Source organism: Cydia fagiglandana, chromosome 1, assembly GCF_963556715.1.
Source record: "Cydia fagiglandana chromosome 1, ilCydFagi1.1, whole genome shotgun sequence".
Taxonomy (NCBI): domain Eukaryota; kingdom Metazoa; phylum Arthropoda; class Insecta; order Lepidoptera; family Tortricidae; genus Cydia; species Cydia fagiglandana.
Window position 1 is genome coordinate 8359693 of NC_085932.1, and position 72089 is coordinate 8431781.

The 72089-nt window shown below is 36.7% G+C and overlaps 1 protein-coding gene across 2 annotated transcripts; it reads left to right on the plus strand.

Moving 5' to 3' along the window:
- The first annotated feature begins 4043 nt into the window (after positions 1 to 4043).
- On the plus strand, positions 4044 to 44818 carry LOC134663391 (uncharacterized). 2 transcript variants are annotated; one of them, XM_063519758.1, is made up of 7 exons: positions 4044 to 4147; positions 12092 to 12297; positions 32531 to 32666; positions 33902 to 34035; positions 38638 to 38757; positions 41560 to 41704; positions 44465 to 44818. In XM_063519758.1, the coding sequence occupies exons 1-7, from the start codon at positions 4090 to 4092 to the stop codon at positions 44548 to 44550; spliced, it is 885 nt and encodes a 294-aa protein (XP_063375828.1). In that variant the 5' UTR covers positions 4044 to 4089; the 3' UTR covers positions 44551 to 44818. The 2 variants fall into 2 exon arrangements, with proteins under 2 accessions (XP_063375828.1, XP_063375834.1); XM_063519764.1 differs by lacking the exon at positions 44465 to 44818 and adding an exon at positions 42173 to 42422 and having other exon boundaries at positions 41560 to 41708.
- The last annotated feature ends 27271 nt before the right edge of the window (positions 44819 to 72089 follow it).

Here is a 72089-nt window from a genome sequence, read left to right on the forward strand (position 1 = left end):
TAGGTTGTATTTTTATGTAATAGTACGAGAGACAAGCATTGTTACTACTATCATATCAATACCAGATCAATTACAGATTTTTAATATCAGAATGTACCTACGAGTAGTTCCTTGTACGCTGCTTCATATTAGTTAGTGGCTCACAAAAAATAGTAACGTTACGTTAATACTTAATATGTAACACAATTTTGACGAAACTATTAAGTCCATTGCCATTTTGTCTACGAAACCATAAAAAACCGGGCAAGTGCGACTCGGACTCGCGCACGAAGGGTTCCGTACCATAATGCAAAAAAGGCAAAAAAAAAAACGGTCTCCCCATCAAAGTACTGACCCCGCCTGACGTTGCTTAACTTCGGTCAAAAATCACGTTTGTTGTATGGGAGCCCTACTTAAATCTTTATGTTATTCTGTTTTTAGTATTTGTTGTTATAGCGGCAACAGAAATACATCATCTGTGAAAATTTCAACTGTCTATCACGGTTCGTGAGATACAGCCTGGTGACAGACGGACGGACGGACGGACAGCAGAGTCTTAGTAATAGGGTCCCGTTTTGCCCTTTGGGTAAGGAACCCTAAAAATTAGCCAACTAAGTACTAAGTGCCGACTACCGCATCCTTAAGTCTCTGTCGTCAGTATCATCATATTACTATTTTTAACCGACTTCCAAATCTCAAAGAAGGAGGTTATCAATTCGGTTGTATGTTTTTATTATAATTTTTAAAATGTTTGTTACTCCATATCTCCGTCATTACTGGACCGATTTTGAAAATTATTTTTTTGATTGTATGTATATGCATACAGATTAGTCACGTTTTTTTCAAAACCCAGTTCTGATGATGGGATCCATGAAAAATCGAGGGAAATCCTCAAATCTTAAAGGCATACATATAGTGATTTTTAGGTTTTTATCAACAAATTAAGCATATACATCCAAAAAAAGTGACAGTTGATGAAGTGGAACTGCTGATGATGACCAAAACAGAACCCTTCAACGACGCATAGTTCACGTTTGGTGATTTTGAATTTCGATTTTGACTTGGACTCGGACTCGGAATGGACTCGGACCCGGACTCGGACCCGGACTCTTACCCGGACTCGGACCCGGTCTCGGACCCGGACTGGGACCCGGTATCGGACCCGGACGCGGACCCGGATTTGGGCACGAATTCGGAACCGAATTAAGACCCGGTCTCGGACCCAGACTCGGACACGGACACGGACTCGGACCCGGACTCGGACCCGGACTCAGACCCGGACTTTGACCCGGAAAACCACTATGATACCTTAACTAAATAAACCACTATGATTACCTACCATAAAATGTAGGTATAAAGTACATATGATGATGCCAATCTTACTAGCCCCACCCGCTCAAACCCCCGTACACCCAACCGCATGCGCCGTTAAGTGGGTTAGGTTAGGTTTGAACTGCGATCCTAACAGAACCGAACAAGGGTTAGGTTAGGTTAGAACTGCGAAGTTCTAACCTAACGTAACCCTTGTTACAGAAACGAAATGCTACTTGAAAAGTGGGTTTGATTAGGTTCGAACTGCGATCCTCACAGAACCGAACTGCTATCAGAGGAGGGGATTGAGCTAGGCTAGAACTACGACCCTTACAGAAGCGAAATGCTAGTAGAAAAGTGGGTGGTTTTATCTCCTTTTCTACATAGTGCACCATAGAAGTCGGTTTTTTTTTCTTAAAAATTATGTTTTCTCATACTCGTAATTGCCCTATTTCACCTTTGAAATTTTTACCGAGTTGGCTGTGGTTACTAAGTTTGTTCTGCTTTACAGCCAGAAATACCCGCGGAAGCAACTTATTTTCAATGCAGGAAATTATTACGTGAGTACTTTTGGAAATTTTACGTGACATAATACGACGTTCCTCATTAAAGCTGTTACATAATGTGATACCTAGTAAGCATAGGTATATATATAATTGGCTTCAACTTTGTAGCGTTCATAGTTTGCGCGTTTTAAGCAGTTTCGAACTTTAACCGAAATGACCCCTTAATCGGGATAAAACTTTCAGTAGAATATTCTTGACCGCAGCCGGTCGTAGGTGAAGCTCTTGTTACCCCTAACTAAGCCTATACTTATTTATGAAGACAACAATAGTTGCATTAGCATTGCTAATAATCCTACAAATCACAAAAAGTCAAAGCATATTGATATAAATATCATTTTACCCGTGAACAAATAAACAACAATGTAATAATGCTAGAACATATTTCCACAGGAAACCAACTAGCAGATATGTTCACGAAGGCGATTCCAATGACAAAGTTTCATGAATTAAGAGTAAAATTGAATTTAATTTGATTTTATTATAATTGCATTATATAAATGTAATATGATTGTATAAAATAACAATATAAAATGATTAAAATGCAATGTTGAGCTTGTATAACAATTTGATCAAAAATAGTTTGATTAGAGTGTATATTAAATGTATAAAATACTTGAATTTTTGAGGGGGACTGTTGGTATATTACAAAAATCCAAGTCTACCTTCATTAGTTCATTCATTGTATAAATACATTCATTCATTCATTCACTCAATCTGTCATTCGTTCATAATCATTATTCTTGACTTCACTTGAATACAGAACGTTGAACAGTCAACACGTATTTTTACTTTGCCGACCCTACCTATACCTATATTTTATTTAAGTACCTAAAGATACAGTAGTTAGGGCAGTATTTAAGTAAAACATAAAGCCCGTTGTCATACTGTGAAACGGTGAATACACCGGGGCTTAGAGGATATAACCAACGGAGACGCCATGTCTATAATTTTCGGTACAAAATAGTTTGCCGTTTTTTGCGGGGGAGGGGCACATCAAATGTATAACGTCAACATAGCCATGTCAGATAAACGTCAGTCCATACATGTGGTTGACATGTGGTTGACCATTGGCCGCCTTTTTTCGACAGAGGGGAACGCCTGTTAACGACCACTCCGTTTGGTTATATTCTCTAAGCACCGGGGCATAAAGAATGAGCGCGATTTGTCATACGCGCGTATAATCCATGAACTAAAGTGGCGGGTGTAACTTCTTGAATCTTGATGTCTAATAGATATAGACGGTCAAGCAAATCTTGTCAGTAGAAAAAGGCGCGAAATTCAAATTTTCTATGGGACGATAACCCTTCGCGCCTACATTTTTTAAATTTGCCGCCTTTTTCTACTGACAAGATTTGCTTGACCGTCTATATCTAATTCATTTTCCGAATCGAGCCGGGAGTCGCAGTTCTAACTTAACATACCGGAAATAGTTCGTTTTTGTGAATATGACTTTCAATCTTGACTAACTTTACATGTTTTCTACAATCTTTGATATATACATAGTACTTAGCAGTTGCCTGTTAAATTTTGTGTCCTTCTAACACCAACAATTATCAAAATGATGGATTGGAACAAATTATTAAATGTCAGCGGCCCATCACACTTATTTATAGTTGAATAAATATACGTTACACGGCGCGATTCGGAAATGAATTAAAGATTCACTAGATATGAAATAGTAAAGATATGTGACGTTCCACGGCAAAAGGTACATTATGGCGGCTGGCGATTACGCTATTATTAACGCCGCTCCAATATTCAGCAATGGTACCTTTTGCCGTGGAACGTCACATATCTTTACTATTTCATATCTAGTGAATCTCTAATTCATTTCCCGAATCGCGCCGACAGTTATTGCTCGAAATGATATGAAAACCTTCAAATACCCCTCAACGTACATTTATATTTATAGAGCCTATTGTTACGGACCATGTTATATATTTTTCCGCGAAAATAAGGTATAATCCCTGGCTGAGCAAGACAAATAGGGAAAAGTGGAACATTTCATTTTAATCCTGACGGCAGAAAGGTCCTTCTTACCCTGGCGGGCGCTGCGCGCAGTCGGCTCGTAGGCGCGCTACGGACGGACGCGTCTACGTCCACAACGCTACGAACTCTGTGCGTATTTTGTGCTACGAAAAGTTTACATTCCGCGTATTTACAATTATTTCAGTGTGTATTCAGCGGATCATTGTAAATAGACATTTCGTGTTAAGTGCTTAATTGTTAGGAAATGATTTGTAAATTTAAGAAAGTTTTATGGATACTTCTCTATACATTAAATGTTCAAGGTAAGATTTTTTTAATTCATAATTAATAAAATCGGCCTATTGCGTGTCGAACTAAGCATAATGTAGGGTACCGTACTTTGATATAATATAAAAAGCTATAAACGAGCAATTCTTGTATATTTCTTTATTTATATATATGTCGGCGGCCGATCGTAAGATCAGGCAGATCGTAATGTTCCTGTGTAATGTTTTAACGATAGTCACATTAATCCAATATATAGGTAGGATAGGTTCGTTAGGTTGCTTCAGATGCCCGAAGGGCAAACTGTCCAGAAATAGGAGCCCCGCGTAGCGGGGCTCCGTCGACTCAGGGAACGTGTCAAAGATTTTCACGTTTCACGATATGCCTAGGAATTTCACGATATTCCTGATTTTACTATCGGCCGCCGACATATATATTTCGGGGATCTCGGAAACGGCTCTAACGATTTCGATGAATTTTGATATATATGAGGGTTTTCGAGGGCGATAAATCGATCTAGGTCTATCTCTGGGAAAACGCGCATTTTTGAGTTTTTATATTTTAGGTTTTCCGAGCAAAGCTCGGTCTCCCAGAAAAGCTATAATACCAGCAAAAGGTACCTAACTACTATCTTTATGGCAGTTGCGTCCTTTTAGAAGAGAAGTTTATTGGAAAAAACTGATTGGGTAAACCGGGTTGGATGTTCAAGTTATTTTTCGTGGAAAATATTTATTTAGCTTAATATTCTTGATTTTTTTACATATATTTGTACGCCTAGTTAGGCCCATAAAAGTTAGCGAGGAGGGGTATATTCTTGGTGACTTTCGAAGCTATTATTTTACAAATACAAATATATGGTTACATAGTATGATGGTCTTAAGTGGGTACAAAATTGTTCTACATATAGGTAGGTATATAGTATTCACTTCATAAAAATAAAAACTTACAAGGAAAGGTCCCCAACTGTCCGGTTCCGATTTGATTTACTTTTATATGTTATAGAGTAGTCTAAAGTAACAGACACGTATTTTTTTAGCTGCCCAAACTCAAACTATTGGGAGAAATCGTCATCCAAATTACTGAAAAGCGACCAAAGAGAGAGAGAGTCTTGTAGAGAGAGTTGTGTTTCTGTAGAGTTTTGTTCAAGCAAATTGCTAGTTAAGTTTGATATGTTGGAGAACATGAAAAAATAATGGACACGTGTTTTGTTATTTCGGCTCAAACTCATAATTATAATAAAAATAACACACTTCAAAGTTTCATACTTTTCATAAAAAAAACATGCCTATTGACGTAAAAAGCTTAAACATGGCAACAATTTAGTTACTTTGTTTAAGAATTTTACGTCAAAAATGTGACAGTTAGGTACGTAGGAAGTGGCGCCCTCAATATTTTTTTTTTACAATTTTTTTGTCGGATTATACTTTATCTCAGAGTCTCAGACTATTGAAAGTTAGGAACGAAATTTAACTATAGGTACCCTTTACCGCAAAATTTAAAATTACTCATAAATAATACAATCTCGGAATATCCCGGTTGCATCTTCAACTGCTCTTTCGGTCCAAGGTCCAAGCGGACCTTGCCATTATTTACGAATTTCTTTATTTATGAATTGTTTGTTTAGAAAAACAAACCTATTTCCATTATAATTATTTATATTAGGTGAAATCCGATGCCGCCCCAGGTGCCGTGGGTGACGTCATCACCAAGCTTAAATGGAGCTGGGCGGGACATGTTGCCAGGTAGAGTGATGGCAGGTGGACTAAAGTGTTGACGGATTGGTGACCGCATTCGGATAAAAGAAGCGCCTGGTGGATGACATTCGAAATATCGCGGGGCACTTTTGGATGAGACTAGCCCAGAACCGGGATAAGTGGCGTACACGAAGAGAGGCTTATGCTCAGCAGTGGACGACTGAAGGCTAAAATAATGATGATGATTACTTTACTTTCAATTGTGAAATCCAGTATGCTAAGCCAAAAGTCTATGTACAAAAACTTGAAAATATGTTTCTGAAACATTTTTTCGCTATTTGATGAGTAAATCAAGATTTATTTGTATATTTAACAATGGACTATTCAGCTAGTCGTAATCGTATTGTGCGGGAGAGACGGAATAAATTCTTATTCGTTCACTGTGAAACCAACATTTTGCTTCAAGGTACCTCCTTTTTTAGGGTTCCGTACCCAAAGGGTAAAACGGGACCCTATTACTAAGACTTCGCTGTCCGTCCGTCCGTACGTCTGTCCGTCTGTCTGTCACCAGGCTGTATCTCACGAACGCCGCTATAACAACAAATACTACTAAAAAAAACAGAATAAAATAAATATTTAAGTGGGGCTCCCATACAGCAAACGTGATTTTTGACCAAAGTTAAGCAACGTCGGGCGTGGTCAGTACTTGGATGGGTGACCGTTTTCTTTTTGCATTTTTTTCCGTTTTTTTTTTATTTATGGTACGGAACCCTTCGTGCGCGAGTCGGACTCGCACTTGCCCGGTTTTTTTCGTATTTATTTCGAAGAAAAGGCTAAAGTGCTTTGAATACTTAATCTATACGCAAATTAAAAAATCATAACCGTTGCTCTTGTGTATTGTGAAAATAAAAATAGATACGAATAGAGCACAAACGTTGCTAGTTCGCCGTAAGGCAGGTTTTATACTGGAGAAGCAAATATTACTTACTTATTAATATTAGGTATGTATGTTATAATTCAAAAGAATACGACCTGGGTTCATCTAACATTTATAAATCCTCCTTTTGATCTCAGGAATGAGTGGTTAAAATACTCGCGGGCACCGTGTGTACCTACATCTATACATAGTACGAAAGTCGTTTGAGTGTCTAATTGACCTAATTGCATGTATATGTGGACACGGCATATCTGTACATGTGAATATACACAACAATGTATGTAATGTATTTAATATAATTATGTTCCTTTGAGCATAAAAACATGGTGCAAGAAGAAGTATATATTTACAGAAGTGGCACTATATACATACTGACATAGATAAGTTTCTTATTATAGCGTTTCTAAATAAATAAATAAAATTCATTTTTATTCATTTCATTTCATGACCGCATTAAGGGCGGAGTGGAACGTGTCCATCCGTTATGATATAAGTAGGTTAGGTTAGGCAGGATTACTTCTGTGGAAATCCTTGCAGATTTGCATAGATAGGAATCTACATGAAAGTCCTGAAAAGGACTGTTTAGATTTTCAAGAAGAGGTACTCGTATAAAGAACTAAATAAAGTTCAAGCGATTTTAGTGTTTTAGTCTGGCAAAACTCCTGGAGCGAAATATTATCCTTGGAAGAACGATAAGGTCGGCTCAAAAAGCAATATTTATCCAAAGAATTTATTTCCATGAAATATAACTAAGGACGTTGCGTTAAAATTACATTTATGTATTTGGGTACCTAATTACCTATGCCAGTTACATATTTGAAAAAAAAACATGTAGTCTGTTTATTTATACACATAAATGTTAATAATACATTATTGAGTAGTTGCAAAGCGGTAAGAGCTTGCGACTTTTAATCCGGAGGTTCGGGTTCAAAGCCCAGCTCGCACCAATGAGTTTTTCGGGACTTATGTACGAAATATCATTTGATATTTACCAGTCGCTTTCCGGTGAAGGAAAATATTGTGAGGAAACCGGACTAATCCCAATAAGGTTTAGTTTACTCTCTGTCTTGGAAAGTAAGATGGCAGTCGCTTTCGTAAAACCTAGTGCCTACGCCAATTCTCGAGATTATTTGCCAAGCGAACCCCATCAGGCTCCCATGAGCCGTGGCAAAATGCCGGGATAACATCGCCGGGATAGCAAGTTTCATAGAATGACACTTTATGTATTATACCGTTCTCTTAAATTGGTTAAATATTATTAATTTCGTCGCGTTTCTACGCATTTCTTTACGATTGGTGTGTACCTACGCTAACCAGTACTATTTAGTATATTTTAGATCATGTGAGTCTACAAAATCCAGAGTTTATATATTCATGAAAGAAATTTCTGATAAATAAGCTCTCATAATTACAAGTGGTAATAAATAGAACACATGCAGATACGAAGTTCTCAAGGAGCTCTCGACTAATTTTTTAAAGGGATCGGCTTTTAACCAACTCGTACGTTATAATGAGCAAAGTTTTGAGCATGAGGGCTTAAAATTTGTTATGATCAACGGTACGAGAGTTTTTGCTGGCCAGATTTATTTAATTATGTAGGAAAATGATAATTTTAAGAAAATCGTCTTATCATTCCTTTAATAAATCATATTTTACTTACCCTTCTCCGCGACTTTCAGACAGTTTTTGTTATAAAATATAAAACTGTGGTGAGTCAGAATCGTGTGGTTCAGAATGTATAGGAGCTGAACCAAAACTGTACGTACATATGAAATAGTAGGTTATTAAATGAATTCAGCACCCCCGATTTATACGAAAATGATACCAAACACGGCCTAACAGCTTCACTGATGTAGATATCAAGATAAAATTAAAATCCCTAAATATACTTTCAAGAGCGGGTATCTCAAAAACTATTCAAGATATCGAAAAACTTGACTGGATAAAACTTGTAACTAATTTTATCAGCTTTCGGTTTGTCTTAGTAGTCATGTCGCTAAGACGCAAAGTTTCCAAGATATCACTGGAGAACCGAAAAATTCGACCTTCTTACCCCCTCTACCCCCCAGCACCGGGGCTACAGCCGGGGACTTTTGATATGTTCACCTCCTAACTAGTCCAAACAAAGCTACGGAGTCAAAAATTGTGTTCCTAGCATTTCCCTTTACAACGTTTTTTGAGCATTCATTTCCTGACCTATTGGTTTAAATGGTTATCTTTGCTTGCCGTCGCAAATTTTGGCTTATTCAACTAGTAAAAAAATAAAAATGTTACAAGGGGTTGCGCATGTTTAGCTCCGTTCGCACAAATGCATGTAATCTTGCGACGGGCAACCGTGGTTTAACTCGTTCTCCCTTACCCCATAGTCTAATAAAACATGGTCTTCTCTTCCCAGAATGACACAAGCCTACATCACAATAACATTGCCACTTTATATAGCGCTATTGCATTTTATCATATAGCGCTGTCGCATGATGACGTACGCTTGTGTCAGTCACGTGGTCGGAAGAGAGTACCAGGCGGAGTATATTATTATACCATGCCTTACCCGTATTTATCAGTGGCGAGGAGGATGGGATCAGTCGTTAGTGACTAATAGGGATCGGTTCTGTTTCTAAAAAAAAGGGAATATTACTTGCGTCCACATTGTTTTATTTCAGTACCTAACACAAATAGACCAGTCTGTTTATAAAAGAGCCAGATGCATTTTTAGACAAAGTATGAAAAAATGCAGTCATTGGTAATGCTGCCGAAATGAGAACCTGTAACCTTAACACACAATGCCCGCAGTAGCTGTATTAAATACAGGCCAATTCGTATCTACACTGATATCAGAGTAACATCTAAATGATGTCGTGCAGTAATCGTGCATTTCGCTCGTATTTGTCGCTACATGTACCCCTATGGGTACTTCTAGAGAGACCCACGATAACTAAATGAAATAATTCCGGTATCATTATGATGTCAGTGTAGTCGATCCGAACGACATTAAACAATTAACGAAATAACAGAGTAAGAAAATCCCACAGATATGATGAAAAAATAAAGCTAGTTGAAATTCACCCCACTAACAGGTCAGTTCCCACAGTATAATGTGATACTGATCTAATCACATCATTCCAATATGAGATGATTCTAATCTCCCGTTGATAACGTTAGATATGACTTGAATATCAGCTTGATATCTGACAAGAGGACCTGCTCTGCTGAATTGCGCATTATGTCAACCTTCAACCAAAAACATCACTTTTAACACTAGCAGATCATGCAGTATCATTTCAGATCGAATAACTGAAACTCGAATTGGCCTGTAAGTCAAATAATTGTTTAATGTAGATAAAAGTGGCAAATGTCGTATTAATTAGCGTATAACGTTCAAACTTCTCAAAATTATCATTACACTTTCCTGAATTCTTATTTTAACGCAAAAAAAATTGCCAACTACGCCGTATACAGGTACCTATATAATTGTTAAAAGTTTTAATTAGGATAACCACCCGGCAAAATTTCTAACATTTTGATAAGAAAGTACAGAGCTATTATTAGACGGAGAGCACATTGCAGAGTTCCAAGCCGGCACGGAAAGTTTTTGACAATCACGCGCAGCTACTGGTGTCGTTCGGGGACCAAGAAGCTAATTAATCTTCAGGAAAACTATTCATCAAACTTGGCAAATTCAAAAATACCTGTACTGTCCTTGTTCTGCTACGCCCTTGGCATTTCTAAAGTTTAGACACAATTATTTAAAGGCCTGCACAAACCGGCGGAGCGCAGCGCAGATTACTTTAAAATTATCAATGTATTTTCTTCCCTATTTCAATTACCTTCAGGTATAAATTTAAATGCTTTGAGACCGACCTCGGAGTATCACGGAGGACTGAGGGCTTACCGCGAACCACGTTCGATGTGTTGCCTCTCTGTTACACTTACGTACGAATTTACAAGTACAACAAAGAGGCAATATGTCGAACGTGGTTCGCGGTAGGCCCTCTGTTACTCCGCGGCATCGAGGAGCACGTCAGAGGATACCGCGGTGGGAGGCGCCGGCATGCGCCGAGGCCTCCCGAGTGCGCCGGAGTAGCGCCGGGACGATGGGGGAGAACTCTTGCACACTAGTCACTAATCCCTTGTGATAGAGTACACGCCGCGGCATGTCGCGGCATCCCCCGGCCTGCGCCAAAGTGATTCCACACAGCGCTCGGACTGGCGGGCGCTCGCGGTATCGCGGGGATTTTACCTCGCCGGTGTGCGCTGCGCGGCGTAAATCCTCCTCGGTGATCTGCGCTGCGCTCCGCTGGTTTGCGCTGGCCTTAAGCCTACCGTAATAATTAATTCTCTATGGTAATCGTACGGTTTCTTCATGTAACTGTATTTTTCTAGATAAGGTAGTTTTATTCGTTTTGATTTTTTTTATTGTGTAATTATTTAAGTAATGCATGAATTCTTATTCTAATCTTCTCGAGGCAGAGATGTAGAGTTGGAGCCGGTGTAGCTCTATTTGACGTTCATAAGCGCATTGTAGTATGCCTGCTAGCATAATATAATAAACTATTTTTATCTTTTTTATCTAAGATCCGGTGCAATTTTGAACCGGTAATTTACATTTAATATTTACGGAAGATGCGGAATATCTCCATCGTAATTCTCAAATATTCATGGTATTTTGGAACACTCAATTTAATAATAGTGATTCCGAAACAGAAAAAGTCCACTGTGAATTTTTTGCCTATTCACTTGAATAACTCCTTAACTGTTTAACCTAAAATTTAAAAAATATATACATATTTGAGATTTTCACAATGAGCTCTTTCATTTAATACGTAACACGATATACTTTGAATAACTTTATTTTTAAATTTTCTCTATAAACCCCCAAAGGTGGCACCCATGTTCAAAATTCATTTGTTTACGTTACATGCCATCTTTGGTTCACAAGTGGGTCACAAACTTACATGAGTATGTGTACCAAATTTCAATTTAATTGATCGTGTAGTCTCGGGGAAATAGGCTGTGACAGACGGACAGACAGACAGACATATACCCGCACGAGTGATTCTATAAGGGAACCCTAAAAAATCTACAATCACGTTCGAGCGAATCGCATAGCTCCGTAATCTTCAAAACTTGGTAAACCTGTTTCTAAACGGATAACTATTTATACTTATAAATCAACTCGGCTAAGAATACCGAAGGGTTTAACCTTAAGTAAGGTCGAAGAAACTGATCTGATTATTATTTCTAGAAATTCTTCGGTATTCTTAGCCGAGTTGTGTACCATCACCTACCTGCATGTCAATATGTACCTAAGCCTACATATTTGACAAACAAATATCAGCTTTGTTTACTTACAGGATCCTTATGCCTACGCAACGTACACGTGATCGTGCCAGACGCCGCCGAGAGGGGCTCCAAAGTGCGGATGCAGTGTCTATACGACCTGGAGCAAGAAGTGCTGTACTCTGTAAAGTGGTACCGTGGGGACCGCGAGTTCTGCCGGTACCAGCCGCGCGATGCGCCGCCTTTGAAAGTTTTTAGAATTCCTGGGATCGAAGTTGAGGTTAGTTTGCTGGAGTAATAAGTACCTATGTATTTTATAGTTTTAACGAACGACTATTGCCGCTTGTATTTTATTTTATTGAGTGTATATCCATGATCTTATTATGTGGGTTAAACTATAAACTATGTATAATCTTATTATATGTGGGTTAAACTATGTGTCGCCTCCCTCCAATGATTGGCTCCAAGAGGTCAAACTCCAAGGAATCATTGGGCAGTTTATTTAACTACAGATTAAATTGCATTGTAATTATTAACAGGCTAAGAAATAATTGAAATATAAACCGACCTTAAAAATAAATATGTATAAACTGACCTTAAAGTAATATGCTCGGAAATGTTCACCTTATACAGTAAAAAAACAACTCACAGGTATTTGTCTCTTTTTAGCGGACGGGAAGTTAAGTTATTACTGTATTATTATTTGCCTTTTACAAATATATACCCACTACGAACAATAAATGCAAACAGTCAATTATTATTATAGCCGCGTCTACACGTGTCTGCAGTCATTTCAAGCTATAGGATAGAGTGAGATAGGAAGATAAGTCAACTTACAATAGGTACTTGTCTTGTTCTTACAGGACCGTCGTGTATCTTCGTGCGAATACTGCTTAATAAAATCAGAGACTGCATAACTTTTAATATTATATTTTTTAACAATGTCAGGCCTGCACATACAGCTTATATTGCACAAATAAATCGAATGAACGAATATTGAATGGTACTGAATGGTAGTACGAGTTGTGCCTTTAACTTTAAAAAATAATTAATAAGTTGAGTGATGCTGGATGCTTAATTTAATTAATGATTATTTTACCTTATTTTCTCGTATGATTGGAGAAAAGCACTATATATTTAACTATGTCTCGGCAGGAATAGCAATTCGCGGATTCGTCTTTTTTGTCGGTCAATATTTATCCACCAATTTCCATTTCCCGGCCTCAGCAATAATTTACTATTTTTAAATGAATTAAATGAATGAAAATATTTAATTTATTTAAAAGGAAATTAAAAAGTAAGAGAAACAGCGCAGCAAGTGTATTGAATCAGAAGGAGACTAGGTTAGTGCTCGAACTAACTTCACCGAGATTACACCAATGAAATATGGTTGCTATGTTTAGAAGCGTAACTTGAGACAGCTTTGCAGATTTTGATTTATGAATCGCCTGTACGTAATAGCTATTCGCTGGCTATGATTAGGCAGTCTACTTTCAGAAACCATAGTTATTCATAGAAATAAACCTGTTATTTCGCTTACGTAAATAGAAATTAAATTATATATACCATGTGGCGTTATTTATTGAAACATTAATAACCTACTTAATGAATTTTAAAATATGTCTCTCGACCTGGAAAATACAAATACCTTCCTACTCATATGATAGATATATTATTCAGAAGACTGGTGTCTGGCTGTATTGGAATTTGATAGGTATAGTGCGTCAAGCAAATCTTGTCAGTAGCAATGTAAAGCAAACTAAAGAAGGGCAACACTCAAAGAGTAGTATTGCGCTAAGAAAAGCAGCAATGTACAATGTACATCGAACCAAAACTTTTTTTTCCGCTGAGCGCGCCTTGTCACGTACGTCAATTCAAATTGTCACTCGCGGATTCTCTATTAAAAATGTTTGAAATTGTTATTAATACGTATGGACGGACAATTTAAAAGCGGTGTGTGATGTTGATAAAAATGATTAACTAATTTGAAGATCTCAAAATAAAATTGTAAGTGGACTATGCCGTTAAACAAGAATGTATGAATAAAATCATTGCTTCAGCAGGTAGATGTCATACTGGATTTTCATATTTTATTAGATTTCTCAGTTGGCACTGTAGGCATTGTAGGCACCTTAGCTTTAATTAAGCACAGTCTTATTTAATATATTGGTATTTAATGGTGACACAACAGAAATATCTTTTGAAATAGAATCGATTCAGAATGTAAACATTGTAAACCATTTGTAAACAAACAAGATGATGGCTGTCATTCGCGATCCACATTCCACAGATAAAACACAGATGACACGCGATTTTCGAATTATTCGAACAGTGTTGCTAACCCGCGATTTTTCAAATTTGCCGCCGTTTGCTACTGACAAGATTTGCTTGACCCAGATTTAACGGGAATATTTATAGAATATTTTCCATTAAGTATTTATTATTAATAAAAAAATCCAAAGAAACTATAGACAATGCCTTTCCTAGCGAAAAAGTTTGAATAACCTTTTTTGTAGGAAATTTTACGTACCTAAATCATTCATGTAATAAAACATGTTTTGCTGTTGGCCATCGTTTACGAGTTATTTACGAATGACTAAAAAAGGGGACCTTGGAATTTATTTTCTCCCTTCAATATCTTTCTAATATTGATCCTAGCGAAAAAAAGTAACACTTCTTTTATAAGAAATCTGCAACAGATTATTTACGTAAAAGAAAATGCTTTGCTGTGGGCTACCGTTTACGAGTTATTTACGAAAAACTAAAAAAAATAAACGTAGAACAAATTATAAGTAACTTTCCTTACCTTAATAGGAGTAATAGGAGAAATAGGAGTAATAACCGCACTATGGCCCACTCTTAATATTATTTTTTATCTCCTATTTATCAACAGATTTGTATAATAAAATATATATTTTTATAAACGTAATAAGTGTAGCTATACGATTATATTTTTTGTTTTCAGTTTACTGCTAAACTTTAAAAAAAATTAGTTATTATAAAAAAATCTAAAATACGTTTTTTAGTCTTTTCTACCTTATTCTTTTTTTGTTAGAAAGTGCATTGTTTTTGTTCTAAAAATAGATTCCTCATCCTTAGTTTATCCGAAAAGGATATAGCACATGCCCTAATAGGTATAGTTTTAGAGAAATGTAGCTCTAAGTGAAGCGCGGCAGTGTTGAACTTCCTTCACTAAATGAGAGGTGGTTCTCGTCATCTCCCGGTCTGTATCTACTCATGACCAGCTAAGAAATAACCAAGTGCCAAGTTTCAGCGCATAGTCACAAAGTGCGAGGTTCCCATACAACGGTGTGCACTAAGACTAACAAACCAGCTAAATACGGTCGTGAATCAAAATAAGGTTGCCAATTTATAGTCTGTCAAGCCATTTCTGTCAGTAGAAAAAAGCGGCAAAAAAAATGTAGGTGCGAAGTGTAATCGTCCCATAGAAAATTTGAATTTCGCGCCTTTTGCTACTGACAATTGTTTTCATATGACGGACGACCCAGTATAATTGCATCATAAAAAAGGCCTGTGCAATTTTAACAAATTGATTGAAATAAAAAGGACAAATTCACAATTCCAGTCGATTACACCAGAAAATATTGAATGTTTGGTCATCGGGCGTTCCGAGTGTCGTGTGACGGGCAAATGAGTATACAGTCAATTTAAAATAAAGACCAACTCTGCTGGGTTGTTCAAAAGACTTCACAGTGAGGCAATGTTGATTTCCGGATGTAATGTTTTCATCTTAAGTACCTACTTAATTCGTTTAAAGACCAATACAACCACGACATACTCAAAACCCAAAATGTCGCTTTCCTCGGCATTGTAAAGAATGTAAAGCCTAGCAAGATTTTTTGAATTTAAAATTAATTTTCTTGCATCATTGATTATCATCATTTTTGTGGTAATCGTTTATAGCTGCGAAATATTTTTTTCAGAAATGGGCTTTTTCTTTCCCGCTAGGAGGGATCTAAGTTGCTCTTTTCTTTTCTGCTAGGAGGGATGTTTCCCTGCTAGGAGGTATCAACGTGGCACTTTTCTGTTCTAGGGTACATTTTTTTTTAACTTAAATAATGAATTCGGAACATAATGATTTCCTCATGGAAGGTGTGAAAAGCATTGTGTCACGTGGTAGAAAAAATATTTTCACTTCACTAGCTCGGAAAGCCCTTTTTTATTATTTAAAAACAGATAGCAACACTGCATTTTATCCACAAGAGTGCAAAAAATATTTGAAAGTCGAATGTGTTATTAGATACTTTTTTAAACAATATAAACATGAATAGGCCAGTCCAGACAGAAAAAATTTCCCCTATCTGATTAAATTGTCTGATCAAATCAGGTGGCGTGGACGCAAAATAATTTTATATCGAATTGTATTCAATTAAAAACATAGTGCAAATAATTTTATTACATGATTTAACCTTAAAACACTTAGAATCTTACAAGAAATTTTATTTTGATTCATCCATTTTAGTTATTCTGGACGCACCACAAGTAACAGTGCAAACTCAAAACGCATGAAACGGAACGCACCCGAATGGATTTTTTTCTTGATTCTTCATTTACAACTTTTCTGGAGTCGTCGGTGACTAGGTGTTTCGTGCAAATTAGGTATACGCAAATTCTCGATTTTATTGTGTAAATATGAGTGACTCAAGTGAGGAAGAGGAATTACAGTTGACGCCAGCAGAATTGCGGCAAGCCGTACAAACTGCAGAGTTACATTTATTACCCGAAAAATCGCGAGAGAAATACGTCAAAGCTTCGATATATTCAATGAATGGAGGCATACAAAGGGGGCGTCCCTGTATATAGTTAGACCAAGATAAGTCTGCAACTATTGTGATAGCCCACGCAGTGAAAATGTCATTTTAAACGTCAAACTTCTATGAAATTATGACGTACTTATAAACAACACTTGCATTACGTGTGCTTTCAAAATCGTTGTAGACTTATCTTGGTCAAACTCTACATATCTGTTAATAGTTAGCTAATGGTTTTGCTGACTGTACCTTCATAAGATTTCCTGCCGATTTGTGTACTAGTTAATAAAGTCTGATTTTACATATTTCTGTTGAATTTGTCTTTTTCCTCGCATTAGTGAGGTGAAATTAAGATATGTGTTACACACGGGTGCAAAGTTATTTTACGTCTCGTGTGTTGCAACACTCTCTACGCTCAGGATTCTATTTTTGAACCACTCGCTTTGCTCAGGATTCTATTTATGAACCATAGAATCCATTCGCTAGCTCGTAGTTCAACCTTAGAATCCATTCGCTAGCTCGTGTTTCAATTCCACACTCGCGGTTAAAATACAACTTTGCACTCTTGTATAACAAATAACTATTCCACCTCTACGTGCTGGCTTAGGCTCCGCGCACGTCTCTCAAAGGTCCGGAACACCATCATTCCGTGATGGGAAAGACATACATACAATAATAATAATGGCGGCACCCTAGGTTAGGTTTTTTATAATGTGTTTATATGTATTTTTATTGTTTTGTAAGTGTTTTTATATTTTACTTTTATATTCATATTAAATACTAGCTGTGCCCGCGGCTCCGCCCGCGTGGTATTCGGTTTGTGTCAGTAAGCTGCTAAATATATAAAAAATTGTAAATTACATTACGCTGTATTTTTTTATTCAAAAAATTATAACATTTATAATTTCCTGCATGATAATCTTATTGTTTCATACTTTTTAGAGCGCAACTTGTAGTTGTCCGACTACGCCCGACTCTTTTAGTATGAGAAAGTCGAAGTCGCTTTGGACCGCGTGCAGTGCGCCACATACGTCGGGCAATTCCCGACTCTTTTAGTATGAGGACGCCGAAGGAGCCTGGCTTTGGAACGCATTCAGCGCGCCACGTGCGTCGGGCTTAGCCCGACGCTTTGAGTATGAGGGTGCCTTCGGCTCCCAACATTGGCAAGCGTACAGCGTGTCACGTACGTCGGGTTACGCCCGACGCTTTAAATATGAGGGAGGCGCCCGGCTTTGGAACGCGTACAGCGTATCACGTACGTCGGTCTACGCCCGACACTTTTAGTATGAGGGCGCCGAAGGCGCCCGGCTTTGGAACGCGTACAGCGTGTCACGTACGTCGGTCTACGCCCGAGTCTTTTAGTATGAGGGCTCCGAAGACGCCCAGCTTTGAAACGCGTACATTACGCCCGACGCTCTTAGTATGAGGGCGCCGGAGGCGCCCGGCTTTGGAATGCGTACAGCGTGTCACGTACGTTGGTCTACGCCCGACACTTTTAGTATGAGGGTGCCGTAGGCGCCCGGCTTTGGAACGCGTACAGCGCGATACGTAAGTCGGGTTAAGTCCGAAGCAGTGCCGGATTAAGATATTTTGATGCCCTAAGCATTTCTAGACCATGGTGCCTCCTCTCCCTAGGGTCATTCAGATTACATTATTTTTTTTAGTAAATTGAGTGAAGTTCATTGCAACATTACAGCTGAGAATGGAAATCAGTCATTTTATCACGAAAATTGACAGTGCCGCAGCAGTAATGTTGCAACAGAGTACCTAATGCTGCTGCATTCGCCACCCGAATGTCACCTTTATCATATCTTAGGTGAGAATGTAATTGAAAACGCGAGCGAAGCGAGCGGGAAAATTTTTCGATATAAAAACGCAATTTGATAGACAGCTGTACATTTTTACTTTTAGTATGGAAATCAGTCACATCATTTTATCACGAAAATTGACAGTGCTGCAGCAGTAACGTTGTAACAGAGTAATGCTGCTGTAGTCGGCAACCGAATGTCCCCTTTATCATATCTTAGAAAGTGACTGAAAACGCGAGCGAAGCGAGCGCGAAAATTTTTCGATATAAAAACGCAATATGATAGACAGTTGTACATTTTTACTTTTAGTATGGAAATCAGTCACATCATTTTATGACACAAATTGACAGTACTGCAGCAGTAACGTTGCAACAGAGTAATGCTGCTGCAGTCGCCATCCGAATGTCACCTTTATCATACCTCAGAAAGTGATTGAAAACGCGAGCGAAGCGAGCGCGAAAATTTTTCGATATAAAAAACGCAATTTTAGTTTTAGTCCCAACCAGGCGCGAAACCAGGATTTCATACAAAGAAGGGATGGGACAGTTTTCTATCAGCCTAGCTTCGCATATGCAAGAAAGCAGAGCTTGGAATTGACCAAGTGAATTGAATTGGCGAAGTGTGAGCAAAGCAGTAGGCCCAGCTGCGAAAGAGGAAAGCTTGGATCTGGATCCACGCCCAAGTGTAATTAAGGCAGAAGATCAACTTTGCCGTAAAGCAGAAGGCCTCGCATAAGACCTAACGCCGAACCGCAAAAGAGTGGGTTGAAATCGAATCTATGCATGTAATCACGACTCTTCTGCTACCGATTGTTTCCCAAAGAATTACGCGCCATTAGTTTTGCAAATTAGCTTTTGGACAGCTAAAAAAAAATCGTGTGGTAAAAACGATGTGTCTGTCCCTAATTATAAAATTTGTTCTACTTTTTCAACCTGGCATTTTGGTGCCCCCCCCTGAACGATGGTGCCCTAAGCACGTGCTTGTTTTGCTTATTGGTTAATCCTGCACTGGTCCGAATGTTTGACTATGGCTACGGCTTTGGTAAGCGTACAGCGTGTCACGTACGTCGGGCTAAGGTTAAGGCATTCAGAAGTTAAGGTGTAATAAAGAAACTCAGATAAATAAATATATTATACCTACATACAAACACGAACGCTGAAAACACAATACACTCTCTCTCTCTTTTTTTCGGGTAGTCGCGAAAAAGATGGCACTGTGCAATGAGGGGTAATTAATTTACTGTTGTTTAATTTTGTTGTATATTATTAAATGGACATAACTATTCAGTTAAATTTGTTGATGTCCGTACCCCCTCATCTAAACTTAGAGTGAATTTGGCAAAAACCTTCCTCGGTGGCTATTCATGTTACTACGTATTAAATTTAGCGCCATCTGTTAGTTTACCAGGGTACTCAATAGTGGTAGCACATATTTGAAAAAAGTTTGCCCCTCCTTCCTATGTAGCGCCATAAGATTCAGGGGCAAACTTAAATCAAGCGAGTGTTGTGGCTACCCCCCCTTTTAAGGGTTGAATTTTTGTAGCCTATAACCTGGCCGGAGATTTTCTCGACAGATTAGTAAAGTTTGCATCAAAATCCGTTCAGCCGTTTTCACGTGATGCGCGTTCAAATAAACAGACAAACAGATAAACAGATAAACAGACAAACAGACAAAAATTCTAAAAACTGTTGGAACGTGTTCTGTTATCGATTCTAAGTATCCCCAGCCAACTTTTTTTCAAATATCTTCCATGTACAGACTTTCGACCCTCTACAGCTTTATTATATGTATAGATAATTAACCTAACTTAAGACGAAAAATGAATAAAGAGACATATTAATGTATAACATTCTAAATAAAATAGGTAGGATGTGATAATTTACTACGTTTATTTATATACTAATGATTTCATATCAAAAGAGCAATACGTACATGATAATAATGTCGAGATATTTTAATTTATAGTTTCGACTCATGTATGTACACAGGATGGAACTATCTGGTCTGTCGGCGATAACCTTCAGTATCCGTCGCTGCGTAGGATGCGGTTAAAATAACATAAGCAAATTAACAAAATTCCAAAACATACTTCGAAAAAGATAGCGTATTTGGAATAATTTGGATATTAATTGAAAATGTATCAAAACCATTTATTGGCCACTCGTATGTCGTTACAATCGCTATCGCTTCGACAACGAAAAGCATTATGTCTCTCTATCTCTCTTCCATATTAGTGCGAAAGTGACAGTTGCGTTTCGATCGCTACGGAGTGTAAGCGATCGGCATCTTGACTACGCGGCCTGATCACATTTTACGATCAAATCGACTTTTGATTGCACCCACGCACATGACAAGGCATCGTAGTTTTAATCGTACGTTCAGACTACCGTGCTATAAAAACTCCCATACCTAAATATGACTTTATTCTTGCCTTAGAGAATATAACCAAACGGAGTGGTCATTAACAGGCGTTCCCCTCTGTCGAAAATAGGCTGCCAATGGTCAACAACATGTCAACCACATGTATGGACTGACGTTTATCTGACATGGCAATTGTGACGTTACGCATACATTTGATGTTCCCCTCCCCCGCAAAAAACGGCAGACTACCTATTTTGTACCGAAAATTATAGACATGGCGTCTCCGTGTGGTTATATTCTCTAAGATACTTGCTTTATACATAAACCCGCTACAAACCTCAATTACTTAAAAATAGTTTGTCGTTATCTGTCATTATGACTTATGTATTTGTAATAAAGGGATTAAACATAATTTATCTAAATAAAGTTTTATGAATAACCTAGGGGGAAATTTGCGTAGGTAGGTAGGTAGCTTTTTCTTTTCGCGCAAGTTGTGGCAAGAGGTGTATTATGTCTATAGTGTTTTGTAATGTATGTTATTGGATAAATCAGCTTAATACGATCGCTCGTCGCTTGTCACTGCCGCTGCAGCCGGCGGCCCGGCGGGCGATGTCGTGGCCGAGTCGTTATGTCGGAAATAAAGTATAGCGTTCGTTCCGTATTTCCCAGTTTCCTGGTTAATAGGCCTTGTAAATCAGACTGTTAATGACTTTTACAAGTCCAGCGAGAATCACGCATTGAATGAAATTTTTTTTTTATTATTTATTCAGAAACAAACAGTCATACATGGATTATGAACATATTTTAAAGACAATAAGAATAGACCTATAGTTTCATAACAGAAAAACATATAAATAGGTCCGTGGCTATTAACTATATAAGAGAAAGACTTAATTTGTATTATTGCAATTACTATATACTAGAAATTTGTAAATCTATGATTTGATACTTTGTCAAAAACTACATTTTAAGTGCGTTAAGCAAGTTATAAATTTAGTTAAATTCAATATTTAAATGCATTCTTAAGTTGTGTTAGTGTACAGTGAAAGAAGTCTACATCATTAAGTTTAAGGTTTTCATTAAATAGTTTACATGCGCGTTTAATGAATACGTTTCTACCGTAGCCAGTCCTGCAGAATGGTATAGAAAATAAGTTTCTTTTACGACAACGGCGCTCTCGTCTTCGCGGAACTCTAAAACAGATTTTATGTAAAAGAATAGGGGCATCTAATTGTGAACGGAAAAATATAACCTTTGAAACGACTGGCTATCACAAGTATAAATGTTTGAAGTATCGAGATTGAATCCAAAATGTGTTTACATAACAAAGGTATCGATTATATGCGATATATAGCATAACTGCGCTAATATTTAGATGTGCAAATTAAGACAACCACTAAAATTTATTTTGATTCATAACTTATTTCGTTACTTGTAGCGCTTTTATATTATGTTTTAACTTTAACCGACTTGTTTCAGTCATTTCCATATTGCAAGCCTAGTCCACATTTAAGAGCGCATCAACGTGCACACTAGCGCCACTGCTAATTAATCGTGATTATTTAAATTTAATGACAGGTATTTAAAAAGGGGGCCGCTACGTACTGTATTGTGTATTTCAGTACCTTGATGGGCTCGAACTTTCCTCTAAGTTCTTTTAACTATATTGAATCCTTTATTAAGAACTTGATAAGTACGGTATACAAAGTGCAGAGTGTAGGCCAAGACAAATATTATTATATCGCGCAGTACATTTCGGCTAGCTAATAGTATTACTTAATGCTAACAGGGTTAGGTTAGTTAGTATCCCTTCATCATGATAAATGTTGATGTACGGTTCACTGAATAAATAATATTGCGTTACTTGTAGGGGTTCAGTACTTGTTGAGCGAGATCTTATACAAGAAATTACATAATTACATTTCGCATTCGTATTTACTAATATAATAAACATCGGTTAAGGGTAAGGCAGGCTCATGAAAAAAAAGAGACGTGATTTTTTACGGAACGCGTATAAGTATAAACCCCTCGTTTTCACCAGTTAAAACCGGTTTTCCGTAAGGCCTTGGTGAAGGCTAGTTTTAACTGGTAGTTTTTAGTCAAAACTAGTTTTTGCAAAGTGCCTGGTGAATGTAGTTTTTTGTACGTAAATGTATTTCAGTGGAAACTAGTTTATACTAGACGTTGCGTTACGTAGGTGATATGAATGATTTTTTTCTATGTAACCATTTTACAATACTTATACTCGGTTCTGTTACGGTTTGGTCACCTAACACACTTCTCCTCGCCTTGATCGTTATCGCATTTATCTTTCGACTCTGGCTTTAATATTTCCCTAAGTATCTTAACGCGTTTTCCCTAGTCAAATCTAGTTTTAGGCTTAAGCCGAAGACAGGTGGAAAACTAGTTTTAACTAAATAGTGAAAACCCGTTTTCACCGAGGCTATATGGCAAACAAATTTTAACTAGGGAAACGGTGACATATATTATATATGTATATACTGATATAGCAGTTCCGATGAGAAATTATTTAGTATTATTTGCCATTGAAACTATATTTATTTAAAGCATTACGTAGGTAGGTATGTATTATTTATTCGCTTTGATAGACTGGGTCAATAAACAGTGTGTTTTCTGTAACAAGAGCAATAAATTAAACTGTAGGCAGTACTCCTCAAACTGACCAACATTTGTTCAGCAACTTTTGAAAATAACTCATGTTTTGATTTTTATTACACTTTAAAGTTTATTCTAAGACGCAATGTATTGCAAATTTTGTTATGTTAAAAGCGTGACAAGTAACGTCAAACACACTGATGTCAGCGTACATTGAAGGCAATATTTATTTTGTATGAAAAAGAGGAAGTCTAAAGGATTCATAATTTTTAGGGTTCCGTACCCAAAGGGTAAAACGGGACCCTATTACTAAGACTTCGCTGTCCGTCCGTCCGTCCGTCCGTCCGTCCGTCCGTCCGTCCGTCTGTCACCAGGCTGTATCTCACGAACCGTGATAGCTAGACAGTTGAAATTTTCACAGATGATGTATTTCTGTTGCCGCTATAACAACAAATACTAAAAACAGAATAAAATAAAGATTTAAATGGGGCTCCCATACAACAAACGTGAATTTTGACCAAAGTTAAGCAACGTCGGGAGTGGTCAATACTTGGATGGGTGACCGTTTTTTTTTAATTATGGTACGGAACCCTTCGTGCGCGAGTCCGACTCGCACTTGCCCGGTTTTTAAAAGTTGTTGAACAAATGTTGGTCAGTATGAGGAGTAGGTACAGCCTTTAGTTTAATTTATTGCTCCTGTTACAGGAAGCACCCTGTATAATTCGGTGGTAAACACGTTCGGACTGTTTAAATGTAAGTACCTAGAATTGAATAATTTTACGGTTTAGACTCACTTGTTTTTAGTCACTCGCGCCACATGTTACCTATGTGTGTGTGTCTGTACCTAGAATTATTACTTCAACCGTATATTTAATTTATAATTTTATAAATCCACACATTCAATTAATTTATAATTTTGTTCCATTTGCTTGTTCTTGAAATTCGCGCCACCTGCAACTGCACAGTTTACGAAGGCTCAGCTTTAAATTCCTCTGGCGTTTAAGTCTGGGATTTCTTTTTCATTAAGGTGAACCTTAAAAGATGTTACATAGAATTTTTCCACGGCTCCCACTCACATTATTTCATTAATAACTACCTACTTTCGATTTCAATATAAATGATTCGTTCAGTAATAAATATGTTTAACGCAAATTGATTTGGCTACATTAGTACGTTGTGCAATTTTTTAAGTCAAACGTTTCATTTATGTACTCCAAGGTAGGTATACTAAGTACAGTCGCCATCAGATATATCAGCGCGGCCGAGGCGCTCAAAAATATCTGAACACGCACTCCAACGTCTTGACATACTAGTATACAAGCGTGTTTAGTTATTTGTGAGCATCTTGGCCGCTCTGATATATCTTCTGATGGCAAGTCGGATTAAAGTTGTAATCAAGTCGGATTAAAGTTGCCTCATCCCATGCGGTTTGAATTTTCTTCCATTTGTACTTTATATTTTAAATATGAACCTTACAACAATTATAACAATATATTATAATATATTTGGTCATGATATTTTGAGTTTTATTCACCAGTAGTAGAGTTCACTTTTATTAGCGATATCATCAAGATGTAGCTTTATTGAATTATATCTGAGTGATATAAAGTTAGAATGTAACTGTGAGATCCTCGTATTTCAACCCGTACAAGATTAGAACCTTTTTCATGTAATGTCATTGAGTCTTTCTTTATTGATTTAAATGCCATCTAAATGAGTGGCCATCTAAACGTTACGGTCACGTGATCGCCTTACGCTGTCTCGAGTTTATTCATCATTCCCAATCATTTTATACCCATTGAAATTAGAAAAATATTCAGCATTTTTTTTCTGGACCGCTCTTTATAAATACGTATATGTTAAGTAGGTACTTTTATGTGATATAGGGCCTTAAATCCGTCCCAACCCTTATATATTAAATACTCATATCTGTTTATACTTCTAATAAATACAAGGCATTTACTTTATGTTATTATCACACTAATCTAATACGTATTAATACTAACAATATTAATGCACCGTCACGTCTAAATTTCACTCCATTAAAAGTTTTTGATAACTTTACCACATTTCACGCGGCTGGCCTCTGTGACCGTAAATTTTTTACTCCCTTTTACGCGGATGTCGTTTTCGACCCTTAAATTTTATCACACTGCCGCCACACAGCTTAATTACTACCAGCCGGTAGCAAAGGTACCAGACCACAAATTATTATGGAGGTTATGTTACAAACTTTGATGGTACGAGTACCTTTGTTGCCTTCATTAATTAGGTAGGTAAGTATTGCTTTTTGGATTGACGAGGTTAGGTTATTGTTGTTTCATTAGATTTTAATTATGTGACCCTGCCTATCTTCTAATATTTTATTTTTGCTTATATAAAATGATTTATCTAACTGATATCTAATTTAATACGGTACAAAAATAATAGGGAGCTAGTAAGTTATTACATATCAGTGTATTTTATATAAGAATAATACATAACAAGGCTTTTAAAGGTAAATGAATGCGCACCATGTCACCAGGGAATGCTGCCTGACCCAATTAAAATGACTCTTAGGTATTTTTCATCCACTTTTAACTTTCATTTGGATGTGAAGAGTTTTCAAATTAATGTTGACCCAAACATATTTAGGTTTTTACTCGGGTTTGATTACTTAAGGCTACCTATATAAATAATTTGAAGGACCCTCGTAATATATGCGAAGTTTCTTATTTCAAACAACGGATTAACATATTTAGGTACCGAGGCCATTGTTCGCAGAGAGAGGCCGTTATATAGCTAATTAACCTCTGGTTATTTCACGTAGAATGTGGCTTTGTTCTATGCGTGCTTCTCGTACTATAATATGGATGTTAGTATATATAGGTATGATAGATAACATCTACATACCTACATTAGGTAGATAATAAAGCTTTTACATCACAATACATATTACCAGTTACCAATATTACTTAAGTATTACATGTACACGTATATCAATTACAATATACACGTTTCAGACTACATGGTTGTCCTTTCTCAGTAAGAAACGTTATCTGACGAAAGTTTTTATACCTATTTTAAGACCAAGATTTTTAAAGTACTGTCAACAATGATATGTTTGGTATTGCTCCCGAACCCCGCTTGCTAACTATTTTGTGGTTAGTACATACAATATACTATTCTTATTGCTTAGATTACAAATAACTATTATCCATACTATACTTAACTGTAATATCGAATGAAGGTAGGCTGCCATTTCTTTTAAGCATAAAGGTAACATTTGTAATAAGATCATGGTTAAGTATAAACAGGCTCGAGGTATGAGATGTTTGCGCTGCGCTTTAGACACCATTACGACATCCGAACGTCTTCCAATTAGGTATTGTTAAGTACTACATGTAAAACAGACAAACACTCACACAGTACACACACAAACACTCAGGATGTGCTTGTGCTTTGTTCGAAATGAAGAATTTCAAGATATTATTTAGAAAGCTTAGTGAAATTGCTCCACACAACATACTATTGTCTGGCAAGCAGCTTTAGATATACGAGCATTATACTCAGGAAGTTGTCTCTTTCATGGTTATTTATATGTACTAAGTAATTGTTTTAGACGACCGGTCTGGCCTAGTGGGTAGTGACCCTGCCTGCGAAGCCGATGGTCCTGGGTTCGAATCCCAGTAAGGGCATTTATTTGTATGATGATACAGATATTTGTTCCTGAGTCATGGGTGTTTTCTATGTATTTAAGTATTTGTATATTATATATATCGATGTCTGAGTACCCACAACACAAGCCTTCTTGAGCTTACTGTGGGACTTAGTCAATATGTGTAAAAATGTCCTATAATATTTATTTATTTATTATTTAGACACTTTGTAGGTACCATTCTTAGCAAAATTTTATAACTGGGTCTCTATTGTTTCTCAAAAAGTTTTAAGTCATAATGTATTGTTTGCCCTAATTTGCTTTAGGTAGTCATAATTTGTTTGGTTCAGAAACGCGTAACTTTTTAGGATTGCCATAAAACAGACCTAACCTAACATCTATAGGATAACCTTACGAAAATCCTGAAAAGTTAACAGTTTCAGAATTAGGAGTAATGATAATATGGCAAATAATACATTATGGCTTAAAACTTTATGTGAAACAAAGGAAGCCCATTAAACGTCAGTTTTGGTTAATAGATAACTATGTTTAATCTTGTATTGATATTTAAAAAATCAAGTCACTCTGTCGGTCTGTAGACTAAATAGGACTGATTTTGATGCAAATGTAATCAGTATTAGCTTTGGTATTACTGGTATTAGGTAATTAAAACGCGTAGACGCCGTATAGCACTAGATTGGTCGACACCGACAGACCGACAGGTCGACACCGAAATGCCTCGTTTTAGCACAAAGCTCTACTATAATTACCTAACCCGGCTTTCCGACTGCTGTAACCACAAGCCTCATGCCACACGTTGTCAAATTTCGAAATGCTTAAATAAATACCTGTGCACAAACGCGTCAATTACTTACGAGGATAGGGAATTTTTAGAGTGCATGAGAACTAACATAAAATTGGGCCGCCGGTACCAGCGCTATGACCATCATTTTTTTTCCTTCATTACGTACTAAGTACCCCTGACGAACCGCCATACTGGTACAAATGACCCAGTAAAATGTGTCACTGTCTCCCGGTCTATTTCTGCTAGCAAAAATAATAGATAGTATAGAGGGGTCCTGTCATAGTAAATTTTGTAGTCACAGTAAATTTACTGCCATCTATCGACACACGACTAAAACTCAAAACGAAAACGTATAAAATTATCAAAAAAATGTATGTATATGGATAAATGATTTTATTATTTTTATATCATTTTGATCCATGTTCATTCACTGATATCCATGTGTTAAAATTGTTAAATATGAAACGGTGTCGTCACGCCATCTAACCGAGCATAGGCTAAAGGTGTGTGCGGCATCTATCCGAGAATGGCTTTTTCTTGATTTCCGAGGCACGTTTTTTCCTTAGACTTTATTCATCTTATACGAAGTTACATATGTCGTTGCTGCTAGCCACCAGCGCTACTGTAACGGGACTGTACTCGTACTTGAAACACCAATTGGTATGATTTTTGGTGTTGTGTGTTGACAGCTCTCAAGAATCCGTTTTTTTTACTATTTAACAATGAACCTTCCGAAAATGTATTACTTATTTAGTATGTAAGTAGGTTCCTAATACTTACTAATAAGGCCAAATGTAAGAAGGCCTGAAAAGTTGCAAGGATCAAACGATGTCCGGGCAGGAAATCGTTTAATCCATACAAGAGGTTTCGGGCTAGTGAGGCTATTACTCACTTAGCTTTCCGATAACACTATTTTCCGCTTTTATCTTTCCGCTGTCTAACTCTGAATCTTTCGCTGCTATATTTATTGGTCAATTACTTTATTTTATATAAACCTTTGGCCAAAAAATTAAGCACCCTTTTTAGTTATAATTTCGGTATGTCTGCCTGTCTGTCCGTAGCTTATCCCAGTGAAACTGTTCACTAACATTCATTTATAAATTGTGAAATATTCATTCTTAATTTATTTTTGTTATTGTATTGCTTTTTGTCACTGACGTTGAGTTATGTTTGACCTACATCAATCCCCGAGATCATTAAAATGAGACTCATTTTTAGGGTTTCGTAACAATTGTAACTCATTTTAAAGGTTTCATTGTCAACTAAGAACCTTTATTGTTGTGCAATGTTCGTTTAAGAAAGGACGCTTAGTACGAAGAATTTTGCACATTGACGCGTTTGTTCTTATCTGGATATAATTATGTGTCATTATCTATAAAAAAAGGGACTATATTGTCGATTCTAGTTTCGGAGAACATGACACTTGTACAAATAAAAAAAAACATATTTCCTGTTTTACTACATATTAATAAACTCTAAATTTTGATATGGCAGAGACACACTCTCATTATTTCACGAGATAATTAATAGTGTAATTTTTAGTATATGAAGGACCTTGTTGTCGGTTGTTCTTACTGTGACCAGACAAGTCATCGAAATCGGTAACCTACGTACTAGGTACATAAAAATGGATTTTTTTTTTCTAAAAATCGTCTATCAGTCAATTTAGTAGGTATCATAAATACCGGCCAAGTGCGTGTCGGATCAAGCATAAAGGAGAATTCCGTGCCTCCATGTAAAGCCAACATGCCAACAATGACCCTCTGAAAGAGGGTCATTGAGTGGTCAGTATACTTATAGTCGAAATTCCTAATCATGAAACACCTAATGGCCATTATACAATACCAGTATGTGTTCTGCCAGAGTCAAAAGATAGGTGCGACGACGAGCGAAGCGAGGAGGAGCGTGTTAGGTTGACCGTGTAGTGACCAAACAAAGTATTTTAAATGAACTTCATTTTTGAATTAATAGATAGCCGTTTTCTTTTTAAAATGTGCTTCATAAATGGTGTCCAATATAGTAATTCAGTTGCCAAATAAATACTTGGTACCTGCCTAAAAATAATCAGAAGCTGTAACGGCATTAAAATACAACTCATATTGATATATTAAATTTTAAGGCTCCGTTTTTGTTGCCAATCTATTAATTTGAGTACCCATATCTATTTTTTTAAACTACCCAATTTCCATTAATTAGTTGACCGGTTAAATACGTGCCTTTTAGTATGACGCAATAGTTCCCTAATACTATCCCAGTTAAAAACAGGTTATATTTATAGAAGAGATGTTAAGAAACTACAGGAACTCAATTTAACAGTTTGTTATTGTTATACGGCGCGATTCGGGAAATGAATTAGAGATTAACTAGATACAATATAGTAAAGATATGTGACGTCCCACGTGTAAATGTACCTTATGGCGGTTGGCGCTTACGCTATTATTAACGTCGCTCCAATATTATTGCTGCGCTTTGTGACGTAAGCGCCAGCCTCCATAAGGTACGTTTTTTCGTGGAACGTCACATATCTTCACTATTTCATATCTGGTGAATCTCTAATTCATTTCCCGAATAGCGGCGCCAGCCGCCATAAGGTACCTTTTACAGTGGAACGTCACATATCTTTACTATTTCATGTCTAGTGAGTCTCTAATTCATTTCTCGATTCGAGCCGTTAGTTTCGTATCCCGCGGATATGCGCGGGCCGTAACTCCGGCTAATTGATAACGTTAATATTCGTAGGTATGCATTGTTCGTTCAAATTTGCTTTCTGTATATTACGACGAGAAGTTCCACGAGCTCTCGAGAAAGACACATTTACCTACATCCTGAACACATTGAATTAAGAACAATTTGTATTGTCTTGAGAAGTACATTTATGATGTTTATTTTAGTAAAATTATGAACAGTACATTGTGCAACGTGGGGGGCAAGTGGAGTATTGTACGAGGGTCTATTATATTATGATTACCGTAAAACGGGGTCAACAGAAATCGCGGGGTGAATAGAGAAATTTTGAACTTTTTCTTTCAAGTGTGTCTGTTATATTTAAAAACGTACATCTCTAAAATCAGATTTTTTGGAATACGTATATAGTAGACTATTTATTCTCTACATTGATACCAAAAGAAGTTAATCAAACTGCCTAAAAGTTAGATTTTTTTGGCTCTAAAGGAAGGCCTCACCGAGGGAAGAAATGAAGCCTGTCTGAACTTTGTTCTAGCATTAAATGTAGCCACATTAACGTAGTTAAAGTTAGCTAACCTGGTAATATAGTATCTGTAGTACCTAAATAATAAATAATATCACCTAATTTCTCTATAATGAAGCATTTTTTTGCAAAAAACTATCAACAGCAATTTTACGCGAAAAAAGGGTCAGTGGACACGCATATGGGGTGAATAGTTACGTCATAGGGGGTGATTAGATACCACAAAGGGGTGAAAAAACACGCCTTGGGGGTTAAAAGACACGAAAAAATATTTTTGTATCAAATAACTGTTTAACAGATATACATACTATTTGCCAATAGAGTATCAACATAATAATGTCCAAATTCGATGCCTATGACAACTAAAACTTCATATTTCTATTCACCCCTTTCGTGTGTCTATCGACCCCGTTTTAAGGATATGGAGAAAACAGACAGTTTTCTTTGATTTTCTCTGAATTGGGTGGGTCAAAATTGATTTCACAAATGCAAAATTGAAGAACTAACCAAGACTCATAAAATGATGTCTAAATTTTCATTTGGATTATTGGTGAAAATCGTCCTTGAAGTTAGAAATCGTGTCTTTTCACCCCGTTTTACGGTACTATATATATGAATTAAAGACTCGAGTAACAATATTTTAACCTCGGCACACACAATGTTTTTCATCACACTTGGGAAAAAAAACTAAAATTTAAGCGAAATCCTTCTTAAAGACGGTGATATTTCAAACATTCGTTCGCTATATTGAAATTGTTTGGCAGTGTAGGCATCGAAGGCACATACCCATCGACATTCAGCCACAATTGAAAATTAATTAAAAATATTTTAAATGGCTATTAAACTAATTAAATTAAATATTTTAAGCATAAACAAAAATATTAAATAACACACGTCGGTATTTTAAATGTAAAACTTCTTTATGCTAGAGAAAATGCATATTTCAACGTGGTTTATACTGCGTTACCATTTAAAAATAATTAAATAAATGTATTGTAAACTTATAAATTGAAGTATTGGCCTGGTTAACATGAGGGTAGCATTGTTAACAAATCTATTAATACTTAGTTATTAATTAAAAGTAGTATCATCCAAACTAGGATTCCGCAGAACATAAGTACAGGGTCCCATTTTGATTATGGCATTTTTTTTTCACTGACTCCCCCGAATGTCATTCAATGCACACCGATTACCTATTTTATGACCAGTTTTTATGATGGTGATCATTTATCATGGAAAAGATCCTTCTTGGACATTTAGACTTCTACGTGAAGGCTTATTGAAAATCACACCTATTTCTGCGCAGCGGGACGAGACGGACGCTAAGCAGCTGGTGATCACGGCAGCGACGCGCACGGCGGGCGGACGCTACACGTGCGAGGTGTCAGCCGACGCACCGTCCTTCCAGACCGCGCAGGTTCATACGCACATGTACGTCGTTGGTGAGTACTGTCGACGTTACTGGACATGGTATATTGGCGTGCCTATAGTTGTAAAATTTGGTGCAATTGAAGAGAAAGGATCCGTAGTCAATTTGAATAAGGAAATCTACAGTTGTGAAAAGAAACGTGTATATTTTCGCCGCACTGGACCGCGGCCGCAAGTTTGATCGTGTATAAGGTAGTCCGCCGTACGTACGTTAAGGACGCAATTATAAGTGAGAGCGAAAAAAGAGATATTTAGGCCGTACCAAGGTCGCGGACTGTAACGGCTTTTAAGCAAGTTTGAAGCTGTATTGTGACTGTAAATAATAGCTTTGATTTTCTATACCATCTTACTATTCCACTCGCTGATGATATCTCGCCGTCGGCCATGGCAACGCCCCCTACTATCCATTATTTTCACAACAATACTCAGACATCTAGACATCGTTATTCATTCGGCTTCAAAATAACTCGCATAGTAAAAAGGCAACCCGAAACCATAATAGGGTCGGCTTTTGTTTGGTATCAACGTTTTTCTATAAAGTTTAAACTTGTTTGAGACTGACCCTTAGAGTCAGAGAGGCTTATTCGGATTTTGAAAATGGGTAATAATATATAAATGCCCCAGAAATTTCAGCGTAGGGCTACGTACAGGCTGCGTATGATTATTTCAGATATCAAGATAGGTATAATATCTGTAATACTTATACATAGTACCTAATGACTTAATAAAAAGCTTGTATTTGTAATAAAATAATAACGAAGTATTATTTTATAATACGATTATCAGTAACAAGTAAAGCTTAAGGTTCAACCAGTGTGCGGCATAACACAAGCATTTTTGTACTGTATATGTCTGTGCCGCACAAGGCCGCATACTGGTGGAATCCACTAAATTCCTAAGGGCCACCTGCACCATTTACTAACCCGGGGTTAACCGGTTAAACCTGAAGATACCATGGTAACCTTTACAATTTTAACACTGTTAACGGTTTAACTGTTTAACCTCGGCTTAGTCAGATGGTCCAAGAGGTTTTTCATAAGTGGTTTTTAAGTGGTTGCAGCAGACGGTTTATAGAATTAACTTTTTTTAACTATGTAGGTACCTAAATGGTATATTATGTGAATGTAGCGTTTCACACTGGATTTAATGGCAAATATTATTAAATAAATAATTGAAGATTGCTGCAACTGACTAACCATGAAATTAGCTTAAATAATATAAATGCTCACATGTAGAACATTGCCAACAGATCTGCCGCAGGCTGATCCGCAGCTCATTGGCATGAAGCAGCGGTACCGTGCCGGCATGACGCTCAAAGCAGAGTGCTTTAGTAAAAACGCAATGCCCGCTGCCAACCTCTCGTTTTTCATCAACAGTGAACCGGTAAGTAGCACTGGAGAAAGGGTTAAAGCGTAATAATTGTGGCGAGGATCGGGCAGCAAAAAATAGTGCGGATCGTAAGTGGTCAACCGAAGTTGGGTCATGGGGACCATGGCGCCATGATTGCCAGTCAAAGATAAAAAGCATATACACATATGCACGTATTGCACGTCATCAGTGAATTTCACACGTCTAATGCACGTTTACGAATAAAGCCTATTACTGAAATCTGCTAACAGCCCTTCAAACTGGTACGAGTAAATATTCAAACTCCAGCCAGAATGCACTTTAATTTTGCTTTTCAACTTACATGTAGTTGCTATTTTTAAGCGAAATAAACTACCTACATCTACTTATACACATATAAAGTAATATACACTGAAATAAAAATTGTTCCAAGGTCGTTCTAAAAATACTTAGTCCATAGCCAACAATTGCCTCACACTCGACTCGATGCCTTGACAACAATTTAAAAATTCTGGCAAGGATGAATTTGCTGGTTACAAATAACCGATTTAACTGCGCCAGTAAGGCGCACGATGTCATTAATTATGCTTCCAGTACCTGTCCCGATTTCAATGAGTAGGTACTTACGCCTTGAAAGTGTTCTCGACAAGCCTTTCTAGCCACTGATTGACTTCGTCATTAGATAAAGGGCCCGCCAAACTAATCTGATCAGGTGCTAAAGCTGGACAAGATTTATTACAGATATTGTCTACGCTGTAATTGAATTATTTAGAGTAAACAAGCATCGTCTGGGCACAAAATCCATTTTGAAATTAATGCCCTTAATCAGAGAAAGTAAGTTGATAAAGAGTTTAGTATATATAATTATAATGTCTCATATAACAATCTAATACATCTATCTATATTATATTTACTAATTAATAATTATACCTATACCTGTGGATTTTATGATTATTGGAGAAGGTATTTATTGGACACGTTCGTAGAAATATAGTCGATATGATACGTTTTAAAATACATATGTATATCTGTGGTACGTCAGTGCCAACGACAAGCCGAGCAATACTAATAGAGGCACAGTAGTAAGTACCCACTATTCTATTCTCAAAGCGATTCAGGCCATCTTCGATCCCCTGTAACTTTAGTTAAGTAGGTAACCAAAAACCGAGACATCTTACAATTTACGTGAATAACGTTCAATTTGAACCTGTATTTAAAGAAATATTGCAATACAAAGTTATATAATTTTTACTCTTTCCTCCCACGCATGTTCAAACATTATTATTTTGGTCGGAATACATAGAATATTTCGAAGCTTTCTATGAATGCTCAATGCTGTTAACATTCTCTTGCTTATTTCGCCAACTGGAGGTGCTATTTTATGTATTAAAAAATAAAGATATCCATCTAATATTGATAGTGTCACTAACTATGTGAGCGGGGATCGAGTTCTACGGACAACCAACCTCTACACATACCTAATACGTACATAGGTAACTAAGTACATAGATACAGTCAGTATCAAGAACAGCGGATGAATCAACGCGCCAAAAGCATAATTATCATCCACCTTTTAACACTTTTCCAAATCGAGTTCAAGCACTACTGTATTTGTGTAAAATATTTCATACACTATCGGCGCGATTCGGGAAATGAATTAGAGATTAACTAGATACGATATAGTAAAAAGTACATATCATATCTTCACTATTTCATATCAAGTGAATCTCTAATTTATTTCCCGAATCGCGGCGCCAGCCGCCATAACGTACTTTTTGCAGTGGAACGTCATATATCTTTACTATTTCATATCTAGTGAGTCACTAATTAATTTCCCGAATCGAGCCGAATAATTATTCTGTGAAGGGGTGATTTCCCCTAGAGTCGGGTCCGAGTCCGGACGGCCGCTGCCTAGGTTGCGAAAGAGTACTTCGGCGTTCCTGGGACCTCGCCGTATAGCAGCGAGGCGGCAACAGAGGGGTTTTAGTGGGTAAACCTGGGGTCTCATTAGCCCACAACAGGGAGTCCTACATAACCATCCCGGCCCGTCCCCGCGCCGTAAAAAAAAAGGTATATAATACAAGATACGGTCTTTTTTTTTTTAAGATAATGGTATCTAGACATTTTTGAGGCTAAGTCTGATCCGCTACTTAAGATGCTGTCTGAACGAAACGAAATTTGTGGTAGTAAAACTGCGTTGCGAGGTTTTTTACGGTTTATTTTAATGGGATCCCGTATTCCGTCATCCCTCGAGTAAGAATTGCGAATGCTTACAACATAGCGTGCTTCTGTTCTTCTTTATCATATTTACTATTTGGTAGTATGATTTTCTTGTAGTTTTGAGTCTATGAAAGCGGTCAAGTATGTCCAATTATGCGTTTCCATCAATGGTTTCCATAGGTTTCTACCTATAAGTTATTAGATTACTGTGCTTATTAGTTTTCATTATTTAGGTAGCATCCGAACCAAGAAAAATACGAGTAGGTAGACCTTTCACTAGTTGAGTCTTACGACGCAACTTTACATTTCATAAATGATCTTCAACATAATTTCCAGATGAAATTAATCAAACGGTTGACATAAAAATCAATGTGTCTGAGCTACACAATAACATTTCATGTAAACAATTATTGTTTGAAAATAGTCCTTATATTTATGTGTATTAATATGTCGGGAATTGTGGGCGTATCATACTATCAGCAGCACATCAGAACCTTCAATCGTGGATGACGAGGGCCTTCAATGAAATACGATGATCGACTCATAATATTTACTGCACAAGACTCATTACAAATCACAGCACGCGATACGTTTCTTATCTTAAGCAAACCAGTGGATTAGACCCAGAAACCGCCACAGACGTCATCTTCTCTCATTCGATCTCATCGTGCTCCTTCTAATGATTCATTGACAGCATAACTTCAATTGTTCTGGACTTCAATTGTTTTAACAGCGCACTCTATGACGTCTTGGCAGAACTGCGTCCAACGCCACTCAGGTGTACGTAACACCCTACTTTGCTCTATTTGTCAAGGTTTAAAACGCCTCTTGAAGGCGACAGATGGCACATTTCAGCCATTCTCCGACAAATATAATACTGGAGTCAGTTATGTAACGCTGCCATACATGACCCAAAAATTTTTTATTAAGCTATGAGCTTCATCACATCTGATATTTGAGTAATTCTAAGCATTTCTAGCCTGAAGTTGTACAAAGACGGCCGCCATCCGTCATCTTTAAAAAAAATCTACTCTGATCCTGGTGGGTACTAGGGCAAGTTTGGTATCATTTTCGTATAAACCAAAGACGTAGAATTCATTGCTGATATTTGTTTTTTCAATTTCATAGTAATTTTACAAGAAAAACGTAAAAAGGTGAAAAATTTGGTTGGAGATTTTTGCTACGCGGAGCCGAAACTACAAAAGATAGAAAGTTGAAATTTGCACACTAGATTACATTTATAAAGTGTACAAGAGATAAGAAGCGATTTTGAGAAATTCAACCCCTAAGGGGGTTAAAAAGGGGATGACAGTTTGTATGGGGTTCAAGTTTTATTTTAAGCTAGGAATTTGAAACTTCGTAAAACGATATATTATTAAAATACAAGAAAACTAATTTCAGCGTTTTTGAAAATTCATCCCCTAAGGTGGTGAAAAAGGAGTTGAAAGTTTGTATGGATATCAAAAAAATTTTCGAACGCGGGACTTGAATCTTTGTATTTGGGGATATTATTAAAAGACAGGAAAAGTAATTTCAGCGTTTTGTAAAATTCATCCCCTAACAGGGTTAAAAAGGGGTTGAAAGTTTGAATCCATTACAAATCCGAGTAGACACACATTTCTTATTGCCTCCCAGGCTTGAAATGCTTAGAATTACTCAAGGAACATATGTGATGAAGCTCATAGCTTAATAAAAATTTTTTGGGTCAACTTTATAACTGCTTCCGCTATAATGTAAGAATCCTCTTATGCCTATTACATGCCTAATTGGTTTTTATATACTCACTACCAATACAGGGGCCAAATTCGACATGTACAACTGTCAGATTTCGCATCCACGTCAAATCAACAGTTGATTTTATTCCATACTGAGTGTTGATTCCATCAACGGTGGATAATATCATTTGGTACAACCAAAACTCAACTCTAAACTAAGGGCGGTTCGGTTTGGTTTGCTTGTCATCCTAACTGTGGGTTGTTAATGTCAAATTTTGACATTGTACGTATTCGAGAACCTATGATTTTTCCCTCATCAACGGGAGATCAACACGATACGTCAAACGTCGCTTGTCGAATAGGGGTCCAGGAAGTATGTAATTATTAATTACACTGCATAAATTTTAATATTTTTGTTTATTTCGTTAACTATTAATTAAATTGTTTGATTTACATTAGTTAGCTTCGGCACTTCTTTAAACTCCATTCAAATGGTTCAAAAAGGCATGTAGAGTTGAACTTAATGGTTGTACTAGAATCGGACCAAGTGTGCGAAAATGTCATCATAAAGGTCAAATTTCTATGAAAATTTTACGTTTATAATGACCCTTTACACTTTGCTGCTGTCAGAGTCGGTACAGATTTAGCCTAGGCGGACTCTTAATCTCTTAGATTAATCCGTCTTTTCTGTTGTATTTGACAGGCCCTGTCGCAGCACGTGTGGCACCGTGTGGACGTTTCCGATAACGGCAAACTGATGACTGCCTACAGTACCATACAGTTCGTGGTACAGCGGCATCACTTCGTCAACGAGCGGATAAAGGTGAGCCAATATGCACGTCCTGATAGAATGTAATGTATAAGTAGAAAAAAACCGGCCAAATGCGAGTCGGACTCGCGCACGAAGGGTTTTGTACCATTACGCGATAAAACGGCAAAAAAATCAGGTTTGTTGTATGGTAGCCCCACTTCAAATTTATTTTATTTAGTATTTGTTGTTAGGTATAGCGGCAACAGAAATACATCATCTGTGACAATTTCAACTGTCTACTTATCACGGTTCATGAGATACAGCCCGGTGATAGACGGACAGACGGACAGACGGACAGACAGACAGACAGACAGACGGACAGTGGAGTTTTAGTAATAAGGTCCCTTTTTTACCTTTTGGGCACAAAACCCTAAAACATTCATATTTTAAAAATGTGTAGCAGGATAGAATTAAATCAAAACTTAAACAGAAACACTTGCTCGAATAAATACTAATGAGTTTCATTAATATTTATTTATTGCCGCCTTTGCGAATTGAATTTGAACACGAGTGGCATCTCGGCCGGCAGGCAGTTTTTTTTTCGGATACTTACATAGTAAAAGTAGTAAGTGTAGTAACTAAATGGTACCTACATTTACATTCATTTCACCCTTTCTAAGCTGCTAAAACGTACATTAAAAAAGGTTGTTTGTTTTCATTAAAAAAGACTGGAAGTCATCAACTCATACAGAGTGTTATGTTTTTTAATAGACCTCCCATTTTTTCAACAATGGCTTAAAAGTCTCAATAATATTAGAGCAAAAATGGGAATTCGTCCGTTACAAAGATTAGGAGAAAGAAATAGAACAGTTTTGGGGTGTATCGGGTATTGTATACCCTCAGGGGGGCAGAGGTGGATTCTCTTTAACAGGCATTGTTTGGCAGGAAACTATAAAGTTTCGAGCTAAAATTCCATTTTGCGAAGGCTATCCTGCTACACGTTTTGTAACCCACGATTATTAGTGAACAATTTGTATGCGTCTTTTAATAGGTAGCTTAAAAAAATGCACAACATGCAAGAGAGGCTACAGTATGTTATTTACAGCTTGACAATCATACGCTCTCTCATGCTACTTTCATATGATCACGCCAACTTCACTTACCTACATATTTTCCTCAATAAGTTACTGTGAGTATTGTACGTATCTTATACAGATATACGTATGGATCGGGATGGCATACAGTCGAATGACTCCGTAAGCCACGCATAGCGACGTTCGGAGACTAAAATTTGATTCACTCCCAATCAAGCGCATTGACGCGGATGGAAGCTTAGGGGTGTAATTCCAATCGACCGTGTATCGTCTAAAACCTATCCCGAAGCACAGAATAAATAATAGTACTAGGTACAGAAGACTCACTCTCTAACAAAACACGTCTGTCGCGATCAGCACAGATATGACCGCTAGGTGGCGACAGCGCCACGCGCGGCTTATGGCAAACCCCAAAATTGGGGTCGAACGGATGTACTTTTAGCTACCTGTAGCAAAGCGACGAAATCGTGGAGTGAGCCACGCCTGCCCGAAGTAATTCTGCGCTTTGCCTATATTTTGTATATGTATTTCATCAATGGTCTTAGAAAATTGGTACTTAATTCCTGTTACACAAAAATACCTACGGAAATTTTTAATTTGGGACAAGGCTAAAAAGTGCTTCTATAAAACCTTTAGGCTTACGAGCACCCTTTGAACATTATAAATTTAATCTTTATTGCTCTAAAGAAAAACCTATCTTACAAAAAAGATAGACTACATTTTGCTGTGATAATTTATAATATAATTTGTCTTGCAAGTAATATTATTTACGTCGAATCCCTTAGGTTCGAGTTAAATAAATCAACGAACTTAACATAAAGCAGATCAAAAGAAGTAAATAGTTAGATTGTAATTAACAGTCCTCTTTGTCTCTATCTATTCAACGGGATAATGGTGCTCCAACTAGGTTTTAGTCGTGAAATATTTCGCTTTGCCCGGTGTCCATGCATACCAGACGTGAAAATTCCTATTTTATTACATAAATTCTTGAAAACAAAACAACACGCAGAACCGATAAAGTAAATCCCCAGGTTTACAGGAATTTGCTTTGTAGGCTTCCTCCAAAACCAATTACTATGGATTCAAAAAAATGATTGATCGAGATTGAATCACAAGAGTTAAGTATAATGTGATGTATTTGCAAGTAGTTGGATGGATCTGTGTAAAGAATGTATGAAGTTCTGTGAGGCGTTGGATAAGCGTGAATCATCTGTCTTGTATTAGTTTTTCTTTCTGACATTTTGTTCTGTTTTTCCTTTGTATACTGTATCATGTACCTTGTTTGTATAAATACTGTCTATTATAAATTTCACAGTGTATTAGTCCGCTGTAATGCTGTGTAAATTTTATGAATCAATAAAATAAAATAAAATAAAATAATCTAATAAAAACCGATATTACACTCCATAAGCCAAACACCGCGACAGTTCTTCTAAATTCACTGGTATATGTGAAAATGTGTGTACAGTTTTGTCACTTATTTAATCATTGATCACTAGCGACTCGCGAAGCAAAACAGCTAAATCGGTTTGGGTGAATTTTGGCACCAAGGCAGGTTAAAACCTATAATTATATCATAATATAAGATAATTTTATATGAGGGAAATCGTCCCTCAAGGGGCCTGTGTGAGGGATGAGTGGATGACAGTTTGAAAAAGTGAACTGTTCATAAGTTAGGTACACGGCGGACAAATTCGCAAGCAGTACCTTGTGTAAAATCTGTATAATATATTTTTCACATTTTTCACATGGAACTTATGTATTATGTTTTATAATGCAGGTCCGATGTACTGCCATCATATACTCCATATATTTGAGGAGTGTTGAGAAAAGCGCAGAAGAAGAACGGATACGGACGACCACGACCAGTGGCCCCGAAGTCCGGCAAGCTAAGATCTACTCCGTGCATCGGCAACCTAAACCTAGTAAGTACATACAATATGTATATCCTTTTATACATCATTTGCCCTCAACGAGAATATACAGTTATGCACTCACCTTAGTAGCAAGTGGTAACAAAGTACATATTATGAAAATAAAACACACAGCCAAAAATGTTGTGCATAGCTACAGTTTAACAGTTAATAATATATGTGCCGATGCATACCCAACTTTCATGAATCAGAATGGTAATTATGACTGAAAATAATTATGTTCAGTCGTTAATTTCTGGCAGAGCTCCCTCAGTAAAACTGCCTCTTGCTGAAAATGTTTCTTACGTATAATAATGTCTTATTCTAAAATACCTACATTTTCAACTTGTTATTTTTTATTTTTATTTATTTCAGTAGAAAAAAACAGGTTTCCAACTAAGTCAAGCTAATGACTTTTATAATTCTCCTAGTAATATGATTGCGATAAATAATACCACACGGTGAATAATGTTTATCTAGTGGCAGTTTTAAGCAGGCCCTTTCTTCAAATTCTTCGTGACAACGGCCCATGCAACATGTTAGACCACTTATGACCACTTAGATCCTTGTCATTTTGAATTGAGAACTCCGCTTCGACGAGAATGCCGTTGGGAGTCAAATATCAAGTGTACTATGATGTCTATGATAGAGCTAAAGTGCTCACATTCTTGTTGGTCATACGGAATCCTGCAAACAAGCTTCTGTACTGAAAATTAGGTCATATTTATCTGCAGATGATTGTTAAATTACAATTTGTACTTAATTTGACATTGTCATGTATTTTAATAAGATGCAAGTAATAAAAATATCTTCAATCATGAAATTCACACGTGTTTGTAGGTAATTATTAATTCGCGGCATTCAATCCTAACAAAATATATGATTGCTCATGACAATTGGAGGGATTGGAAATCGTGTGGAGGGATTGGATATCGTATTTGTGGCTGTCAGGGCATTTTTATTTTAACTAGTAGGTACATTTAGCATCCATACAACAAGTGTGGTTTGACGACAGCATTTTTTTTTCTAATGCCTGTTCAAACCTTGTTTCGTTTCTTTTCTGTTGACGCTTCCCATTTGTCTTTACCAATACCGTTACATGTAACACAACACTTTGTGCGCTATAATGGCAACAGTAGAGTTTTTTCCAGTGTCGTTGTCACTATTACACAGTTCCGATGCAATAAAGCTTATCTCTGAGTGGCTTGCGGCTCAGAATGCCATAAGATACAGATTCAATTACGGTTTGGAGCAGATAGTGGGCGATATTCTGGTTTCACTGTGCACGTTACGATATTAAATATTTATACACAAATAGGCAGAAAACCAAGCTTCAATGATACACTTTGTTTGTAAAGATTGTATCGAAGTGGAGGTGGTATACTGAATCTTATCACACATTATTTAGTACTCCAAAATAAAAAGTCGTGCGTTCCAAAATTTCCATATTAATTATTTTCAGATTTATAAACCAATAATAATCATTAAGAATAACGCTATGGGTGCTTATATTAATTTCATCATTATTTACTTTATTTGTAAACCGAGAACATACTTAATTACTAATTTCTTTTTATTTATTTTAAAGTGATTATCGGTTTGTTCGAACTACCCTTTGTTATAGGTATTTTATTTTGCTACGCGTATCGAAGGTTTTAACTGAAAATCGTTTGGTAAAGATATTTTATTTCGAGTCCATACATTTTCGATAGTTTAAATGTTAAAAGAAAAATACACCGTAGTTCTCTCGACTGGGATCAGGTCTGATACCTACCTTACAAATCAACTGCAAAGCCGTCAAACTTTTCAATATGAATGGTTGAATAGACTAGTTTGATTTTATGACAACTATTATGTGTATTTCTCGAATTAAATAATAATTTGAAAAAAAAAAAAGAATCTTTTATTTCATTTACTATAACCATTGCATTCGTAGAATACACAACTGCCGGCATCGGCTACATAAAACAATAACGTTTAAACAAAAAATGGAATCTGTTAACAAGTGCATACTCCGTAGATTTTTATCTGGCTATATTTTTCGTAGCCCAGATAAAAGCTAAAACGAGAAATTGTTTAGTTTTTTTTCGTCGAGCGTTTTCACTAGTGGCTGTTGAATTTGTATACCGGTCACGATTCGCGGGCTGTTTGTTCAGCGAGCGGGCGATATGCGCTTGAAATATCGTAGCGGTTAGGCGTGAACCATTTTGTGTACTGGAAATTGCAAATTCATTTGTTTTGTCGGGATAATTTTCACGGAAGACGTTTATCAACACCTCTGCTGTGACGTATGGTGCTTAAGGGCCACTTGCACCATCCCACTAACACGGGGTTAAACTGTTAACCGAGTGTCAAATTGTACTTGTAACCATGGTAACTCCAGGTTTAACCGGTTAACCCCGGGGGGATGGTGCAATTGGCTCTAAGTATTATAGGAAAGTTGCCAGTTTTGGATTATATGCGTATTAATTATTACTAAACTTACTATGGATGTATAAGATTTATTATTTTTACTTCTACAAACTTCTGCAACTCCAGAAATTTTTGATCTTCTGAAAAATAAAATTTATTCGTGGATTAGATTAATCAACGCTACTTAAGTCGACGTAAGTCATTGACAGTGATAGAGATTTGATGGAATTGAATTTCAATTACATTTCTAGAATGTAATCCGTGATTAAGCAATTAAGCATACTTTGCACCGAGTCCTTCGACCCGTTGGTGCAAAGAGCGTGTTAAAATCAATCTAGCTTAATCAATTTTTTTTTTCAGATGCTAGTCCAACCGTCATGTCCAGTAGCTCAGCGGCCAGGATCGTCCCGTTGGTCACATTACTTCTTCCAACAGTGCTAAGATAAACGTCACAAGGAAACTAGGTAGACAATGTAATTCAATACAGTTTTCTACTAAATTCAAATTTATCATACCGAAATCGTGTTCTGACTGATAAACAAAATCTCTATTTCCGCTGTTGTTAAGAATTAGTAGTTGTGCCAACCCGAATTTATGTATTTCATCAAATGAAATGCACTGTCATTATTCTCTTCTAGTTTAAGCTTAGTTTCTAAGGTACATGTTGTTAAGTAGAAATCTGTTCCAAATTAAATAATACAATATATATAAGTTGACGTATTTTAATATTTTAGACATATGATCCTTATTTATAAAAGAAAAAAAAACTAAGTATATAATGAAATTGCATTACACTTGGTTCTGAATAATGTCTTATCACGTAAAGTATAAATTATACAACAAGAATAAAGTAGCTTGATCGCGTGGAAAATACAGAAATTTAAAATATTTAAAAATGAATCTACTTTTCTTGCGACTTTTTGTAATGTAGGTATGTTGAGAAAAATCGGCCAATTGCGAGTCGGTCTCGCGCGCGAAGGATTCCGAACCATTACACAAAAAACGGCAAAAAAAAATCACGGTTTTTGTATGGGAACCCCACTTAATTACTTCAATACATTATTTAGTTTATTCTATTCTTAGTATTTGTTGTTATAGCGGCAACAAAAATACATCATCTGTGAAAATTTAAACTGTCTAGCTATCACGGTTCATGAGATACAGCCTGGTGACAGACAGACATACAGATGGACAGACGGACAGTGAAGTCTTAGTAATAGGGTCCCGATTTTACCCTTTGGATACGGAACCCAAAAAAACGACGAGTTAAGATTGATGAGTTAAGTAGTAGGTAGTATTTTCGGTGGCATATCTTATATTTCTGACCAAATAACTTATGAACGAATACCTATGTAAATACCAATCTGTGAAGTGCATGTACCTCTTGTAATTCGTTTACGAATTGCGAAATTATTATTGCAATCCGATATATTCGGCGGCAGCGTCAATATTTTCACGTTATTGTGGTTCAAATTCAATATTTGCAGCCAACTTGCGTTATGACAGTTTTATCCGAAAATTTTAACAATTTGTCATGAGTAATCCGTGATTAGTCCACCTCGAAACTTTTCCTTTATTACAAGCTTTCATTTAGTTTCACCTGACCGTTGTCTGTCTGTCTGTAATCAAATCTTGCAAGTTAAATTTGATCCACTTCCCGGTTTCCGATTGAGCTGAAATTTTGCATGCATGTATAAATCGGATGACAATGCAATATTATGGTACCATCGAGCTGATCTGATGATGAAGACAGGAGGTGGCCATAGGAACTCTGTGATGAAACAACGCAACCTAATTGTGTCAGGGGATTTTAGAATTGTCTCGATGAGTATTAGTTGTCTGTCGTATGAAAAGTACAGTCAGCGATAATAGCTTGTACTAAAAATGAAGTTTTTGCCAAAAACTTATTAACATATAAGCTTTGGGAAAGAATTGTATCAGTGTAAAGCCGTCGTGGTGATTTATTAGTTGTAGTTAGTTCGACGCTCGCTTGGGGCAAGTTGTGCTATAAACACCACCTGTGCCTCAACTGGGACTGCCATTAGAACTGTTCGTTGGAAAATTCAACAACCCGACATCATGCTCCGGTCTTTTTAAAAGTCGAAACATTTTATTGCAGGTCGACTTACTGTCCAGGCTTTTGGTAATGTGTTGTAGTTCACTTAATGCGCCTTAGTATATTAAGAACTATACTCTATCCACGTTAACGAGCTAGTACTAGAAAACTGCGGTGATTGGTTAGCGATAAGGGCGATGCTTGTGCAACGGGTGAGTTTACATGATAGTCAACTCTGTCTATTGTAAGTACCTACGGTGCAGACACCTCTAATTGCTCTCGCCTTTGTATTGTTTCCCGTAATGTGTTACTCTGCTAGTTTACTACATTATCTTCTGCTAACTTAACCGGCAGAGAGATTTGTAATAGATTTAGAAAATGATTCTAGTGAATCGGAGATGAAATAAATATTTATATTAACAAACACCTATTTAGTTACCCAAATCAATTATTTTGACCATCCCTTAACTCTTTTCGAACTGCATATCTATAATCAATAAACAGTTGTTAAAGCATTAAGTCCACCAATTTATAATTTGTTAAAACTTAACTAAATAGAGTAGGTATCAAACAAATATTATAACCATAAGAAATGTATAAAAATTAATAATCGAAGCGACGGCATGTAAGCCGTGCGGAACAGCGAGGTGCCATTGTTTACGCCCACTGCCCTTTTTGTCTTTTTCATCTGCATACAAAACTGCAAAAGAGAGACCGCTATTATATACTATATAGCTCGTTAACGTGGATAGAGTTGTAAGTTGATATATTTGCCATCAAATTTAAAGCTTAGACAAGATATGACCTATTTAATGACAATCGTTTGCGCCGTAGCGAACGAAACGTTTGTTATCTTAGCTAGGCTCCTAGGCGTTAAAGTGTTTGACTTTTTCACTGGCTTGCTGTAACTTAAAGTACTTTTGCCTTACTTAAGTCGTTTGAATATAAAACGCCTTTTATGACCGTACTTGACTTTTAAACAATATTAAAGGATTTTACGGCGAATAAACACGCGAATCAGAAATCAACCCATGGCCATAGAGAAATGCCATGACAAAGTTTTTCATGAACTGGAAATGGTAAAAATGACTATTAACAAACAGTGATTATAATTAACTTTACATAAAGTTAGACCAAATTTTGATAACCCACGCAGTGCCAGTGTTATTTTAAACGTCAAACTTTTATGAAATTATGACGTATAAATAACTCTAAGAGAAAACTGACACTGACAGAAGTAATTTTATTCACATTATTTTTTCAAGTTAATTTTCTAGTGTTCTTCACATGTGCCAGTATTGGAAACCTCGAGGGTTAGTAGTCAACACATTCAGTGTAAAATGTATTTATCTCATCAGCCGGGCTAGGGGCTAGCACATGATTGGCGCGACAGTATCTCGCGGCGAGATAGGGTAGTCTATCCCTCCATCTTTTGTTCACATAGTTAGAAAAAGACGGGTAGTCTATCTCGCTACGAGATACTGTCGCGCCAATCATGTGGTTGGCCTACAGGTATATCTTAAAATGTGGATATATTATTTTTGCATTTTTATTTTCTCCCTCTCTCCCTCGATGAAATGACAAAATTTTAAAAATTACCGTGTGATTTCATTTGCTTCAAAACCTCATTTTAAACAGTTTAAGATACAGAGCTAAGTACCTACACGACACGTATTCGTATCATAACAGCTAGAGGAGCACGAAGTGCTTTCAGCCATTTTTAAGATTTCCGCAAAATCTTTGCTAAAATGTTTTACAGCGCGGTGAACCCTTACAGTTCCGACGTTACGATATATTAAATTACCAAAAGCAATTTATAAGTCGGCTTAGAGCTCCCCTATTACCGGGAAGGCATAATATACGGAAGCCAGCGAGTCTGGCTGGTAGTAAAAATAGTATTAAGAAAGTTAGCGCATATTTTAAGATCAATCGTGGACTGACTAGGCAGTCAAATATTTGAGGTTTACGTTGGAAAGGCTTCAGAAAAGCGTTTCAGATGCTGTGCATATGTACCATTATTAAAAACTTACTTTTTATAACTAAGTACCATTATTAACAAAAATTGGAATGTGATTTCGTAAATTGGCCTAATTAGTCACTGAACAGCCGAAATAGTGTTTACCCCTAAAATGCATCCCTATTCTCCCCCCCATGTGTATTCCTGTTATGAATTTTGTTATATATGATTAATGGTATATTAGTACTGAAAGTGGGGTAGGGTTTTCTTTTGTTCACTATTATATTAACTATATTTACCTACCTAGTAATAAATAAAAGAAAATATTTTTGAAGTGAAAACTTCTTTAGCGGCGCTGTGCACTTTTTGAGGTGGGGAAAAATGTTAAACTCGAGACAGCGTAAGGCGTACCTGGGCGTTTACCAAAAAAAGTGTACATTTCATTCATGTCTTCAAAATATTGACTTTTTGGGCTCATTTTACTCAGAATCATTTGTACATTCACGCCTCATACATGAAAAAATTTGTCCCAATAGTGAGTTTCCCTCAAATTGGTATTAATATAACGGTGATGTGCTTAGCGGTTTCAAGTAATGCGCCGAAATAACGCTAGATAGCGTTAACCTCAATTATGCATAGTGCTGCAGACATTTTGCACTTAATGGCGTTGTTATTAATATTTTGAGTTACAATGTCGTTGAGTTTTCACTTCTGCCGGCACTCCTGGAGTGCAACCCGTTGTTTTTTTTAAGTTAATATAATGGTACAATGCTAATCGTAATCATATATGTATGTTGAAGCATAGAAACTTACTCACGACCAGGGGGCCGATTTTTGAATTTCGATCGCTCGATTTCGTCACTCGAAAATCGGTGAAAAACGGCGAAATGCTAATTTTTGAAATAAGAGCGATCGAAATTTGGGAGCTCGTGGTATTGACCATTTAATTTCAATTCTATTAGTAGAATTTAAATGCCTAGTAGTGGAGATATTATTTAACGAAATACACGAAATCGAGTGGTCGAAATTAAAAAATCGGCCCGCTGATCGGTTCAAAAGATATTAGGTAATTATTACCTACAGACAACCTACAAGGCAGGAAAAATCTCTTTGCGGCTGTAAATTTGCGGTGCAGGTCCGTTGCAGCTTATGGATTGCACCGACGGTCCCCCTCCCGCAATGCGACATGGCCCGCGAGCATTTGCAAGGGGATAGCGGAATGTCTTGGGGGATGCTCTTACGAAAATAGTTTACGATCTACATTCGCCACTAAAAATACAACATTTACAAACGGCGGTCTGGACTTGACTTGGGAATATTTTATATTCTTGCGAGATGTTACACTATAAGTATTTGAACTATGAATATAATAAATAATTTATTACGGCGTGTGATCCTAAATAGGTACCGTCTCATTTCAGTATACTATGTACGCATGAAATTTGTGATAGGTATACATAGAGGTGTAACAAAAATAGTGGGAATCCGTTTTAGAGCATATTACACAGGTATCTCGTTCTAACTAAAAGAAAACAAAATTACGCAATGAGGCAGGTCCACCAAGCATTTTTGGCGTCAAAATTTTTTTCTTTCACTTATTCGCAATCAAAACACGATAAACACGATACCCAATACGCCCTTAAATGGATCCCCACAATTTTTGTTACATCTTGTATATAGCTTATCTAGGAACAAAAAAAGATTAATCTAAGTGATCAAGAATATATTTAATTAATCCTCTTATAACAAAAATGTTTTGGGATCAGGAAAAACTATATTTAAAAAGTAAACAAAATCCTGTAATTAGTAGTAACTCTGCTAAATAAACATGTTATTATTATTAAAATAGATAATGGTGGTTAGGATAGTCAAGAGTTCGAATCGAGTAAAGTAGTACTTTGGTACAGTGAGCTGCGAAATTGCATGTAGAAATTGTGTCGCTTAACTTCAAACTCGGGTAAATCCATTGGACCCTCTCAGCAAATATCTACCCTATTACGTTTTCTTAATACTAAAATCGCATAATCTGACAGATGGATTTACCCGAGTTTGAAGTTAAGCGACTCAATTATGAATTAATCAATTGATAAAGTCCCCATGCACTTTTACGGCTGATGGTACATTGGAAAATAAACGCTTCAAAAGATTACAATTCATTAAGCCTCATTTACACATTGATTAGTGTTAAGGGCGAGTTTACACATTTGCTACTAAACGCAAGTAAAAAATGTATCAACTCGCACTTAACACTAATCAATGTGTAAACAGGCCCTTAGTCGCAACTTGTGAAGTGTTAAGAAGATTTTACGACTGAGTTCACAAATACGCTGTTTCGCGTACACTTTGCGCCGCGTAAGTAGCTTTTCTGCTCGGCTAACTTATTGATTTCATTAAACGTATACAGGGTGATTCAGGAGACGTGAGCAGGAGTAACACTGCGCATTTCGTAAATTATAAGCAACTGTTTCCTATCAGTATTAGTGAGGTTAACGTTAATTTTCTAGTCGTGTTGAAATAAAAAGTTATTAATTTATTTACGACATGGATGGTCACCCTAACATTAGAATACTAAACTACCGATATTCTGTGTCAAATTGAATGTCATCACTGTCATAACGGTCTGGTTACTTTTGAAAACTCGTATCTCACTCAGGTTTGACATTTTATTTTCTTCGTAAAAAAGGTTTTATGTTTATTAATTAGGTCTTGTAGGGTGACCATGATTGTAGAGAATTAAATTTGCCCTCACCAAAAAGATGAAAAATAGGAAAAAGTGTGGTTGTTTCACCTAAATACGACGGTGATCGATCAATTACCAGTTACTGAGTGTGCAGGATTAGTCCTGCTCACGTCTCATGAATCACCCTGTATTCTAGATACACAATTTGATTCAGATTTATTGCTTGCTACATCACAATTTAGTTGTCCCTTGGTTGTCTTACAAGATGTCCAATTTCAAACGCGATACATCTCGCGATGTTTATAAATATTGACAAAACAAAAAGAGAAAACATTTTCAAAGCTACAGCTACTTAGGCAATACATACAAATTAAATAGACAAGGTATTCTCCTTCTTGTGAAGGTTTTTCTCGGGTAAGTACTACGGCTAAAATTACAAGATACCGTTATTGTACACTACCACTATTTTCTTCTAGGTACGGCGTAGCGCTACGAGAGTTTAATTAGGAAAACATAATTACTTGAATGTGGTTCCAATACTTACTGTGGGCACGCTAGTAAAATATTATTTCTTTATGCTTACTATTCTTTATTTTTCTGACCAATCTTGGTCAAGGAGAAGAAGATAGTAGGTAACTACTTGTAGTTACTATCTGACGTAGTTATAATATATTATTCAACAGTAGTTTCGCATGAGCAATCTTTTTGCTATTCCTTTGCCGTGCCGCGTCAGGAACAATTTTATTTTCACCACACCAGCTCGGAAAGAATTACTTTGCACTTCAAAAACGAATAGCAAAGTTGCATTTTATCCACATGTGAGGCAAAGTAATCAAATGCAAATTTTGAGTTGTTTTCTATGTTTGCTGGTAGAATTGACTTTTAAATGATGATGTTGGATGATAAATATTTAATGACATTCATTTGGATTTGATTTTGTTTGATATTTTACATTTAATATTTGCTTCGGGTTGGTGTGGTGAAAAATTTTGTGTTTCACTCGGGGGCAAATTTTATTTAACCCTCGTGCTTTGAAACCCTCGCAACGCTCAAGATCCCATTTTTCGAATCTTTCGCAATATTGGAATCTTTCGCTTCCTCAAGTATCAATATTAGCACGAGCGGTTAAACAACAACTTTGCCCCCTTGTAAAACAAATAACTATTTAAACATAATTTGTTTTCCTAGAAAGCCTGGTCATGGTTTTCATACCCGTAAGTAAATTATGTGTATGCGTCAATATTATATTAATTATATTATACGTGCGAACGGGGTAAGATAGGCAAAGGACATGCAATAATCAGTTTTAGGTACTGCAAGCAGATTTTTAGGGTAAATGTGATTATAACTTACTACTTACTTACTCCTCTGGCGCAGCGACCCGTAAAGCGATTATAAAGTACCTATTTATTTTACTTAATACTATTAGGTAGCAATTTGTTCCTATGCAATACCTGTGTATTGCCTGGGAACAAATTACTACCTACTGAGTACTAAAATAAAAAATAAAAATTAAAGGTCCTCCACAATTTGACCTCACTGTTTTAATTATATTTAATTTCTTTTTCAATTTTCTTGGTATTATTTCACCCAATTTGTTAAATTATATTAAGCCGTCTGTTTTGTTTCAGAAAACATTGTACTTTAAAAAGAAATGCAGTAAGTAGGTACTTATCACTTTTTTTTAATGACAGCTAGTAAGACAGCCAGCCAACTTTTGTGATAATAGAGGTGAGTCAGATTTTGCTAATCGACATGTATTTAGTCAAAGAAAGTTGAAGTAGATAGCTACCTATAGGTACATTTCACGATACTGAGCTATGACTTTTAAGCGTTGTTTTATTTTAACACTATTGTATTGTATTGTACACTACTTAGTGCTAAAATCAAACAACGCTACTCAAAATATTTGTATTGAACAAAAGGATCTTTGTTGTGCCACAGACAGAAAATAATTATTATCTTATTACGGCTACTTTTCTACAGCTATTTTAAAACACAATACTTACCTTAATATAATTATTTTTTTAATACAATTGCTTAAAAAGTTTAGTTTTTGTAGCTGCAAATCGTGTGTAAAGTTTGATTTTTTTACACTAGTGCTAAAAAGTAATTTGATTGATACTTTTTAAATAAATGAGTATTATGCGAGACCCGCTTATAAATGACCCAACTGAATAACGCGCGATTGGGCAACGGGCCCCATAGTGTCATTTTCACGCGTCCCGAGTCTAGACCCTCGCCTCTCGGTTCAAGAAACCTCGGTACTCGTGCAAAATGACATACTTCTCGCACTTATATCGAAAACTACTATTTTATTGTTCAGTTCCCAGCTGAAGAGACGCTTTTACCCCGGTTGACGGGTGTTGCGCCAACTCATCTCAAGAGATATAACTTTTCTATTTCCATGGCTGATATACGATAGGAAAAGACATCTCTGCAAAAGATATTATCGTAGTTATAAGTTGACGTGATAAAGACATGATAAAGGAAAAGTCATTTTTTAAACGGTTTGATAGAAGACGATGGACGCTTAATTGCTTCCATCAATTACCGTGTCATTATGCTCACAGTAAGCGCAGAAAACGTTTATCTTGACAGCCATAATGGTAAATTTTATAACCAACGTTTGACATTCTAAGAAAGCGGCATTCGAGCTTTACTAGTTTAATACAAGCGAGACTCGCTGCGAAATCAAATAAATTGATAAAATGCGAATGTCGCTCTATGTTAGATAATGTGAAACATACATGCGTGAACGCTGTCAGGTTTAAGTAAAAGAACGCTAATATAAATATTTTTAGCTTGAAAACTGTAACTCAAGCTTAACTGAATATTGGAAAATAAATATGACAGTGAGTCAGTTGCAGATCAGTGATTTGGCAGCGCTGAGTCAGCATCGGTGGCGCCGCCGCGTCGCGTCGCGTCCCCTCCCTGAAGAATAATCCCAGATCGTCCAACAACCACTCTATCCTGACCTTCACTAACACTCAATTCTTCCCGCAAACAATAGGAGTAAAGAATTATATAAGTTTCCACTGAGACCATGTTACGCTGGCAGCGTCTGTTTATCGGTAAATGTGTCTGATATGCATTCGTGGGGGTGCAGTATTAGCCGGATTCTTTGGTGGGATTCTACACGGAAAACATATTCACATTGAATATCTGGGTTAAGTATTTGTTTGTACTGTAAGTATCGTTTAAGTATGTATATCATTATGTTGTTATGGTAATTTCATCTCCATTATATTTAGCTTTACCCTGTTTCATCAATCATGCTCGGTTTATTTACAATAAATTTATTTACAATTCTAATTGATGAAGATGATAAGCGAAGATTGAAGAGAAGATTTTGTTACTTTATATATCTGTTTTTTGTCACGTCCTGCAGCTTAAACGATGTAATTATTTTCAATAAAACTCTATGAAGAAACGTCCTTAGGTATATGAATCATACACTAGAACTATTGGTTCGTTTTTTTATCATTAGAAAAAAGGTAAACAATCTTGTTGTGTCTTTTAATCCAAAAACACGTTTTAAAAATAAGTTACGGCAAATATGTAACAATTATGAATCTAATACGATCATTTTTAATCTTTTGCTTTCATAAGTAATATTACTGATATTTAAAAAGCGTTTTCTCAAACATGCAATGAAATATTGATGTTATGTTCCTTATAATAGGCTGCGAAGTATGACGTTTCAGGTGCGGCTAGGACAAAAGGTATTTAATGGAATTTCATACAAATCTTGCCGGCCTAGGCCGGCAAAGTCCTCTTTTTTAATTTTCACTTCACAGATATTTGTGACACAGCATCGTGGCATTCATCCATAAAAAAAAACTAGAGGCAGTATTGGCTTTATGGTTCGTAATGACACTGCCACTACCCCTATAAAAAAAAACAATGTTTGCTATAATTTGCAGTTTTATTTGTATAAAATCAACATGAACTTAATAAATAATACATTATTAACCAAATTTTATAACTTTAAATTATAAATTTAACTACACAAATAAAAACATTTAAAATATTTCATCTAAACGTTAGCGGTAAAAAGGTCTACTCAAACACGAGTAGTTATTTTTTTTTAATTGTTATGGAGGTAAAGTTGAAAAAATTTCATTCTGTTTTATTGGATTTATGGTGCGTTGTTGATTTTTTTACTTTAATATGAGTTCCGACGAAATAATGAAATTTATTGTAATCGTAGGTGTTGGAATTGGCAGCGTAAGCAGAATTGATTTTAAATAACTTGCTGCCTCTGCCGCCAAGTCAAAGATGAAGTATGTATATGGTTGCTTATGGCAATTTTATTATTTGATAAACTAAGAAAAATGGCTTACAGTTTATTAGAAACAGTTTTGTGGCATATTTTAAATGAATGTAACTACAAATTCGTCAACACTGTGGAAATTATACTTATTTACTCCATGCATAAAGCAACGATGTATGTGAAACATGATATCAATATGAAAGACTATGTAAACTTATGTGACGAAAACGACAGTCAGACGGATACAAGGCGAAATAATCAAAGATACATGAAAATATACGGGTAGTAAAAATACACAACTCGTGTAAAACATACGCGTGATAATGATATAGGTACGTGTTGGTTATATTTTGGGTGTAGTTTAATTTTAGTTTTTTCTATAAATAAAACTTGGGTTTCGTGGATTTTTTATTTTATTTATTTCATTGCATGTTTGAGAAAAGCACTATACATACCTCGGCGGGAAATGGGGTTGCCCGCGCTCAGACCTATCCGGCCTCGCTTCGCTCGGCCGTCTATATGTCTTCGGCCGGCAACCCCTTTTGTCCCGGCCTCTGTAGTAATGTACTATTTTCAATTTAATGACATGTCAGGATCGCTTACCTTCTTTTAGCAGACGGTGCTGGGCCTACTACCATACGGCGTTGCATGAACAAGAGATTTCCTTTGGCAGGATTGGTCCTTAGGACCCAAGGATGGATTGAAGAAGTGGAGCTACAGAGATATTTGATGTAAATTGTTAGGGGGGGGGGGGGGCTCTCAATTTGGTCTTGATATCTATATCATTTAAGCTACTAGGCCAAGTTTGGTATCGTTTTCGTATAAATCGGGGGTGCCGTATACATTTCTGATATCATTATGATACCATTCCGAAGTAAAAACGCATAAAATATGAAAAAAAAATACTTTTTCTTAAATTCCTCTTCTCACTTAAACTGCTGAACCAATTTAGTTAAAATTTGGTACAGAGATAGTTTGAGTCCCAGGAAATAATATAACATACTTTTAATTTCAAAAATCATCCCTTAAGGGTGTGAAAAGGGGGGAGGAAATTTGTATGGGAATTCAATGACCGCTGAACCGATTTAGATACAATTTGGTAAGTATAGAGATAGTTTGAGTCCCGGGGAAGAACATAGGATAGTTTTTATTTCAAAAAAATACGTTTTCACTTCTGCCGGCACTCCCGGAGTGCAACACGTTGTTTTTTTTATTATTTTACATTTGGATGGATTAGATCCGGTTAGTTAAATTATTCCATCTAAATATAAGTATTAACAGAAAACAAAATAATAAGAAAAAATCCTTATTCTTATATCCGACTTGTGTCGGCCATCGATTTTTTTTACTGTAATTACTATCGCGGAAAGACATTTTTATTTTACGATGTAAAAGGGAAACAGAGAAAAGGCGGGCTGCAGTAAAAAAGCAGTTAAACTCATTGTTATGACGCGTAAACCAAATAAATTGACGGTTTTAACTTCTTTTTGTAATAAAGCTTTTGGTGATTCCATTTCAAAACGCATTTTAATCACAGCTAAACTAGGTTATGGTAACATTCCATTTCTAACCGCAGCTGCACTACCGGTACTGAACGCGTCGCTGTCATTGTCAATTTCCATAGTAAAATTGACAGTAGTGCAGCTGTCGTTGGAAATGGAATGTTACCCTTAGAATAACGATTAACGTGCTCGTGCTTGTATATAAATAAATGTTTAATAAAAATGGAAACTATAGGTCTAGATTAAGAGAAGAAAATGTAACAATATTTTTTGTATGACCGTTTGTTTCATATTTAAATAAATAAATAAATAAATTAACATTTAATATGTAATATTAAGAAAAGTTAGCGCTGGTAGCCTAAGTAATGAATACTAAAAATATAAAAGTAATACATAACACGTTGTTGTTCATATATACCTAATTTCTGTTGTATTATATATAGTAGTATACCCTATAATGGACGTGGAACCAGTAATGGGACAAAAAAACATAATTCCTCTAAAATAAGTATCTAAAAGTAGTTTATAAACACTGGCTGTATATTATCATAAATAAGAGCCCTAGAGCTGTTTCAGTTTGAAGTTTCATTAAATTTGGTTTCTTTTTAAGAAATTGGCGTCAACCCAAAACTTGTCGTGTCACTGAAAAAAAAAAACCACTACGAATTCTTAACAACTTCGCTAAGAGAGGTGAGTTAATTTATTAAATTTCAATTCATTAATACTTGATGAAAACTAGAATGTGTTTTGTTAATTGCATTTAACATGAGATAAGGTATACAACACACTATGTTGTGACTTCACAGATGTAAAAAAATAGTGGTATTTGGCCCAATCCCATTATAGGAGCTGTAAAACTGCGTACCTCCTATGATGGGACAATTGACAGAATGATGCTTGCCATGCCATAATTTCATGTTTAAACAATACAGAAGTAAAATGTAGTTACAAAATTTGTCAATCAGGAGGTATTCTCGGACTTCGGATAAATTAATATCGTTTTTCCAAACTTTTATTTAACTTGCCCTGTTAGTTAGTGTGGGTCCAATCTTGGTAGCTGAATTTGAGCCGCTTTTCGATTTCCGATTCAGTTGAAATTTTGTGTAAGTACGTAATTAAGTATGCAGATCGGATGATAATGCAATATTATGATAACATGGACCTAATCTGATGATGGAGACAGGAGGTGGCCATGGGAACTTTATCGCAATAAACCCTAACTAATTGTGTTTGGGTATATTAGAATTGTCTCGATGGATCTAATACAATAATAATTGACTGTGGAAAGAAAAATACATTCAGCGATAAAAGCTTAATACCAAAAATTTATTTTTTTGCTGTAACTTATTCCCCATTTCAATATTTTATACTGATAGAGCAATGTCCATTATAGGGGGCCCATTACTGGATCCACGTCCATTACCGGGGACCCATTACTGGAGCTTTGGTGTCCATGACTGGAGAAAAAAAGCATAGTTTTAATTTGTTAAATATGTGGAAACTAATTGCTGTATCTTTGATACAACACGCCTAAAACATGAAAGACGGATAGGACTTTCATCTTTTAACACGCTAAGCGGTAGACCAATTACATGTATACGGGAAATATCATAAATACTCCAAATTTCCTCTTAAATGTCCCATGACTGGTGCTGTTACTATACCTACATATGAGTTTTTTACTATGAATCGATACGTCAGTCATATCCACTTTACGGTTTTAGTGTATGAGCTTCTATTTTATGGGTAACTTGGAATTATCCATTATTCAGCATTTCAAGTTGGTAATTACTCACATATACGTTACATCTACGAGCCGGCCTAATAATCCTGATGGACGGTTTATTGGGCGGTACGTTATCGGACTATGCACGTGGCACCCTGTACCAATATTGTTAGAGCATAATATAATGATTTGTTGAAGCCTGAAATGGATGGAATGGACCATACAATTCAGTCACCGATACTCCATTAAATTTAGATATACTTGCCAATTAGTGATTCAGCAAATTGAATGTGGGTGCCTAGATTGTAGAAGTAAAATTTATAGATTTTATATCTATAAATATAATCTATTTATAGATTGCTTGAGAATTGTACCTAACAAATGCCACGCGCGAGCCCGTCTATTATTTGTTATTGAAGTCTATTATTATGGAGCTCTCAATTGTTAGGTTCTGAAATGTAGCAGTATTTTGTACTTCAAGGTCTTTAAGAGTAATATTAATCATTTACGTCTGTTATGTAACACGAGCAAATAATGAAAACATTGATTGTACTCCTCAAACGGTGACACTTTTGTTCAACACCTTTTAAAAATGATGAAGTATTTAGACTCCCTATTTTTCATACAAAATAAATATAAAAATAAATAAACGACGACCAGTCTGGCCTAAAGGGTAGTGACACTGCCTATGAAGCCGATGGTCCCGGGTTCGAATCCTGGTAAGGGCATTTATTTGTATGATGATGCAGATATTTGTTCCTGAGTCGTGGTTGTTTTCTATATACATATTAGGGTGTTTCACATTTGTATGGGAAAAAAAATTTTGTGATATTTTTTCTGACTTCGCTCGGTTTCCGGGTCCAGCTTATCTTAAAAGCATATATACCAAATTTTAAGTGAATCGGACATTGTTTAGAGGTTGCGCTGGATGAACAGATACAAAAAAAGTCACAAAAAAGTAATGTAACTCAATATTATTACGAAATAGAACAATAAAGTAGTTGAAACTTATTTGAAAGTAAAACTAAACTTAAAATACAACAGTGTTTACATGCATCCATAACAAAATAAGATAAGTAATCATTTAGCTACATAAGCTGAAACCTCTTCTTTTGTTCGCTTAGTAACGCATTTTCTGTGATGCTCGACGACTCTCAGCAAGAACTGTTTTTGCCCTTCATCTTTGACAGAGACATTAAACTTTTTTATTAAAGCTATACCCCTCTCTGCAGTAACGTTGACTACTTTAAGACTACCGACCAAGTCTCTGGTGTTAGGGCTACAATAATGGCTTACATCTTGAACACCAAATAATTCGAAGAACGACCTTGTTTTGGTAGTAACAAAATCACCAAGAGATTTTTCTTCCAATTTCAGACACTTGCCATCCAACCTTTTCATTTCTTTTTTATTTGCTGGTTTATTTAAATTCTTGAACATCTTCTGTGATACGTTCAACCAAAAAAGCTAGTGCTAATATGTAATTATTTCTGACAAATACCAAAGATGTCTCTTGGCCGCCGCAAGACCACTTTTTTTTACATTTTTATCGGGATAACTGTTTCAAAGCTCTTTCATATCCAATACATTCTGGTTAGCAATATCAAATAGATCGTCGATAACTCCTTTCCAGATTTGGCGTTTCATATTAGCCGTTTCTGTATTTTTGCATTTATTTTTTGCCAAATTTTGGTACTATACTCCTTATACAGTTTTTGTATGCCGGCTCGAATAACTACCTCCGTCTTAACAGGTAAATTGGCCCTCTTCCACAATTCTTGCAGTTTAATACTTGTACACTTAGCAGCTTCTGAAAGTGTATCTTTATTTTCTATGTAATGGTACAAAAAGAGCTACAAAACTTGTTCCTTAGAAGGAAGTCGAGCGCCCAAAAAATTATCACAAGGAACCTTGTCAAGTAACCAAATTCCACGTCTATTACTCATTTTAATTAAAAACTTGCTTCAATATAAAAACTACTTATTCAAATCACTTCTACACCACCTACTACAAAAAGTTACATAAGTTTTGTTTCTACCCTCTACTGCACCTATATTAACTTCTATAGACAAAAGTTGCCACAGAGCGCAACCTCTAAATATTGTCCGATTTCCCTGATTTTTGGTATATGGGCTCTGTATAGGTGTAGAACCAAGTAGAAAAGCGAAGTCAAAGAAAAATAAAAAAAATGGAAAAATGAAACACCCTAATACATATGTAAGTATTTATATATTATATATATCGTTGTCTGAGTACCCACAACACAAGCCTTCTTGAGCTTACATTGCGTCTTTGAATAACCTTTAAAGAGTATTAAAAATCAAACTACAAGTTATTTTTAAAATTCGCTGAACAAATGTTGATCAGTATGAGGAGTACATCCTACAGTTAAATTTTTTGCTGATATTACAGACCACACCCGGTATACTAATGAACATTAGGTATCTATGTTATTACGCTTGAATGAACAATATTATGCAAAGCTGTAAATTCTCGGCCCGAAAAGTGAAAGAGCAGAAGAAAGCTTTAAAATAAATAACAATTTAAATTATGTATAACATAAATACTTACATAAGTAAAATAATATAACCAGCAACCAGTTGCTTCACCAGACCTAACACATTAATTTAACAAACTACGGAGTTTCCTTTTGCAAGCCTAATAATCATTTTTTCTACTCGAGTACTTTTATCTGTCATTTACATAGTCACGAACGAACATATAAGGGCATAAATTATTCATACTCCTTAAAAGTCTATAGTCTATTGCCCAAAAAAGCACTTGTGTCGTTTTAGAGACATTACGATACGGTAAGCTAGTGCAGGGTAGCAGGTGCCACATACCGGTACATTGCTACCAACGTGACAAACGATTGAATGCATACGGTTTTTATTAAAAAAGAAACAAATTTGTACCGAGTTCATTGCTACCAACATAATAAAAATACTTTTATACCCTACAGCATCACGACCCTGGTGCGGTGCGGTAGTGTGTAACGGCTTTTAAAAAAAACATAACCATAGACATTACTCGTTTGTTTCTCGTTTCCCGCCTTTCCCGGTAATTTCTTGTTCTTTGAGTACTTTGTGTTACTATTTGTTTTGCGTTCATAAAAAGTGTTGAAAATGGACAAAGAGGATTACATTGTCTCTACACCTGAAGAAATATCCGCTGCAGCACAAGCAGCGACCGAAAATTTGTTGCCTAAGTACTAAATCTCAGCACCTATACGACAAATCTTATGAGAAGTGCATGGCGTGGAGATTGGAGCACAAAACTTAGTCATTCTCTGAAAACGTCTTTGGTGTATTTTCAAAGACTAATTGGAAGCACCGGATCAGATCTATCTTTTAAGCAAGGTTGGTATATGTTATAAAAATTTTTGATACACATTTTTAGGGTACACAGTACAACGAGCTATATTTATGTACAATTTTATATTTTTGCATTGAAACTGAATATTATTTAATTCTCCTTTTTCTTGTTACAGGTTGCAGTAATATTTGGTATTATGGGTGCTTGTCGCATACAAGAGCTACATACATATAGTATAATACCTACTATCCAAAATTTACATTGACATTGTCATAAATAAAATTTTGTTTATATTTTTTTGTATTTTATTTAATATTGCCTACTCATAGAAAAAGCATTGTATGCAACGTTGTATAAGTAGTCAAAAAATGCTCATGGCGTATTTATTAACAATGTTCGCCTTCGGCTCACATTGTTACCCACGCCACTCACATTTTTTGACCCCTCTTATAAAACTGTTGCATAAAATACTATTAATTATTTAACTCCTTTTCATAAAATGTACAGTACTTTCAGGTCAGTGTATTTTAAGTTTGTTTTTCACATAAGTTGTTTTAAGTTTATTGCCTCTATCTATTCTAAGTAATTTTGCTTGCACACGATATAGGTATAATACGTTCGCTATACATTCTAGTTCTTTATTACATACAAATTTCTAAGCGGGATAATAAACCCTTAGTACTAGCTGCAAGTTAGGTTTAGCTAGCTAATAAATAAGATCTTTTGTTGGTTTCAAGGAAGTATAACGAATTTCATTGTCGGTAGTCCCGCTACACAATGTTACCGATAAACAGCAAGTTTCAAACCGCTTTGTTGTCCAAAGTTTAAGGACGTTACGTTGTGTACTTTATTGTTGGTAATGTGTATTTATTGGGGTAACTTTGAATAGACAATATACCTAGTGAAGTATTTTAGTTACACTTATACTTGTGCTGATCTAATAAAGGGCTGTCAGAAAATCATCTAACCTTAACTAAGTAGGTAAGTACGAGTATTATAGTTTGATGATTACTCCAATGATTTAAATTAATTATTATAATATTTTATGATCATGCTTTTTGCTTGGCTGCTGAATGCCAATGTGTTTAGGTATTCGTTAAGGACTAGTCAGACTCCAGAGCTTCTTTAAGGAAGCCAAAAAAAATTCAAACACGGAAAACATTACAACATTGAGGGTCTTATGTTTTATGTCGGTCAAGACCCTAAGGTAAGAGATTTCGAAACACAGAGAGTATGGAAATTCACTTAGGAGAGGTATGTTTTTATTTTTGGTGAATCTCTGACTCCGCTTGGGCAAAAATTCTTTCGTATGTATGTCTATCCGGCTATCCTCAGCTACGTGTTGCATTTCTCAAACGATTCTCGTGAAATTTTGTGAGCAGAGTTCTTTTCCAATTTTACGGACCCAGGTTTACAGCGCACAGGGCCACTAGTTTTATGACGGACTGGCATATGTAACTCATTACGTATAAATAAGCAGGTCAATATAATAAGCACCAAGTAGGTGTTTGACAATAATCTTTCCGCACGCTGTGGTGGAAATAAATAAGGAAAGAAGAGGTAGAATTGGTTGGATATACAATTATCAATACCATTCGCTTAGCACCTTTGCATACAAACTTCTATGCAAGGGGGGTACCTTTTCTCTGTAGCTGACTGTACACTGTACAGTCTTCGCTTAGAATCAGAGACTTCTCGTCGGTGTTCAGAGCTCTGTGATTTACACGCGTATTCGGGAAACGAGATAATCACAAGATCTAGAGACGATATAGAGATCAACTAGATTTACATTACATATCGACTAGATGTGACTTGGATATCTAAGTCATAACTTGTCGAAATCGTTCAAGAGGACCTCCAGAATCGCGGAAACGTCAAATTTGACATATCTATCTTACAAATATCTTTAAATTATCCATATCGTAACTTGTTGAGGTCTAGTAGAGATCTAATTCATTTCCCGAATCGAGCCGTTAGGCTCAACCTCCGGAAAATTACCAGGGAGTCCATGAGTACCGCAATTTAGATAATGGGTAGGTACCTGAGTATTTATTCAAGGATAAATTAAAACTGTAAGGTAATATCTAAATCTTTACAAAAACATAAAGATAAGAAAAATACCTGTAGATAAACTGACGCTCAAGACTTAGAGTACTACCTAGTTTTTATGTAAGTACATAGAAACCTTATTTTCTCAAGAGTAAGTTATGTTGGTAATACAATTTGAAAATAGTTACTTGCGTATTATGCTATGAAATATTGAATATTGAAATTGAAGAGCCCCATTTTTAGGGTTCCGTAGCCAAATGGCAAAAAACGGAACCCTTATGGATTCGTCATGTCTGTCTGTCTGTCTGTCTGTCTGTCTGTCCGTCCGTATGTCACAGCCACTTTTTTCTGAAACTATAAGCACTATACTGTTGAAACTTGGTAAGTAGATGTATTCTGTGAACCGCATTAAGATTTTCACACAAAAATAGAAAAAAAACAAAAAAAAATTAGGGTTCCCCATACTTAGAACTGAAACTCAAAAACTTTTTTTTTCATCAAGCCCATACGTGTGGTCTTCAAAAATGATATTGAGGTTTCTAATATCATTTTCTTCTAAACTGAATAGTTTGCGCGAGAGACCCTTCCAAAGTGGTAAAATGTGTGTCCCCCACTGTAACTTCTAAAATAAGAGTGATGCGGACAAATGCCGGTCCCCTCATGGGTTCCGCCTAAAATGATTGGCACAAAGGCGGGCAATCCTAGATCCCCGGATGAGCCACCATAAATGATGACGACAAAGGCGGGCAGCTGCGTCAGCTACTCTCTCTCTCGTCTCTCTTACTCTAAACATGGGCCACCAACATGGGTTCCTGGCGCTTCCCTGGCGCGCAAGTACACATGTACTATAGGAGCTGCCCCAGCTATCTTTCCTATGATCTAGTACTTAGCCTTCCGTATACTCTTGACCTGGAGACACGTGGCTGCGACGACCAGCTACCGGCCGTCGAGTGTGCCATCGCTGCTCTCCGCTGACGACTCCAGCTCTCCTGCCAGCTGCGGGACGTACAGTCGCTGCCCTAGCGGCTGTGATGAGGATAGAACCCGTTCAGGGTTAGGACCACGTGACGTCTTTATTGAAAGGCACTGAATTTACTGAACTATTATATTAACTGAACTTAACTCTAGCGATACATCTTATTTTAATCCGTAAACTACTGACTTGTTAACTAAGGGCCGCCGCGGCATAATGTAAGACAATTATACTGAGGACAAAATGGCGGAGCTGACTTGACCCGTCAGCTCCGACCCGCGCCCCGGGCACGCGTCCGCTCGCGACGAGGAATCGAAAGAAGAGCCTGATGCAACGGGGTGTATGAATGTCCATTGCAACGAATGAATGAACGAATGAATTGACTGACTTTACTTATACCTTTTAATTACATTGAGCCATGGATTCTCGTTGATTTGGCGTGAACATTCCTGCGGGGCGGCCCCGAAAGTTGAGCGATTACATGAGCATTTATCAAAAGTTACCCTAACTTATTGATAATACAATGATGATGATCACATAAACAAATGATATAATATAAAGTGACCAAGTTGACACATGATAGAGCATCAGTACCTAGTAATTATTACAAACAATTGAATAACGAAATTGATCTACCATTGAATGAAGAACATACTAAAATATTAAAATAAACATGAGCAATGAAACCAAAGATGACTTATGAACTATTCCTTACAAGTTACTATACTTTATAGCTAATACATACAAGTTGAAAATGAGTCGGTTTAGTCTTACCGCTCTGGATTCCAAATTGACTAATTTGACAAGACATTCTAGCACCCTTGAATCTCCAATTAACATAGCTTCTATGTTTAGGAAGGGGTGACAGATCATAGTTCATGAACACACATTGAAAATTAACATAAGTCATATGAACAGATAAGATAAGATAAAGATAAAAAATAGTTTATTCAAGTAGGCATATTACAATGCGCTTATGAACGTCAAATAAACCTTTACCGGCTCCAACCGTACACCTCTGCCCCGAGAAGATTTAAATCCCCCCTCAATTGGAGGAGGGTATCCCAATATGGGACCGGCAACAAACTCGGCGGGACACATCTTTTCAAAACATTATTACATCTTATAATTAACATGCATTACGAGTAATTAATACAATTTAAATTACTATAGAATTCATGCAATTATACTCAGTGAGTACATAACTTTATAGAATTTGATATAAAAAATAAACATATATGCACATGAAATCACAAATACGTAGCTCTTTCAGAAAACAAATCAAATCTTACAAAAGGAAAAGAAAATAAAATCAATAAAAGAAATGAGAATACATATTATATGAATCTAACTGATTGTTATGAGATGCTTTCATACAATTTGATGTGCTTTCTTACCTGAGCTGAGTCACCTTTAACTCTACACATAATACAATGTTTTTAATTGCTACTTGTCGTTATTACAGTTTCTGGTTTGGACCATGCATGTTTGTCTGTCAAGTAGTCCTCGACTCTGTAATAAGCCTTCAACATCAATGACTTTTTTAAGTAATTCTTAAGAGCTGGAAAGGGTAATCTTAAAGCATCCTCAGGTAACTTGTTATAAAAATGAATGCATTGCCCAACGAATGACTTCTGTACTTTACGAACACGAAACTTTCTGATAGCAAGCTTATTTTTATTTCTAGTATTATAGTTATGGACATCAGAATTCTTAGTGAAGGAGTCTAGATTCTTAACAATATAAATAATACTATCATATATGTATTGGGAAGCTACAGTTAAAATATTAATTTCTTTAAAAAGTTCTCTTAATGATTCACGCACCCTTAAATTATATATAGAACGAATGGCTCTCTTTTGTAAGACAAATATAGTCTGTATGTCAGCTGCTTTGCCCCAAACCAGAATACCATATGACATTACACTATGAAAATAACTATAATAAACAAGGCGAGCTGTCTCAACATTAGTCAATTGTCTAATTCTCCTCACAGCGTAAGCGGCCGAACTTAATTTGTTTGCTAGTGTTCTTATATGAGGACTCCATTGTAGATTTTTGTCCAATGTTAAACCAAGAAACAGTGCTTTATCTACCATCTCTAAGCATTCATTATTCAAAAGTATCTTAGTATCGACTGGTTTAACATTCGGCAAAGAAAATCGAATGCATTTAGTTTTCTTAGCATTAAGAAGCAAATTGTTCATAGTAAACCAGTTTAGTACATTAACGAGTGTGCTGTTAATTACACTGTAATCGGTAGATTTACGATCAACCTTAAAAAGTAATGATGTGTCATCAGCAAAAAGAACAATTTCATAAAGATTTTCTACTACACATGGCAAATCATTTATATAAACCAAAAACAGGAATGGACCCAAAATAGAACCTTGTGGCACTCCTAATTGGACTACAGTACCGCTAGACCGGGTTTTGTTTACAACAACTGTTTGTGTTCTGTTGCTAAGGTAAGAAGACATAAAGTTTAGGGCATTTACTGACAGACCATAGTGTTCTAATTTCAAAATGAGCGTTCCATGATCCACACAATCAAATGCTTTAGAAAGATCACAAAATATGCCAATTGCATCACAAGAATTTTCCCAAATATCATAAATATGTTTAATAAGTACCGAAGCAGCATCGGTCGTGGAACGGCCCTTTGTGAAACCAAACTGATTGCTTGTGAGTAAAGTATGTCTGTTGAAGTGACCCAGTAGATCATTTAACATTAACTTTTCAAAAACTTTACTTAGTACAGGAAGTATTGATATTGGACGGTAATTAGCCATATCACTCGAATCACCCGATTTAAAAAGAGGTATGACTTTGCTATATTTCATAAGATCTGGAAAGACTCCTTGTGAAATTGAAATATTATAAATTACGGCTAAGTAAGGCGCTATTACGTCCAAGACATGACTAATGACTCTAACGGATGTTCCCCATAAGTCTTCCGTTTTCTTTAAATTGAGTGACTTGAATGTTTTAACAATAATTGCTGAATCTACTAGACTAAACTCAAAGTTAATATTACATTTCTTAACATTAGCACAAAGTAAGGAATGAGCTCGAGACGAAGATGAATGTAGACATTTCGTGGTATTAATAGCTATTTTAGAAAAATAATCTTCGACAACACACCTTTATGTTAACATTGAAATAATTGAAGCAATTATAATTGATTACAGAATCAGTTGAAAATAGTTTGGAATGTGAGTTGAGTTGAAAACGTGACGAACATTCTAGTGTCCTTACAAGGACATTCTGGCATTGAAAGTAATTATGAAGAATAATGAATGAATAAACTAAATTGAACCTTGTACCTGAATTGATGCGACGAAGGGTGGGCACCCTCGTCGAATGACAAACCGTGTGAACACCACAGTGACAACCTCAAAGCTCAGCGGCGACACTAGCCTGAGATGTACTTTCCCGGTATCTAAACACACGAAAAATACAATTTTAAGCTTTGACTGAGTGAGCATATTGATACGACTACTCTAAACTAGTAGAAGGTCAAATCTGCCATTAGCGGGTTTGAACTGTAGCATTGAATCTGAAATATGACATACAATCGCAGACTACCTACACGATAAAACTGACGTCGCATCGACGAATCCAAAATGATTATGCTGAAATATTAATATAAATGGGCAAGGTCCCATTTGAAACATGACGACCCTATTTGAGCCGTGACCTACTGAGTTCAATGAACCTGCTGTACCAACAGCTGATTGCATTTCCGCAGCCGTCCTCCGACGCGAATGCAATATGTCCCAAAACCTTACAACTTCTTCGTAGGTGTTCGTGAACATATGATCCAATGGTTCGTGTCCTCACGATTCCGTCGCTAGTGAATGTAGAACGGAGTACATATTCGTCGCTCCCTCGGCAATCGAATATACTTCCATTGCTTGACTTAGCGGCAGCAACATACGTTGCAAATATCCATTTCTGACATCCTTGACATTCGATGATGACTGACATAATCTGACCACAACATACATACATTTCAGTAGTTCATCTCTCACATGAAATCTTCCTGTTTTGCGTCAAAACTGGGATCTAGGCAAGCTCTGCTTCCTCTGAATGAATCTAGAGCATGGCGAGTGCTTTGGGTTCGCCAAGCTGGTCTGTCTGCCAGCAGCGGCAGCTGTCCGTATCTTTGCCTCTAGGCAAGCCTTTAGTAATGAAAGTATACGACCTTTCTCTTTCGTGGTCCGCTGGGTGCTCCGTCTGTCCTACGGACGGTTCCACCTTCCAACTTCCAAGACTCCCTCGAGTCAGGCCGCATGGAGACTGCTGTCCTTGACTGAAGTTCTCCTGCTGCGCTGATGATGATGATGGACGAGTCTGCATGACTTCCATCAGACTTGGCCGAAGCAGGTGCTGTCGTTCTCAACACCTGGAATGTCAGTGAGTATCCTTGAAACAGTGAAATATAATTGAACACATATTTTCCCATATGGATGTCCACATCCTGAGTCTTATGACAATCCAATCAAATCCTCAAGCTTGATATTGCTACAAGGTATTTCCTTGCTAACTCATACAGATAGCTACTACGCTAATGATGAATACATAATTATGAAATTGAACATAATTGACTATTCAAGTGTGCTTCACACATTGACCATTGACTATCTATCCCATAGATATAACGAATGAAACATTTGATAGCGCTCCTTGCGCGTGCGTACCTACCCCAGGTCGCGTTATATAACTAGCCGATCAGCTGACCTACTGATTTGACTTGTGAGAAGGCCTCGCTCTTCTCGTCCTCTAAGTTTCCTCCTCCGGAACTAGAGCCTGATAATGATTACCTATTTGAATTGAGTGACCGCTTTCCCTGGTTTGACTTATTGATGTACTTGACGTGGCGTGGCGTGACGTGACCTCTGCTCCCGTCGTACAGCAATGAACTATGCGCACCAGTCGCGCTCCATACAATCCAGTGCACAATGACTGCATAGGCACCAGAAACAAGCACCTGCGTTCCTTGACCAGGTCCTCCGCTTCGAAAACACCAGTGGTCCGACAATCTCGGACACACTACTGAACGCTGCTATCACTCGAGCAGCATGAGCATAATACGGTAACAGATTCACCTGATACTCGGTTCCTGGTCCACTGCCAGGACCCTCGCTGATGGCGTCGGCCTCCGCGCCTGACCAGCTGCACAGATATCTGCTCCCCCATTCACCGCAGGTGGCACATCCTGCTTCACTCCACTGCTCGGCCAGCAACTCCTGGTCGGCAACAGGCAACACTCCAAGTGACTGCCGCATTGCTCCAAGTGGCTGCTGCGTTGTTCCTTGAACAACATCCTTATTCTGACACGCAATCTCTGAAACATTATTAAAACTAATAAGTTTTGACAACTCAATGACAGCTGTTATACTTCTCCAGCTCTTGAATTGATTCTCGTTATATTGCAAACCTTGACCCTCAGTCAATAATTAAAAAGAAATCTGAATATAAGTTCCTACTTACTATGATTTAAAACTAAACGTAAATCTACCAATTTACTCACTTACTTTCATATGAATGACGAATCTGACAACTACTAACTACAATAGACAGAACAATATAAATATCTAACAATGATCGTTGATTAACCGCGTGATGTGAATATACCTAGGTACTAACTAACCTATAAATTGAACAAGCTAAACGTAAACAACAATTGACCACCATTCTGAGAATAACCCCGTCGACCCGTAAATCTACCTACGGCGTAAGAATAAAATAACAGGAAAACCAATCCTATAAAACTCCAATTGAAACATAACACTGATAATCGTAAACAAGTCTAACTCACCTGAGTTTGATGACGCGTGCATTCCTTGAACACAGCTGCATTCCTTTGTTTACAATAATAACAATGTCTCAATCTACTTGAAATACAACAACTCAATCGCCGCGATCGAATGACAACCTATAATTTGACGTTGACGTATTATGAATATTGACTTGAACTAACTTGAGACATTGCTACAAATACTTACGAGTATTTATTTCCTATTAATGAATGAATATGATTAGTTTACACACTTTCAACTCACTCTGAATTTAACTTGAAACAATTTAAATCCATTCAAATGAATATGAGATTATAAATCACAATCAATACAGATCGATGTTTACAACTTGAAGTTGACAGTTACAATGACATGAATGAATGAAATGAAGAATGAATGAATGGTTGACCGAATGAAATAAGCACTTAAAGTCTTTAGCAGATGAGTGAGTCCCGTGACCGGTTGACCGAACGATCCGCGGTTGAACGGATACGATGACTCGAACTAACCGGAAGGTGGCGCTGCGAGCGCTCTCATCGTCTAACGCACTTTCCGATTTTAAAGATGGCCGGCACCCATCTAATTGACTTCGCACTTTTTTATGATCTACTTTTCACTTTTGCTCGTAAATCCGCACTCGAGCACCGTACGTACGCACTGAATTTAACGGCAAATGAAATAATGATGACACGATGACTACTTTGACGCGATGATTATGTTGACCCGATGAAATGCCGACGCGACGCGTGCGCTGCGTTACGTAACCAGCCGTTTTCTTCGCCTACCGCGCACGACCCGCGTTGATTTCTTGAAATCTTGATTAATCTTGATAAATATGAATAAATATGATGAATATGAATATGAATTCTCTTCCTGCGACCGCTCCGGTGCTTTTCCTTCGTAGACGAGCGTCGATGACCTTCGGCGTTGTGTCTAACCTTGAAATATCGCAACGATATGTTACCTTCTTTTTACTTCTTGATCCTTCTTTTTCTTCTTCTTCGTGCTGATGACTTCCGTTGATCGTGCTGATTCATTCCGTTGATCGTGCTGATTCATTCCCCGTCATGGGATCACCAAAATGATGCGGACAAATGCCGGTCCCCTCATGGGTTCCGCCTAAAATGATTGGCACAAAGGCGGGCAATCCTAGATCCCCGGATGAGCCACCATAAATGATGACGACAAAGGCGGGCAGCTGCGTCAGCTACTCTCTCTCTCGTCTCTCTTACTCTAAACATGGGCCACCAACATGGGTTCCTGGCGCTTCCCTGGCGCGCAAGTACACATGTACTATAGGAGCTGCCCCAGCTATCTTTCCTATGATCTAGTACTTAGCCTTCCGTATACTCTTGACCTGGAGACACGTGGCTGCGACGACCAGCTACCGGCCGTCGAGTGTGCCATCGCTGCTCTCCGCTGACGACTCCAGCTCTCCTGCCAGCTGCGGGACGTACAGTCGCTGCCCTAGCGGCTGTGATGAGGATAGAACCCGTTCAGGGTTAGGACCACGTGACGTCTTTATTGAAAGGCACTGAATTTACTGAACTATTATATTAACTGAACTTAACTCTAGCGATACATCTTATTTTAATGGGTCAATTTCTGAACACGATTTTTTTTCTGTCCGTGATGAAAATCGCGGGT

What these genes read in the sequence shown, in the direction of transcription:
- LOC134663391 (XM_063519758.1), top strand. Translation starts at nt 4,090, where the DNA reads ATGATTTGTAAATTTAAGAAAGTTTTATGGATACTTCTCTATACATTA. An exon ending in CTATACATTAAATGTTCAAG is followed by an intron (nt 4,148 to 12,091) that starts GTAAGATTTTTT and finishes GTTTACTTACAG; the next exon opens with GATCCTTATGCCTACGCAAC. An exon ending in TACGCACATGTACGTCGTTG is followed by an intron (nt 32,667 to 33,901) that starts GTGAGTACTGTC and finishes CATTGCCAACAG; the next exon opens with ATCTGCCGCAGGCTGATCCG.